The sequence below is a fragment of the Ochotona curzoniae genome, unplaced genomic scaffold (assembly GCF_017591425.1).
Source record: "Ochotona curzoniae isolate NIBS_2020 unplaced genomic scaffold, NIBS_Ocur_1.0 scaffold_2476, whole genome shotgun sequence".
NCBI lineage: Eukaryota > Metazoa > Chordata > Mammalia > Lagomorpha > Ochotonidae > Ochotona > Ochotona curzoniae.
The window spans coordinates 13,073,239-13,145,327 of NW_024467095.1; the positions used below are offsets into that span (position 1 = coordinate 13,073,239).

General features: G+C 42.2%; 1 protein-coding gene and 1 pseudogene across 2 annotated transcripts; one reads left to right on the top strand and one right to left on the bottom strand.

Annotated features, from left to right (window-relative positions):
• Positions 1 to 6,110: 6,110 nt before the first annotated feature.
• Positions 6,111 to 6,222, bottom strand: LOC121171033 (annotated as a pseudogene).
• A 22,624-nt stretch (positions 6,223 to 28,846) lies between these two features.
• NAMPT (nicotinamide phosphoribosyltransferase) lies at positions 28,847 to 60,380 on the top strand. 2 transcript variants are annotated; one of them, XM_041002002.1, is made up of 12 exons: positions 28,847 to 29,070; positions 39,771 to 39,927; positions 40,966 to 41,069; positions 42,463 to 42,591; positions 45,236 to 45,394; positions 46,016 to 46,152; positions 48,443 to 48,668; positions 50,228 to 50,347; positions 53,654 to 53,794; positions 54,785 to 54,919; positions 57,632 to 57,747; positions 57,806 to 60,380. In XM_041002002.1, the coding sequence occupies exons 1-12, from the start codon at positions 29,014 to 29,016 to the stop codon at positions 57,837 to 57,839; spliced, it is 1,515 nt and encodes a 504-aa protein (XP_040857936.1). In that variant the 5' UTR covers positions 28,847 to 29,013; the 3' UTR covers positions 57,840 to 60,380. The 2 variants fall into 2 exon arrangements, with proteins under 2 accessions (XP_040857936.1, XP_040857937.1); XM_041002003.1 differs by having other exon boundaries at positions 57,632 to 59,742.
• Positions 60,381 to 72,089: the final 11,709 nt, after the last annotated feature.

Here is a 72,089-nt window from a genome sequence, read left to right on the forward strand (position 1 = left end):
AGGAAGGGAAAATTTGATCAAAAAAAAAAAAAAGGAGGAGGAGAAGGAGAGAAGAAGGAAGACGCGGTGAGGAATGAGAAGGAGAAGGGGAAGGAGGAACAAAAAAAGCATGATTCTTGAACTTGAACAAGACAGTTTCTGGGCACAATGACACCTCTCTTTCTCCTTGTTCGCCATAGCTTGTTTTATTTTTCTCCCAGCACAATTCCTACCTGCAATATGATTTGCCTATTGTTTTTACAGGAGTATAAAGCTCTTTGAGAACAGGGACACCATATGTTTCAGTCATTGATATATCCCCTGGTACACAAGAGATGCTCAATAAATGTTTATTGAAAACGTATTTTTCCTAATATTCCATATGAGCAGTGCTTATCAAGTTTTATTTGCAGAATTTACTGTAGTGTAAAATATAGACACATCCAAGCAAGATTCGAGGAAAAATTTAAGTCTAGGGAAGGGTATGGTTTAACTTTATAAGTTGTGTCAATTGTTATTCACTTCTAAAATAAGATTGAATAAAATCACCAACACTCATTGATTTTTACTTTTTATCAAATTATTAGTGATGTGGTGTTATAATAAGAGCTGGGCAGCTCCTGTTTTATTACAATATAAAAAGTCTTACTGCAACTTGTAGTAATGGATGTAGCTCTTCTCATTATATCCTCCCCATGACAGTGGTTTACAGTAAGTTTGATCCAAATACTCTAAACCTTATTCCTTGGCAAGACGTGTCTACCCTTATCAGCTATCTACATGGTGGTTGTATCCACTGATCTCCCTCAAGGACTATTTTTGCCCTTAGGCATCCATTGGGCATATGTTGCATCCTCTGCTTGGGTTATTTTCCCAATCCTTCCTCTCCCAATTCGCCTGACTTTCTCCTGTTTCTACTCTGCCTCCTCCTCTTCTGCCATCTCTTTGGGTTTGTCCTAATGTTTCCCTGTATATGTCTCAAAGAACCACAAACTTCTCTCATTGTAGAACTCATCACATTAAAAAGGACCAATGTCAAAAATTTAATGGAAGATGGAATTTTAAGCATGAGTTTATTATGGTGCAAAAAGAAAGTCTGAAATCCAGTGTCCTGGATAGCCAAGGAGAATGAGAATTTAAGAAGTGAACTTAGAATGGTGAGAAGTTCCACTTCCACCTGCTCCAGGCTTTTACCTGGAACCTCACTTTAGGCTGGGTAAATGTTATGGCACTTTGTGATGATGCTACGTCTTCAGTTTGGATTTAAGGATGCTCCTAGTTTGCACAGTTCTTCCCAAATCCTAGAAATCTCCAAAATGGTATCTGAAGTCCAATATTTCAGTACCAAGATGATGCCTCTCCCAAATCATCTCCCACAAGCCCCATACGGGCACTACCACTAGAAGGCTGCCTTTGAAATGGAACCCATTTTGTGGAACCCATTCACCCATTTATCCAATGCATAAATTGGATAGCTATGTGTGCTAGGCTAAGAGCTTCAAAAGTGAAAATATAAAGAGAGCAGGGCCCAGAACTTACATACTAGTGATTACCATTACATGGCAAACTACTACACCTGTTGAGGCCTCCTTAACCTAGCAAAACTCAGAAAGGTGCTTTTCCCATAAGCCGTAAACCTGGATTGGAATGCCCAGCTCTGTCATTTGCCTGTTCTGCCCATCTCGTGCTACAATTAAAGTTGCCCCAAAGTAGTCCTCTTTTATCATTTGTTCTGATATAGGCGACCTTTATGAAAAATACAAGATCAATAGCCCTATCAACACTGTTTTTGCTACATCTCAGGAGTTTTAATACTTTTGCTTTCATTTTCATTTCTTTAAAATTTTTCTCTTACTAATTTCCTCACTGACTCATAGGTCACTCTGTAGCATTGTTTTCTTCAAGAAGGTTTTTAATTTTCTTTTTCATTTCTTCATTGACACATTGATCATTCAGTAGCATGTTCTTTAACTTCATGTTACTTCCATGCAGTCCTTGCCTGAAATCCCTATCTTAGTATTCCCCACATACACATCCATTTTTTCTATCCTTTAAGTAAATCGCAGCGTGATTAACAGTAGAAATGGCCTCTTCATTGGGGGGAGAGGAGAAGAGGTTGACGTCAAGGCAGAGAGAATGTTGATCTTGGCTTAGACAATAAACATTTTTCCAAAGCCTGGAATAGTGAGTCTAGAATATCTCAAAAAATAAGAATGTGTGTCATTTTATAAAACATTAAACAAGGAAAGCTTTGAAAGTACAGGTCTTGTTTTTTGTTTTTTGTTTTTTACCCATCCCAAGATTTCAAACATCCCATGACAAATTCTTTGCTAGGAATCAAGATCAAAGAGTCATGCTTTCTGTTCTCCCAGGGACCTGTGTAAGAAGGATGTTTTTTTCCCAAGCAGATGGCCTGAAGCTGGGAGCCTGCCTCATGTTTTGTGAGCAAGATTACAGAGATTAGTAAGGTCAGACATAGGAAACCCTCAAAAAGATCTCTAATGCAGGCATGCTGGGAGCTGCAAGGCCTTTGTACAAAGGCAGATGCTATCCTTGAGTATGGACCACCAATCCAGCATGACCCCCGCTAAGCACGCTTGAAAACCATCACCCACCAATTCCACCCCTTTTCAAGCCATTCCCTGCAAATGCCAGTGTCAGAACAGGGAGACCCATGGTAGTGTGTCTGTGCCCTTATTACCACTTAAAAGCTTATCGGTTCAAATAAGACAAGAACCATATTAGGACAACTCCTTTTCTATGCAGAACAGCTCACCTGCAAGATCTGTGGAGACACAACCGAGAAGGGAGGGCATTTCTTCAGATGAATCAGCTGAGGTTCCTGGGTGAATTTGCAACACCCAACTGTCGTAGCCAGGGTGCCCCAGTGCTGGAACATGAAGGTTTCCTTTTGTAAACCAGAGCTTTCAGATGAGGGTGAATTATGCAAATTCAAATGGAAATTCTGTAGATTTTGTCACTCAGAAAGTGATTCCTAGATGATTTCTATGCTGCAGGCCTCGTATTGGCCAGAGAGCACAATGATCAGTAAAATAAGGTGTGCCCTTAAGAAGCTCACATGAATAGTCTTTAACAAAAGAGAGGTTAGGTGCTTGGCAGGACATCTGGGCACTGTACGGACACCAAAAAGGACACTTCTCCAAGCCTCCAAGCTAAAAGTTATCCACTCATGCTGATTTCTCCATCCAGAAGTTGAGGTTTTAATGAAAAAAAAAAAATAACCTCTCTTTAGGGACATTTGCCTGGGGACAGGTATTTAGCTTGTTAGAGCACCTATGTGTTGGGGTACTTGGGTTCAGGTTCAAGCTCTGCTTCTGATTACAGCTTCCTGCTAATGTGCACTCTGGGGGACAGCAGGTGAGGCTCATATGCTTGGGTCCCTGCCGTGTACATGGGAGATGTAGAGTGCATTTTCTATCTCCCAGCTTTAATTTCCCAAGACCTGGCTGCTGCAGGCATCCAAGGAAGAAACCAGCAGGTGGAAATGTTGACACACTCTCTTCCTCCCAGCCAGTTAGTTAAATAAAGAGATAACTGGATAGCTAGAAGACAGATGGATGGCTGGATAGATAGATAGATCCCTCCTGCTTATACAGGAGGTAAGTGTGTTGTCTTTGGGGAAAACGGGTTCCTGTGCACAGCTTTTAGTGATGCCAAGCTAATCCTTGTCCCTTAAGGCCCTGGAGAAGGTTAGGTGTGCCCAAGTATGGCAGCTCACATCCAGGCACTATGTATGGCCTCAGGATAAGCCTGTAGATCTCCCCTTATTCAAATAAGCTGTTTGTTCAGCTCTGGTGGGGCAGCAGCTCATCATAACACTGCCAGTCTGTGCTTAGTAAGGTGACATTGCAGTTTTGAATCTCAACTTTGGCTGTAGGTCTCAGGCAGGTGAGGACAGCTCGAGTATCACTCCAGAGCAGAGGGTTCCAGGGAGTTCCACCCATGGAAAGGAGATCCCTTGTGTGAGTGGGCAAAGTGGAAGAGCTGGAGTCTGAGCTAGAGAGACCCAGCCAGCCCACAAGTCCGGTGTATCCTGCAGAAGAGGCCAATGTCAGAGCCCATCCAGGGGCTCCCAGGAAACCTGTAATGGGTACCAAGAATGAAAGACAGGATGCACTAACAGAGCAAAGGCTCTGGACCCAAACTATCTGCATTCAAATCTTGGTTCCGTAACTGACCGGCTCTATAACTTTGGTGTGAGTTGACCAGTATTGGGGCTGTAGTTCCCTCATTTGTAGAATGGAATTAAAAGAGGCAGCCCATTTATGGTGCTGTAGTATTAAATGGATAAATACAACCATATGCAAAATGCATGATCTATTGTGAGTATTTAATGAGGATAGCCAGTTATTGAAGCCTAGGACAGGGTCCTTATTTCCTTATACTGTAATGAGAGAAGTGAAAAAAACTCCCACAAGACATGATAATAAATCAGTTCCAAACTGTGTGACTCAAACTCTAAGATCAGGGAGAATTAACAGAGTAGCCACTACATTGTTGCAAACAATAGGATTTTATCCCTTCTTACGGCTGATTTGCATTCTAGAGTGGCTAAGTATCACATTTTTTTCCCCTTCTTCAGCCAATGAACATTTAGATTGTCCCCACTTCTTGGTTATTGTGAATAGAGCTGAAACAGAGTGCAGATGTCTAGCAGACTGATTTCGTTTCTTTTGGATATAAACTCACTGATGGTATTGCCAAATCATATAGTAGTTCTAGTTTTAATGGTTAAAGAATGCCCCAAAGTGTTTTCCACAATGGCTATACAAATTTACAGTCTCACCAACAGTGGACGAAAGTTTCCTGTTTTCACATGCTTACCTTGTCATGTTGTCTTTTATCACTTGAATAACAACCATCTTCTCTGAACTGAGGAGCATATCTCATTGCGGTTTTGTATCTCTTACTATTAATGGCGTTCAGGATTTTTTCTTGTGTTTTTTGAATGTCTGTTTAGATACACTGCTCATTTTTTTAAATTGGATTTGTTTTTGTTGCTGAGTTCCTTATGTATTCTTGTTATTAACCACTTGTCAACTATATAATTTGTAGATGTTTTCTTCCACTCCACAGGTTGTCTTTTTACCCTGTTGATTGTTTCCTTTGTTTTGCAGGAGCTTTTTGGATTGATGAAATGCTATCTATTTTTCTTTTGCTTTCTGTACTTTTCGGGTCCTATTTATGAACTTCCTTTCCAATGCTTTGAAACTTTTTCTCTGTGTTTTCTCCTAATAATTTAATAGTTTCGAGCCTTACATTTAGTCTTTAATACATCTGAGTTTACTTTTAGCTTATGATAAAAGATATGAATCTAGTTATATATACTCTGTTGTGTGTGAATATCAATTTTTCCCAACAGCATTTGTTGAGAAGACTATCCTTTCTCCAGTACACATTTCTAGAAACTTTGTCAAATACGTGGTGAGTGTAGATGTCAAGGTTTACTTCTACACTTGCTATTCAGTGAATTCTTTAGCTTATGATACTTTCCTTGTATTGTTATCATCTCTCTAAATATGAACAATTCTCTGCAATATATCATGTAGAATATATCTGGTGATGCTAAATGTTATCAGTGTTTGGTTATCTGGAAATATCATCATCTCTTTTATTTAAAGAATATCTTGGGCCTGGTGGTGTGGCCTAGCAGCTGAAGTCCTCACCTTGAATGCACTAGGATCCCATATGGATACTGGTTCTAATCCCAGTAGCCCTGTTTCCCATCCAGCTCCTTGCTGGTGGCCTGGGAAAGCAGTTGAGGATGGCCCAAAGCCTTGGAACCCTACACCCATGCGAGAGACCTGGAAGAGGGTTCCAGGCTCCTGGCTCCTGGCTTCGGATCGGCTCAGCTCCAGCCATTACAGCCACTTGGAGAATGAATCATTGGATGGAAGTTCTTCCTCTTTGTCTCTCCTCCTCTCTGTATATCTGACATTGCAATAAAGATAAATTAAATCTTTTTTTTTTTAAAAAAAAGAATATCTTTTCTGGAATTTGTGGTTGTGCTTTTTTGTTCTGTAATTTCAAAGTCTCATCTTGCTTCTTCCTGGACAGTAAGAAATCTGTTTTCATGTTAACTGAGACAGCTTTGCATATTACTTGTTTTTCTTTGTGTACAGTTTCAAGAATTTTCCTTTATTTTTGGGAAAAGTTTTCAATTAGCAATAATCGCGCCTCGGATAAACCTCATTGGCTACGATACTGCCACTGCGCAAAGCTCTTTATTTTTAATCTTGGAGAATTTGACTATAATATGTCTTAAGGTAGACTTAGCTCAGTTTAAATCAACTGGGAACCTTTGAATCTGCTTTTGGATAGTCTTGTGTTCCTCTGAGTTTGGGACGATCTCTGTAATTATCTTTTTATGCTCTTTCTACTTTGGCTTTATCAAGTTCTCTTGCACCCAGTAATGTGGATGTTTTTTTCTTTAATGCTGGTCCAGAGATGTAAGATGTCACCATTCCTTTCCGTTCCTTGGTTCCCACCTGAATATATTTTCAAATACCATGTCTAAAATCTTTCTAATCATTTCTTCTGCTTGATCTATTCTAGCGATGCTTTTAGTTGCACTTGTCATGTTATTAGTATTTCTATTGGAAATTTCTTTAATTACTTACACCTCTGTATTGGGTTTCTAAGCTAAGTTGAATTTATTTTAAACTCTATATCCAAGAATTTGCATATATCAGTTGTTGTCTGGTCAATTTCATTGGCTTTATTTTGTTCATGCTTCCCTAAAAGTCACTGATAGTTACTGACATGCTATATCATCTATGCATTGATAGCTTAGGATTTTTTTTCCTAGCCTTCATAATCTAGCTCTAGTTGGCCTGCCCTCAAGACATTCCAAGCAGTCTGCTTATTTTCCTTTAGCCTGTGGACATTTCTGCTCTTTCAACACTAGATGGCATCTGGAGACAAGAACTGTCACAGGACCACAGCCTTAGTTTGCACCGAATCAGATGCTGTTGCATTTCCAAGAATGAACTGTTCAGAGGCTCTATCTGTGAGCACTGGCCCGGGGATCAAGGGTGTTGGACTTTATTTGGCGCTGGATCTTATCATGACAAGCCCAACACAAAACCCTGAAGCAAGGTCTTTCCTACCTGATTCCCCAGCACTTGGAATGGCCTTGTCTGCTGGAGGTTGAGGGCGGGGTGATGGAAGCAGTTCCTGGATTGCAGGTTCCAAAAACTCAATCTGCAGGTACTAGCCTGGGTGCAGGGGCCAGGAGACCCAGATTTTAAAGTGATAGGCCTGGCACGTGTTCAGGTCTAAGGTCTCGATTTAATCCTCTCTTCTTTCCCAGGCAGAAAGCCTGCAGCTGTGCTGATTGAAGCTGGAGTAGAAGCAGTGAATGACTCTCTTTTCCTTACTTCTTTTTCATTACTTTTTTTTTTCTACTGTTATTCTAAAATCAGCCACTGTGGTTTCTAAGCTAACATCCTTGCTTGTGAAAGTAGCCTGTGCATGAAAAACTATTCAAATTGGTATCGCTGATGGAAAATGATTGCTGACTCATCTTAAGTGCCAGCTTACTCCACTTCCTATCTTCTCTCTCCAATAACAATGTTTCCAAGCCTGTGTTTTCCCACCTGTAAAACTGAGTTCAGGAGCACCAGAACACTTCCGAAAGTTCATGGTAAACACATATTCTACGAATCAAACAAACAAAAAACCCCACAGATTTCAAAACACTTTTGGGCTAAAATGAACTTAGCTCTTAATTTCATTTTTCCATGAACAATTTAAGCTGTTTCAAATTTACTCATAAGATTGTTGCAAACATTCAGTAAATTTTTGTTTGTTTTTTAACGGGTTTTTTTTTATAATGTATTAATACAAAGTGGACAAATTTCACATATCTCACAAAGAGAATTAGGATAATTAAGGTTATAGTGACACTGCCCACCCTGCTCTCCCTGCTGCCTACGTTTCCCACCTGCACTCCCCCTTATTTCCTTTTTTACAATGACATGCTTTCAGTTTGCCTCACAATCACCAGCTTAACATTTCATCAGGTAAAGACTTCACACTTAGCAAGTAGTAACAACAAAGCTTACTATTCTTCAAGAATACAAAGTCTGAAAGCAATAATCAAATCTTGCAATGTCAATCTCAGTCACTCACACAGATTACATTTTTTGTACTCTGTACATCAGTTTCCACACATAAGTGAAAGCATAATATTTGTCTTTTCATTTCACTAGTATAATGGTTTCTAATTCCACTTAGTTGCAAAAAACAGGATCTGGTTCTTTTTATGGCTCAGTAGTATTCCATAGTGTGTCATAGTGTGTGTGTGTGTGTGTGTGTGTGTGTGTGTGTGTGTGTGTGTGTGGCATTTTCTTTATCCAGTCAATGTTAATTTTCACATGAGGATTAACTTGTGCCTGACACATTAGAGCCTCAAATAATGTTAATTATTAAAGAATTCCAATGTCCTTCAGCCAAAGTCCACCAGGAACACTTCTATTTTACTTAAATAAATGGGATTGATTTCTCATGGAGGTGAAATAAAACAGATCAGAGTGGACTGCCTCAACAAGAGGGAATGAAGAAATACTTTTTAAAAGGATTGGGATTAAAGTTTAGTATTTGGGAGAAGATTTAGGTGTCCTGGGTTGAATATTGTCATGAAACTAGAATAATTTTATAATAATTTTATGCATTGAATTATGGCCCTTCAAAAAGATATGTCCAAGCCCTAACTCTCAGTACCTATTGGTGTTAGCTTATTTAGAATAAGGGTACTTGTGACTATAATTAACATAGGCTCTCAAAACACAGTCATCTTGGATTGGATGGCTGAGTGCTAAACATAGTGATGAATGCTCTTATGAGAGGAGACACAGAGAGCAACAGGAGAAGGCAAAAGTCAGAGTGTTAGATCTACAAGCCAAGGAACAGCAAGAATAGCCAGCAGCCACCAGGAGCTAGGAGAGAGGAATGAAGCCCGTTCTCCCACGGAGCGTCCAGAAGGCACCAATTCTGTGGCACTTTAATTTTAGATTTCTGTTCCCCCAAACTGTGACAGAATAGATGTCTTGTTTTAGACCCTCAGTTAGTGGTAATTTTTTTCTCCAGTAGCCCTAGGGTACTCATATCATATCTAAGTAATTCTTGGCTGGAGGGATGGGGGTACACTAGAATGAAACTCTGGCAGTCACGGGCATATAACCAGTGGTCACTCTGTCTAGCCAGGAGGAAGGGCCACTTGGCATGTGGTAGCTTGCACAATGTCCATGTTTTATCTGTATTGGGATGTGATTACAAAATGGTGCTCTTTCACTTTTAATCCATGATAGTCATGGAATGGCCTTGTCCGATGTTGAAGCTAATGAACCTGTTCATGTCTAAAAGCACCCGATCCCACTGGGAGTACCAGGCCAGCTTCAGGATGCCACAGGTTGGCTTCTTCTTTCTCAGGTGCTTTTAGGACAAATTAACCAAAGGCTGTGACTATACCCCAATTGCCATAACATAATGAGGCTGTGAAGAGTATTTGATTTTCATTGTAGCCTGATTTTGCTGCTTATAGAGAAGATGTTTTTCTGTCAGGTTTAGAAATGTGTTTTCTTTCATGTCAAAAAGCATGTTAGGATTTGATTCAAAATACATGAGCGGCAAATTTATGCTATGACAGAGGAATTCGAATGTGTGCATTTCCAAGTGTCAACAAGGTGACAAGTCCGGGAGTTGTCATGGGAGCTGACAGCTGTGCTTGTTTCAGACACAAGCCAGGTTGTTGGTACATACCCCAGAGGCCTATAATAGGTCACAAGTCTCCGGGGGCAGCCAATAGGAACCTAAAAATCTCTCTCTTCCACCCAGAGTTGTTCTAAAGAATCCCCTTCCCAATCTCGTAAAGAAATGATGGTACAAGTACAGTCACTTTGGACTCACCTTGAGAAGCAGTACCCTGCCAGTTTGGTTGCATCCTCATCTAAGTTCACACTTACATTTTCTCTACAAATGCTGTGTTAACCTCGTTGTGATTTTTCAAATATTTCAGAAAATGTGCATTTTCATTAGTGCCAGTGGTATTTGGTATTACAGCTTTATGCTCTTCACTTTCTTATTTGGATCTTCTCAAAACTGAAATCAACTCCCAGGGACATCCCTTTATTCTAATCTGCACAGAACTGCCCAAAGGTGATTCATAGCCCAATATATTGCTGCTAGTTTTACCTATCCAACAGCATATAAAACGTTGCCTGCCAAGGCCAGAGATGGGTTGTTTTCCCCTAGCTCACAAGTAGTTATTTGCTGTATCTTAATTAGTGGACCAGGATACTGTCAGCTACAAATAAGAGACAATCCACGGAACAGGGATGTCACTGTTAGCAGAGAAGTGCGGTGGATTCTTTCCTCAGCTTAATATAGAAAAAAGAACCTGGGAACCAGTTGCAGACAGAGAAGTTTATTTGCAAAGTGACTAGGTCAGAGGGGAAAGAAGAAGGAAGGGGAAAGCATCTCCCAAGAGATAGCCGGGAGGTGGGGTGCCTCTTGGAAGAGAGACAGACACCAAAGATTTGAGGAAGGGTCTTGGCACTTTCCCTGATGCCTCCTTGTTGGGCGGGAACCTGCAGGTAAAGGGTTCCCCATTGGTGGTCTCTTAACCAGTCAGGAAATGGGTTGGCAATTCTTGTGCTGTCTACTTGAAGGTGTGACCAAGATTTCAGCAGGCTTGGACTGCTTCATAAGCAAGGAGAAATGTACCTGTTTTTACATACCAAGAACTCCAGGGTAAAGATGACTTTAAGATAGGTAAATTCAACAGTACAACAAGTAGATTTTCCCATTGGGAATGGTTCCTTTCAAATGGCTGAAATGGTCACCCCATGCTTTACTCCTTCATGTGGTAATGAAGTGACAGAAAATAGGAAATAAGACTATAACTGCCTTGGGTGCCTTTTTAAAAGATAAAAGGTTTTAGTTCTCGAAGTCCCACAGCTGATTTCCCATTATGTTTTGCCAATCAGAATTGTGCTATTGGTCCATCCTGAACCACAGAGTAACAAAGAGAATGACATTTTTATCACTGACTCTGCCAAGATTCACTTCCTTAGGCTAGGGAATGACCACTGGATATATTTTCAAAATCAAGATCTTTGAAAGTTCAGGAATGATTTCTGGGTAGGCAACAGGCAGAACCATGTTTAGATATTTTCTGAAGGCAATTCAAGTCCAATAGTACCTTGAACACACTTAATTGTGATGTGTGGGTCTTTTGTAGGATCATCGATTTTGAGTTTAACTCAGAAAAAAAAATTCATCTAAAACTCACTACTGAAATCAACACAAAAAATATCATAGATGAAGCTAAATAAAGTGCTCTCTCTCTCTCTCAGTTATAGAACAAGTTATGGACAGGTGTAATAGCCCAAACAATTATGTAATATTGTTTAAGTTGAGGAATGAACAGAATGCTGTAGCATTTTCACCTTGTGGTTTTTTTTTTAAAAAAAAAAATGCCTTGTAATGGGTGTGTTTGTTTTAAGTGCTGTTGGGTTGTGCTCTTGTTTTTGTAAGTTTGTGGTAAATACAATTTTGGAAAATGAAAGAATTGGGACAAAATTTCCTTTTCCTAGCCAAAAACTAGAAGTATCCTGAGACTCGATTCCATGAGGTGTGGGGAACTGAGAGGTAAGGAGCATCTGCTGTGCCTTTCCAGATGGTGATGGCTTTTGTTTGTTGTGATAACAAGTCAAGCTTGGCTCTCTCCATGCCAGAATCTGTGATGCTAGAAATCACTAGCATCTGGCCAAGAGATTCCTTTCCATCTTTAATAGGTGCACGTGTGTTATTTGAAGGCTGGCTTAGTCTGCTCAAATATCAACAAGACCCTTTCCACCCCCTGACACAAGGCTGGTGTGCTTCCTCTTGGCATGTGATATTCTGTGCAGACAGTGAAAAAGCCATTACTAAATGCTAAGCCAGTAGAGCCACCTGAACTTAGAATGTGAACCTTCAAAACCATCAGAGGAAATAAACATCCCTCCTTTATAAGCAGCTTGTTTGGGCATTATGATATAATGATGACAGTCTAACACACACATTGTCGCAGGGTACACGGAAGATGCTAATGTGGCCATCTTCAGAAAATACAGTCTAAGAATCTACAATTTCTTCTCTTTCTTTCTTTCTTTCTTTCTTTCTTTCTTTCTTTCTTTCTTTTCTTTCTTTCTTTCTTTCTTTCTTTCTTTCTTTCTTTCTTTCTTTCTTTCTTATTTTCCTTCCTTCCCTAATTCCTTCCTTTCTTCCATTACATTACTTTTAAAAAATTCCCTGAGGAAGAAATGCCCAAGTTGCACATATGAGTGGCCCCAAAGATCCCGTAAGAGATGTCACAAATGGCAGTGTGTCATTAAGTTGTGACAACCTCCCACGCTTATGATCCAAGGCAGTTGATGAGTCAGAGCATGTCCAGTGTCTGATTCTGATGCACATAGTGTTCCTCACTTCCTGCCACACTGAGTGATACTGTGGAGGGAAGCTACACCACACAGACCCATGTGCCTGTTAGCCCAAAACCAACTGCCAAGACTTATGGAAGCTATTCATCAGTATCAACCCTAGACAGGAAATCCCTGAGGATCACTTCAAGAATTCATAAAGATATGAGGGAGAAACAAGAGAGAAGGTGGGAAGGACAAAGGGAGGGGAGAGCTCAGAGAGCTTCCAGCACCAGAAACCACTTAGCTAAGTTGTTTTCTGTTTTAGCTATCTGAATTTTGTTGGATTCCCCTTTGGTTAATGGTAAAAATATTCAGAGGAACTTTATTTAAGGACAGCTATCCTTTGGATTCACAGCAAGAAGGCTGATAATCTTGTACATTGTTGGGGGACACCTCAGTGGCAGCATGATAGAATTTTTTTCTGGTAGTTTCATATCACTCAGCAGGATATTCATTTCTTGAGAACAGAAAAGAATGAGTCATTTGGTAGCTTTGCCACTTTCAGCCTTGACGTATTGCTTTGCCTTCTTCTGCTGGAGCCATAAAGTTCTAGCTGCCATCCAGGCTCAGCCATGTGTGGTGTGGGAGGCAGAAAGATAAGTCAAGTATCCATACTTCCCTCTAGGATTTTGTCTGTTGATAGGCCAGTGTGCGGATGAGCTATAAAGAAGGCAGACTGGTAAATCAGTTGGTTCTTTTTGCGCAAGATACAGGAGCAAGATAGTAGAGTTGCAGGAGATACCCTTAAAGAGCAGGCACACTAGAGAGTTCTTCCCAACCAGACCCTTCTGGCAAGATCTGTATAGACAAGGTATTGCTGCCAACCACATTTACCTAAGACCTGCTCATAAATTGGATGGCTGGTTCTGATTAATTGCACTGATGCGAGTGAGCAAAATAACTCCATAAATGAAGACATGAAACTTTGATCTTTAAATGAAGGCCCATTCCACCATAAAAATAGTGGCTACTCGCCGAAATCTTGGACCCAAGTGTCTGATGAAGCTGTGAGTCTGTTCGGAATGTCCTAAACCAACAGAAGATACCCTCCCACTAGGATGACCTCATTTATTTAGGAAAAGTCACTTATGGCACAAAAAAAAGAGTTAGAGTTGGTGCTTTGAGACAGCAGTCCTGTTCTCCCCTTCCATGTGCCATTTCCCTCACGTCTACCCATTTCTAGTCAAAGTAACAGCCATGAACAGAAGTTTCCTCATCTCTGTAATGCAGTAAGGATGTCTCCCTTTGCAGAGTTGAGAATTAGAGGTAGTGTTATCAAATGCCAAGGACAATACCTGACATAAACACCACTGTGGAAGTCTACTAAGACTCAGTCCACTAAAATTGCAAAGCCAAACTTGTAAGAAAATGAAATTTTTGTCTTGTAGAGTTTCTATTTGTATCTTGAGCTAACACCTCGAATTTTGAATCATGCACAAGTAGGTATTATCCAGTGTCAAAGTCAGTTCCTTCTGAGTAAAAGGATTCAGAAAAGTGGAGACATTCTATATGTTATATAACTGAGAAGCTCTTTCTGTCTGGGTCCTATGAGAAATATTTATTATCCTATGACTGTTTCAGCAGCTCAGAATGAAAAAGGAATATAATGTTTGTACTGAGATTTTGGTAAATATTTTGTTTGCTTTTGCAATAGTTTGGTATAGAATGTTTCTTTTCCAGCTGGAAAGCTGATCTTTATCTTTCTTGGCCCTATGTTCTTTTTTTTTTGCCTTAGGAAAGTTACTCAAGGTGTTGATTGTGGGTAAAAGTATTGCATACAACTTCTCTCAATCACATGCATCATGAAGGTCTCTGAGGGAAAGCTCCAACTTCCACACAAGTGAAGATCCTTCAGGAAACTCTAGTCAATATGTGGGTTCTGTAGATTGCACTGGATCCAAAAGGGTCTAGACTAAGGACTCCCCTCTCAGTGTGCTAATGGAGCTGTGAACACCAGGGGTCTCTAAATTCGAACTCAGTTGGTTTCCCATTGTGTTGACCTTCACATTGCCACATGCCTTAAGCTCAGGTCACACCCAGTCGTCAAATATTTCAATGCTTTTTTCTGGGGGATGGGTAAGCTGACTAGGAGCCAAGCCAGGGTGAGATGCCAAAACTCCTGTTGTATAATAAACCTGCTAGACTTGCTGAAGCTGAAGGAGAGATTTCAAAATGCTGTATCATTCTTCTAGTGGATCTTGTGGTTTGTAAGTTTCTGAATAGAAAAAATAGACAAAATACATGTTCTCAGTCAAATCTGCAAAAAATCATCTTCCTTTCTGATCCACATGCCCTGGAATACTGCATTCAACTAAACACTGTCTCACCTACAGGGAGTGGGAGTGAATCATGGTACAAGTCTGCTTTCAATGTCTCCATCATGCCCAGGAAAGCCTAACTGCTAAAAAACATTCTGATTTTTGAAACCAAACTACACTGTCACCACAGGTTCAAATCCTAAGCCTTCCCCGTTTCTTTATGACTCACAAACTCAAAAAATTTCAGATGGGACGGCTGAATGGGGAGGACACAATCTCAATGGCATAGTTGAAATGATCAGAGCCAACAACAGTAACATTTATGGATCAATATTATTGATCCATTGTAAGGATTTTACATTCATGTGCCTTTTCAAACTCACACCATCATTTGAACCAGATATTATCGATTATCCCATCTACAGATGAAGATGTTGAAACATAGAATGGTTAAGTCCCATTTTCAAAATCAGTGCTCAGCTAGGAGTTGCACCAAAAGGACAATATCCATTGTATACCAGGTACTTGTTCTTGCGTTAGGACAGCTGGGGTCCAGACCCACTCTTCCCACTGAATATGGGATGAGGGAAAGATAAATAGCAGGACGCTGTGACCACTGCATAGTATTTGGAGGGGGGGGGGTCAATGGCAGACTCCAATCACATGTTCAACCTAGCCAGAAAGCTGAGAGTATTCCACCTTCTACTCATCCAGAGGCAGGCACACCTTACAGCCCATGAATCATCAGGCTCCACTTCCTTGAGTTTGCAAGAGACTTCTTATCAGTCCGTACATAACTCAGCATTGTTAGGTTCGACCATGCAAGCTGCTTTCTAAGATGCGCAGAGGTCATGTTATATCCTGTTTTAACTACAGGGAATATTTGTCATATCTTGACTGCATCTGAACTCCCTTCTACGTTGATGATGCTTCTGTTGCATGAGTTCCGAGCAGAGTTCATTCATTTGTTCTTTTGGTCACCTGGAAGCTAGGGCTTGAGTACCAGACATGGATTAACCTATCAGCTGCCTGAAATTTTTTGAGTCTTTGCATCATAAAGAAACAGAGAAGGTTTAGAATTTGTACTTGTGGTGATGGTATTGTTATGATCTGAGATGGGGATGTAGTGACCATGTTGACACTATAAATAGATAGATGTTATGTATCTAACCTTCCCAGCCTCTGTTCCTATCTGTTCTATACCTAATTCTCAAGTCTTCTTGTGAGCTTTAGAAGCTACCTTAGTTATTGAAGGCAACTATAAATCTCATTACTCAGTGATGAGTAACTGCCAGCCAGGGAGAAGCTGCTGGTTGAACCACTATTTGTGGACACCAGGCAAAGTGTCCTTGGAAAGTCTGACTCTGCAGAAACTGGCAAGCTGCTACCATAAAATGGCTAGAATGATATGAGAAATTTAAGGACTTGTGAAAATTCTTTTTTCAGAACCAAGTGGCTTGGACCCGGCATGGTAGCCTAGTGGCTAAAGTCCTCACCTTGCACATGCCAGGCACTTGTTTGTGACCCAGCAGCTCCACTTCACATCCAGCCCCCTGCCAGTGGCCTGCGAAAGCAGTCGGGGATGGCCCAAAGCCTTGGGACCCTGTACCCATATGGGAGATCCAGAAGAAGCTCCTGGCTCCTGGCTTCGGATCGGGTCAACTCCAGCCATTGTGGCCACTTGACGAGTGAATCAGCGGATGGAGGATTTTCCTCTCTGTCTCTCCTTCACTCTGTACATCTGCCTTTCCAATAAAAATAAATAAATCTGTTTTAAAAATAACCAAGTGGCTTCAAGAAAGAGAGTGACAAACTTAAATAATAAAACTAAAGGTTCATGACGTGGAAAACAGAAATTTCTGTGACTGTGCAAAAAGAAATTCTTATCTTTCACAACTCAGAAACACAAGGAACTGAAAACTAAAAGCAAAACTTGGACCTATCAATTGCTAAAGTACCTTGCCCACTGAATGCACAGTGTTTCCATACCTGTTCTGTGAAATTCAGGACATTTAGTTCCTCTTCTGTATTTGTGATGCCTAGCCTCATTCAATAAATCTTTGTTCAATGAATGAGTAAACCATTAAATTAAAATAACTTACATTAGCATCCTTCTAAGGTAGCAAAGCAGCAACAAGGTACTGCCTGTGATGGTCATACTCTGTGCATTTTATGTTCGTGTCATTACAATTTGATGGCTCTTCAGATCCTATCATAGGTATCTCCATAACAGAAAAAAAAATTAAGAAATTTGCATTTTGCCGGGATGTAAAAGCAGGTTTCCATGATATCACACTTATATCCTCTTTGGGGGAAGTCAGCATTTAAAAATAAATCTCAAAAGGATTTGGAGTAGCCAGGACTTTGCAGAAATTAACAATAAGTTGAATGTTACAATTTGTGAAAAGCACATAGTACATTCACCCAACAAATACTGTGTACATTTCAAAAGCCGATGCAGTCTTCCTGACTGATTGCCTAGTCATCCCCAGAGGGCAGTGGGCTGGGCATAAACCTTCAGAAAGCATGTCCTCAGCACCTGGTGGGCAGGGCAGCAGAGGCAAGTTCAGCTAGAAAGAAAATCCTCCCTCTATTAATAGAAGCATAAACTCCATCTCTCCCCAGATTACCAGCTCCTGCCTCCTGACAATGGAGTCTGTGCGGCACTTTTTCAGCTCTCCATACCTGCGTGAATAAGATATGGACACCTGTTCTTACCCTCTGAGTGTCTCAGATTCCCCACTCTTCCCAGGTTGTTGCAATATATTCCAAATTCCACATATTGTACATCACCCCCCCACACACACACACACACGCACACACACTCCACACAATCCCCTGTTCTAACTTAGTCTGAAAGTTTCAGTATCTCACTTAGGACAAACCCATTAAGAATGTTCTGTATGCCAGGCTGGAATTTGAGTCCCAGAATCCTAGCTGTGTCACCATGGCCAAGTTCCTTGCTTTGTAAAGATTTGTTTATTTATTGCAAAGGCACAGAGAGAGAGAGAGAGAGAGAAACAGAGAGAGAAAGAGAGAGAGAGAACTTTCATCTGCTGATTTGCACCCCAACCGGCTAAAATGAGCTAGGTAGGTCCAAAGCCAAGAGCCAGGAGCTTCTCCTGAGTGTCCACTTGGGTTCAGGGGCCCAAGTACTTGGGCCAAATGAGTATTTCCACTCATTTCCTAGGTGCATTTAGCAGGGAGTTGGATTGGAAATGGAGCAGCCAGGACTCAGACTAGCACCAATAGACAGCAGCTTTAGTGACTATGCCACAGAGCGAGCACTAAGTGACTTGACTTTCTTTCCCCCTTATTCGACATCTATAAAAGGTGCATAGTCATACTTCCTGTTGCAGGTACAATGAGGGTTAAATATTATCATTTATGAAAAGTGCACAGCACATCAGCCGGCCATGGCCTGACATCATTGTTTTTATGTTTGCAGTTAGGCACATTCCACATTTCCCATGACCATCTTTGACTCAGTGCTTTGACTTTGTGCTTTACCTCCATCCTTTCCCGCTCTTCCCAAAAAAGCCAAAACGCTGGTGTAATTCGTGAGACTTTCAACAGTAAGTGTGCCCTTGAGCTACTGGAGAGAAGACAGCATCCATCCTCAGCTTGTGGCTCAGACTCTTCCCAGGAAGCTGCAAGTGATGTTCCAGAAAGAGGTGAGAAGTCAAGTTTCCTCTTACCAGAAGTCACTGAGTTCCGCTTCTTGTGGCCATGTATTCCATTGGTTCTGCCCAAAGATAACTTTTGCTTTCAATTTGTCTCCTGCAGGGCTCAGTGAGTCCTGGTAACAGTTGTATTTTACTTTTTTTTTCTTTTCCTTCTTTTTTTTTGCAGAAAAAATAGCAGGGCCTCTCTGGAAAATAGAATGTATGGGTGATGTGTCTTTTGCTTAGATATTTTGTCCTTACCTTATTTCTGATGGAATCATAAATTCTAAAATTTATCCTGCAAATGCACAAAACTATAACAATATGTGAGAATGTATCACTGTTCACAGTTGGTAATATCTAAAAATAATAAACTATCCAAAAGCCCATCAATGCAAATGATTGAAATTGAATTATAGACACAATAAATTAGTAACCAGCCAAAAAAGGAGTGCATTCCAGCTACATGCAATCTTATTCTAGCACCAAACCTAATATGCATTCTGAGACAACACTGACAGTTTCTGAAGGGAATGAACTTCAAGAGCATGAAGGTAAACTTTTACCTGTTACTTCATATTGTTTTAAATTCTTACAAGTGCATATGAGTTCTGCAATAATTTTTAAAAGAAATAATGGTAAGACATTAAAGCCTTTTACCTCTTATACCTTATTTTACTGCATTGGATTGCATAATAAACATGGGTTGCTCTTGAAATGATTTTCAAAAATAATCTTAAGACATCCTAATTCTATTTCAGCAGTATTTTTTTTCCTGTTCTCACCAGCCCTGTCTCCAGATCAGAGAGTACGTTTGATTTCTCTTGTAAGACACATAGACAGCAATAGGAAGGCAAGCTTTAAACAAATAACTGTGGTTCAACAAATCCTTACCTTATTAACTTAAAGGATTGTCACTTCTTTATTTAGGAACAAAAGAAAAAAAAAAGCTATTTCTTAAATTCCATCTCCAGACACAATTCTACACACTGGAAATGGAAACATATAGCACAACACAACAGGTCATGCCATGCTGTGGAGGAGCGAGGGGAGAGGCTTCGTCTCAGTGAGTCTGTTTAATTAAAGAGAGCTTTTTCTCTTGCTCTGAATTTCTTATAAAACAGGGGAGTCTGGAACCTGGTTTTCTGAGATCAGCCTTGCAAAGCTGTCTGGACGTGAGAGATGTCATTAACCATACATTTTTTGCCAGTAAGTTCCAATACTAGAGGTCATGAAAACATTGCTTTGTGTGTGGTACCAATAGAGAAACGTGGAGATCACCCCATTAGTAAACTCTCTCAAAGAGGATCACTGATGATTTAAGGACATTTCAATATTTCTGTTAGTATTCATTGTGCTGTTCCTACATTCATGCGTTCAATAAATACGTAGCATGAGATGCATAAACAAGCTCTCTCACCAGGATGAATTCATTCTCTAGGGAAAGCAATAAACTAACAGGTACAAATGTCGCTTAGATATGTTCAATTCTTAGCTGCTCTACTTCTGATCCAGATCCCTGCCAACATGCTTGGGAAAGCAGTGGAAGATGGCTCAAATCCTTGGGTCCCTGCACCCACATGGGGAACCCCAAAGAAGCTCCTGGCTTCTGAACATCTCAGGTCTAACTAATGGCCAAGTAGGGAGTGAGACCACAGGTGGAAGCTATCTCTCTCTCTGTGAACTTTGGCTATAAAATGAACAAATAAACAATTTTTTTAAGAATAGTTAAGAATAGGGCCTGGTGTGGTAGCCTAACAGTCCTCACCTTGAGTGCGCCCAGACCCCATATGGGTGCTGGTTTTAATCCCAGCAGTCCTGCCTCCCATCATGCTCCCTCTTTGTGGCCTGGGAAAGCAGTCAAAGACAGCAGTCAAAGCCTTGGGACCCGAAACCCACATGGGAGACAGGGAGGAAGCTCCTGGCTCTTGGCTTCAGATCGGCACAGCCCCAGTCATTGTGGCCACTTGGGGAGTGAATCAACGGACAGAAGACCTTCTCTGTCTCTCCTCCTCTCTGCATATCTGACTTTCCGATAAAAATAAATAGATCTTTTTTTAAAAAGTCAATGATATAGCCCTAAAATCATAAACCTCCAGACTAATATATTTGCTGAAGACATCAATGAAAGCACTAAATATAACCAAACATGTTGAACAGAGCCATCTACTGAAAGAATAATACAATTTGAGGAAAGGGTTCATTCTAGGTAAATAAAGCTGGTCCAATATTAACAACTGATCTTTCAATTTATTGCATTGGACAACTGGAAGAAAAAAGTCACAAAATTGTTTTCTGTAGTTACCAAATGGTATCACATAGAAGTCAATGCACATTGATGTTTAAAACAAAAACGTCCTTTGCAAATGTGAACACCAAAATCTAGCTTGCATTTTTAAACCCTGCACACATTTGAATTCTGCACATCAAGATGACTTACTTATTACTACTGTGTTCTTTTCCAAAAAATGTGAAGTCATGCACACATGATCAGAAATTGCATTAGTCACGTCTATTGCACAATTGCCCTGCTCTCCACTTCCATATCTATTATCAGACTATGTCAAAGGTCAAAAACAATACAAACTTCTAAATGTGGGTAAAGAATTAGAATGAATAAATATGTAGATTTACTTATTCTTTGAGTTTTAAAAAACAATTATTTGTTTATTTGGAAGGCATATTTATACAGAGAGAGGGAGAGAGAAAGAGGGAAATAGAGAGAGAGAGAGAGAGAGAGAGAGATCTTCCATCTCTGCTTCATTCTCCAAATAGCAGTAACACCTGGGGCTGGCCCAGGCCAAGCCCAGCAGCCTAGAACTCCATCTGAGTTCCCCACCTGGATAGTGAGAGCCCAACAACCTGGGCCACCTTCCACTGCTTTCCCCAGGAGCATAAAGAGTACTAGCAAACAGCTGGATCAGAAATGGAGCAGCCAGGACTCAACCAGTGTTCATATGGGATGTTGCTATCTCAGGAAGCAGCTTAACCCACGATACCACCACACCAGACTCTTTACTTGGACTTTTAATACAAAACTAGTAGTAATTAGAATTCGAGATCTATGGAACATTAGTGCCTTCCCAAATAACCTAAATCACACACATCAATAACAAACTTAAACAATTACATTCTGAAGAAACCCCCTGAAATCATAGTAAATGTGATGGCTCTGGCACTGTTTTAAGAGTCAATTTTAGGGCCCGGCGCGATGGCACAGTGGTTAAGATCCTTGCCTTGCATGCCCAGGATCCCATATGGGCGCCGGTTCTAATCCCGGCGGTCCCGCTTCCCATCCAGCTCCCTGCCTGTGGCCCGGGAAAGCAGTTGAGGACGGCCCAAAGCTTTGGGACCCTGCACCCACATGGGAGACCCGGAAGGGGCTCCTGGCTTCGGATCGGCATAGTATCGGCCGTTGTGCTCACTTGGGGAGTGAATCATCGGATGGAAGATCTTCCTCTCTGTCTCTCCTCTCTGTATATCCGCCTTTCCAATAAAAATAAAATAAATTTTTTAAAAAAAGAGTCAATTTTATAACGTGACTACTGATGGCACACGAAGAACCACGTTGAGTGTATCCAGAATGTGGGGGCAGAATAGGAAAAAGATCATCTTCTGAGAGTGATTCAATCACGACCCACAAAGCAGCAGATGGTTTACAAATGAGCAAAATTGGAAAGTGACCCTAATCTGAGAGTAAGGAGTACATGCCTGAAAATTCACCTTGCAAGAAACTGCCGCCCTTCTCCAATTGTTTGGTAACTTGTGTGACATGTACGAATGGAAACAGAAGCTATAGCATCTTTCACTGTGTGCCTGATCCTGTCCTGGGGGAGAAGGCTTTGATTCTAGAAGGCCAGCTGTGCTAACCTAGCCAGGAAGCCAGCATCAGGCAGAGTGAAGCTGGAAAGACCAAGAACTTCAAAGGCCAGTCTTTGAAAACAAATGGCCAGGAAATTCCTTAAAGAAACCTGGAGAATGCATGGGTGCAAATATTTACTTACCACAGAAGCATCTGGGACAGAGTGTCTGTCGAGGCATCAGCCATGGGAAGCAGAAATGCAGAGAGTAGTCAAAAACGCAGCAGCCACACAGAGGATCTCAGATTTGTCTAATGGGATCTCCAGCTTCAACTGCATTTCCTTCAATTAAAAAAATATATATATCAACACTTCATAAGTGTGTTTTTATGGGACAGTCTTTGGAATCAGCCAGCAGTGAAAACCAGATGCCACATAAGCCTCATCGTGAAGTCCACTCTCCCTTGTACACCCCTTCTTCATGCAGCTTTCCTCTGCTGTTGCACACACATGTTGTGTTATCTACTTCCAAAACTCTCAGGTCTGCCCGTATCTTTTGCTTTCCGCATCACCTTTCTTTGTCTTCACCACTGCCAGCACCATCTCCCGTGGGCTCAATGATCCCTTCACTTTCTTATATCACTGCCTTCTATTCTGCAAACAACAGCCCCGTAAGCACAGCTGAGGAGCCAACTCAGATGACAGACTCAAAGCCAGATAGAGCTTGGCAAAGTGAGAGACAAGAAACTGTCTTCCTAAATCAGATCAGCCTTGAACTGCTTATTATGGAAGGAAGAAGTACACTTAGTTTTATTTTAAGATTTTTTTTTATTGGAAAGTCAGATATACAGAGAGGAGAAGAGACAGAGAGGAAGACTTTCAGTCCAATAATTCACTCCCCAAGTGACCACAATGGCCAGAACTGCACTGATCCTAAGCTCTAAGAACAAATTAAGGGAGAATCTAAGGACCAGAAAGCTAGAAGTCAAAGAAGCCAGAGATGATGTTGACTATACAAAGGAATAGGGTCCAGGTTAGGTCATAAGGAAATAAGTAAAGTCTTAGGAGGAAATACCAGGTTGAGACAACAGTCTTTTTTTTTTTTTCATTTCATTTTATGACACAGTTTCATAGGCTCTGGGATTCCTCCAACTCCTCCCTCTGCCCTCCCCCCATGGCAGATTCCTCCACCTTGTTGTAGTATTACAATTCAAATCCAGTCATGATTCTTTCATTGCAAGCATGTACCATGCATAGAGTCCAGCATCTTATTGTCCAGATATATTCAACAGGTTCTTGGGGAGACCATCTCTGGTCTGAAAGAGGAGCTGGCAGAATATCATCCCCTTCACAAAAAGCAACAGCATTGCATCAACAACAATTTATAACATTATGGAGTTAATTAACATGGTATTGAGTGACCAATATGTTCGAAAATACAAGTTCTTAACCACATCCTGTGACGACTTCATTAACATTTCAATTTTAGTTTATACACAACTTGCTGCTATACACCATAAAATGGCTATAGGGTACTATTCAGGTGTCTCATGTCTATTTTCATTTTTGTATTTAGCAGTTTATAGCATTGAAGCATAATTTTTTACTGAATTTGGCGGATTTTAGGATAGTCCAAACTGGCTTGTAACTCTAACAAGGCATATGAGACAAAGGTCTTGAGAGTTAGGGCTGGGTAAGCTGTGAGGGGAATAAATAAGTGAATAAGAAAGGTGGAATAACCAATTTAAAAATGCAAGGCTGAAACTCCAGGTTTCACATGTAGTGAGCTGTTCTTGCCTAGGGTGTGGAAGCTGGCTAAGGATTGGTTAACCTTTATCCAGACCTTAATCATTCCTCCAACACTGTCTCTGGAGTCAAGGGTTATATATATGCATATAATTCTCTATTGGTCCCACAGTCAAAAACGAGTTTAAGGACTCCTGCTTTTCTGTTTTCCCACTGCATTGTAGATCCCAGTCATTTCACAACAGCTTTGAGAAAGAACTGAGAACCGGCAACATTACTCGTTGAAACCCTTTAGTGCTCGCTTCTGCAATCTGCCTATACACTAGACATTTATATGTTTCTACTGAATGAAGTAATACCGGTATTGGCTCTTTTTCCTGCTTCCTACTCAATAACAAGTATTTTCAGACTGACACCAGTGTTGCAACTTGAAGAACTAACAGAAAATGATGATCACGTCCAAATCCCATGAAGCACATAGGGAAAAGAGCGGAAATGTTTACATGGTTCAAGAACAGCAGTCTTTAAGATAACATTTATATAGAGTTCATCAGCTTTAACTGAATTTAGAATTCAGTGGATTTTGACTAATGTATGATTATCACCACCATTTGTATCCAATTTTCTTACATCCCTTTGCCATTGTAGCTGCAACTTCAATCCAGGCATGCCACTGTGATCCGTGGATGTCTTAGCTGCCAGGCTAAATAGTCAGAATCAACTTCTCTTAACCCCCACCTCTGGAAGCCTCCAGTCTTCTTTTACTATATGTTGTCTTTTCTGGAACTTACTGTAAATGAAATAATCTAATCTGCAGCCTTGTGTGTTCAACATCTTCAGCAAAACCAGTTGTATGAGGACAATGTGAAGCAGCTCCTCAGCTAGGAAAACAAGCAAGGCTCACTTGTTTTGTCAACCTACTTTGGCTTCATCCTAAGTAGCAGTGCCCAGGAAAAATCAGATTTATACGCCAGCTGTATTTTTCTTATACTCATTAAAAATAATCACTCAAAGATGCATATTTGGTTGCCACTGACACTCATTATCATGTACCATCCATGATAAACAGGTCACTTTTAGGAAACACTGAATGAGAAGTCCTTGGCATTCCTTTATAGCTCTAACTTAAGTCTTATTATCTCAGTCATTGATTCGGGTCATTGAGGCTTAAACAAGTGACCATCAGCGAAATTTATAAATAATGATGATATGTAACACTGTAGCATCCTAACATGTGTGCACTTACTTTATTATATTACATTTTAAGAGAGTTCTTTATTCATTTGTTGATGTGAAAAGCAGAGTGACAAAGAGCAAGAGAGATATTCCATCTGCTGGTTCACTCTCCAAATGGCCACAATGGCCAGGGCTGGATTAGGCCAAAGCCAGGAGCCAGGAACTCCATCCCTGTCTCCCATGCCGGAAACAGGGGCCCAGGCACTTGGGCTATCTTCTGTTGCTTTCCCAGGTACATTAGTAGGGAGTTGGATCAGAAGTGTGGATATTGTCATAGGTAACGATTTGACATGCTGCACCACAAGTTCCTTATTGTTAATTTCAAGTTTGTTTTTTTAAGGGACACACTGGCACACACATATACATACACAAAAATACCTTCCATGTGCCAATTCACTCCGCAAACGCCCACAACAGCCAAAGCTGGCTTAGGTAAGAATCCAAGAACTTGAGCCATCACCCGCTGCCTTCCCTCCTCCACCCCTGGCCCAGCTGCACATTAGCAGGAAGCCGGAAGCTTAGGTGGAACTCAACCCCAGGTACTCTGAAATGGGATACAGGGGTCCAAAGAGGCAGCTTAACTGCCTGTACCATAATGCCCTCTCCTACTAGTTTTAAAGATGAATTTGATGCTTTCCTTTTCGCTTCCTACTCTTATTTCCCAATTTATTTGGTTAGAATTAGAGAAGTGTGTGCTTTGTTATGGGGACTAAACAAAACTAGAGGAGATGAAAACTAAGAACTGTCGCATGGTATACATGCATTGGTAGGGCATCCTACATGCCGTGAGTTTGGAAGAGCACTTGGCATCACAGATGAGCTGTTCTGCTGTGCCCAGCACACAACCAGTCAGCAGAGTGCCAGTCAGTCAGGCTAAAAGGACATTGTGGACAACTGTGGGTGAGCATTAATTCTTACTGACTGTGGGTCACAGTTACGCTGTCACCTTTCTACTTTTAGACCAACACACAGTAGTTTGCCGAGCGTCTCTGTACAGTTTTTAAAAGGGCCCAGCAAGCTAAGTCATTATTTTACTGCAGCGCTGATAAACTGGATCCAGGAAGAACGACGTCTTTTTGTAGCGGAAGCCTTCTTCTCCGAAACAAGAGTTCTTGGGAGGTCTTCAGAGGGCTGGAGAAGTTTAAGGTTTGTAAATCATTTTTAAAAGCTGCTCATGTACATCTGTCTCTGTGACAATCGGTGATAAGTGGCTAAGTCTAGGAGTCTTGGAGAGAGGTAGGACCTTCACCTGGGTCACAGCTCAGTGAGCTCCACACCTGCTCTTCAGGCACTTCTGACCAAGGCGAAATCAGATTGGAATACTGGAGGCAGCTGAGACAAAGGTGTAGGAGCAGGCGTGGTGCAAAACACCCACTTCACCTGCTCTGCACAGGAGCCACAGGTGGTCGTGGTTCTCTGAGGGACTAGAACGAGGGAGCTGGGGTCCAGTTCTCCACGAGCCAGCAGATGTTTGATAAGAGAGAATAATCCAGGGCTTGGAACAGCGAAAGGCCCACTCGAGTCTACATTATTTGTTCCACCGTCGGCTCTCTCACATGCTGCTATTTCAAGAGCAGAAATGTTAGTGTGTTGTCTTGTGGAGAAAGTCATACCAAATATGAGACCTTGGTTTTGTGCTTTGAAATTTTTCGTTCTATACCTCAGTTCATTTTAAACTGATATTCTCTTCAGCAAGTGCAATTTTTTTTTTCTTATTGGGAACATGACTTCATTGTCATTTTTCCCCCCATTCACTGCAGGGACTGAAGTTAAAAACCCTTCAGCAGATCTGATTCCGGCATTCAACAAGCAGTGTCAATGCACACACAACATTAATAGTTTTCATGTGTGTTGAAATTAAAGCTCAAATGCTTTTTTAAAAGAAATTAAAGATCTTTTTTAAAGATCAAATTCTCTATGAAACCGTGTCACATAATGCAACGTAATAAAAAAAATTTAAAGAGCAAAAATTTTTTTTTAAGTCACTGTAAACAAAGTCCACTTTGTCATCAGAATCCTACTTGTTCTCTGCATAAAGTGGCACAGAACAATGGTCGGTTATAGATACATGGATTCCAGGAAGCTGAACAAATAAGAATTTGTCCTGTAAGTAAAGTAGGTTATATAAATTCAAGCTAAGAAAAGCATCAAATAAACCTGTTTTTGCTTCTTTGTGTGGCTTGACTAATGCACAAAAATCCGCCCCTCCCCCCCAAAAAAACCTTAAGAAAAAAATCTTGCCCAGTAATCCTCAGGAGGGTCAATCAAAAACAAAGAAAACTCTCGCTTGTTTGAAACCTCCATGCTGAAAACTGCCCTAAGGTTACTCATTACATATATCTAGTATCTCGGAGAGTGCCAGAGGGTGTCTTACTCCTCCATGCTCTTTGCTCGGTCTGTCCCTACACTTAGATAAAGCCGAGTGTACCTGGTTTTATTTGAAAGAATCCCAATTCCGCTCGCAGTGCTTAATCCTGTGCAAGCCCTATCACTCCCGTCCCTAAGTAAAATGAGACTTACTAGCAGGAAGGGCAGTCCCTGGGTGGTCCTGTACCTGTTCTCATTAAACTTTTCCCCAGGCTTCTTACATTCTTTAAAATTTAAATTTTAATTAACTTTATAAGCCACTGAGCATGCAGTCAAAAGGAATCTTATTTGGCTTCAAACCCCCAATCACATAGCGGAACTCACTGCACCTGGGTCAAGTCCTCAACTGTCTTGTGCGTTTTAGGGGGGTTACCAGTTCACTTCCCAGGACTTAAGGACGACTCCCAGCGATGACAGGTTTTAGTCACCTCTGGCCCTCGGCCTCTTGCTTCTGGGAGATCACCGGATCCCATCACGTCCCTCACCGGCCTACAGCTAAGGAGGACTGAAGGCAACCCCCAGCTTCCCCGGGACGCTGAGACCGCCCACTCCCCAACTGCTCAGAGTCCAAACGCCCCCTTACAGGAGGGAGAAGCAACGGGGGAGATCCTCGCGCCAGAACCAAGGGGCCCCCCACGCAGACCTCACTCCTCCCCGCAACGCCTGGGACTCTAAAACACAGAGCCTTAGGAGCACCGGAGCGATGGAGGCCGACGGCTCGACCCTTAGTCCCAGCGGGAGACAAAGGTGAGGCACTCGGGACGCCGCGGGGGAAGAGGGGCGGACTGAGCGGGAGGACAGGCAGAGCGAGTGGGAGGCTCCTCCGGCCCCAGCCGTGTGGCGTGACTGCGGGACGACCCAAAGACCGGGCAGGGACCGGGGTGGGGACGCACAGGCCGGGCCACGGAGGGCGAACCGCCTCCTCGCAGTGCGCACGAGAGACGAGGCTGCGCACGCCTCCCCTCAACCCCCGTGCCCTCCCACGCTCCGCCCTCCGGCACCGGGCCGAGACGTGAAAACCCAAGCGGACGCCAGGGTCACGCGCCCGGGCCGCCCCGCCGCCCCCGGCTTCCCGAACCAGAGCGCGTGCCTCACGTCCGCCCCGCCCCGCCCCCTGCGCGCTGCGCACGCGCGGCCTCGCCCCGCCCCGGCCCCGGCCCCGGCGCGGCGATGGGGTGGGGGCGGGGGAGCCGCGGCGGGGAGGCCGCCGGAGCGCCTGGCCTGCGAGCACGCGAGCCGCCGCCGCCGCCGCGTCACGGGCCCGGGGCCCGCCTCCCGCGGCCCCTCCTCCCGCTCCGTGTCCTCCCCCCACCCCGCACTCACACACACACTCACACACACACACCCTCCTCCCCGCCCCGCTCCGACCGACCGAGCGGTGACTTAAGCAACGGAGCGCGGTGAAGCCCATTTTTCTCCTTCCTCACAGCCGCGCCGGGGAGCTCGCGGCGCGCGGCCCCCTGCCCTCCGGCCCGAGATGAATGCTGCGGCAGAAGCCGAGTTCAACATCCTCCTGGCCACGGACTCGTACAAGGTAGAGCGCCCCGGGGCGGGGGGCAGGAGGCGGGTGCGCGGCGCGTGGAGCGCGAGGCTGCGGACGGCCGGGGCTGGGGGCGCGGCGCGTGGCGGCCCCCGGGCGGGCGGGCGGCGCGGGATGGGCAGGTGAAGCGGCCGCCGCATCGGGGCTCCGGGTGGAGGAGGGATGGAGGGATGGAGGGATGGACGGCTGGAGGCGGGGCCTGGGGGCGCGCGGAGAGGGGCGGGCGCGGCCGGGGGGAACCGGGGCGGATCGCAGTCGGCGTCGGGGCTCCGGGCTCGCGTGGGCTGCTCCGACGCGCGCGGACTCAGCCCGGCGTGGCCTGGGCGCACGCCCTCCCTCGGAGCGCCGCCCTTTGGGTCTCGCTGGGCGGTTAGGTAACGGCGCCCGAGGCCGGGCGGTGGTGGGGGGGGGGTAGGGGCCGGCTGCAAAGAGAGGCATGTGGGGTGCCCCCTCCACCCCGCAGCCGCGCCGGGTCCCGCGTGCTCGCGCCCTGGCTGGGGCAGGTAAGTCCCTCCCGGAGGAGCAGGCGCTGGGAGAGGTCGCGGGCTGTAGGGTGGCCCGGCAGCCAGGTTCCTCCGCCCTGGGACCCCAGTGTCCCCCCTCTCGCAGCCCTGCTCGGCTGTCCCACGCCACACTGGGCTCTGCCTCAGACTACTAGTGATCATGGATGCCCCCAACCCCAAAACCCGTCGCAGCTGCAGCCAACCTGCTGGGGTCACTGGAGGATTTCTGAGAAAAGGAAAGTGAAAACCCACGGAGTTTAGAGGAACCGTAGTTGGAAGCCTGGAAAAGTTGTAGAAAGGGAGGTACTACAACATTGCCCCTTCGCACACTGGCATACGTAGCTAGCCCCTTTGCTTGGATTTAAAACCCTCATTAACAGAGGGAGGGGCAATGAAAGGGACCAAGCATAGGTTCTTTCCCCTAGTTTCTGAATTAGATGAAGTAAAACTCTACTGTGCTTCTGCCAGGACACTTAGGCGAAATGTCAACGCAACAGCCCAGTTACACAGTTCAGGTCTTAGTTTTCACTGGAGTCTCGTGGGTGATTTGGAATAGAGCGGTCAAGCACGGAATCAGGTTTGGGTTTTGTGATTGGGTTCTTGGCTTTCCTTGTTTTCAAGCCAGCAGTGTTAGGAAACGGCTCCAGAGGATCCCAGTTCACTGAAGTTCTAGTTTCTCCTTTCTGATCCCTTTGAGGTTCAGGTTAGGAGATTTAAACAGAGCCAAAATCTATCAGCAAATGCTCAGATGAGGTTGAAAGGCGGAAATCCACATTAGCACAAGATCGTGGTAACACCTGTAGTGCTTGCCTGTGCCTGATGCCTTTTAATTCCATCCTGGTGTTTTCAAGGTCTTCAGCAGTCATTTTAGAGTAGGATTTCTCATGCTTCTGTACAATTTTTATTTGACTGAATCTTTAGGTTTCAGATTATTAGATGGGCTTTGCTCATAAAATGAATGACTTATAAATGGGAAATGAAAATAGAGGTTGATTACTCCAACTTTCCAAACAAAAGTGGGTAGCTATTCCTTTAGTTTGTATTGTGTACACCGTTATACGCAAGCAATATGAAATTTCTTTAGCATCAGACTTCTGCCATTCTTTGAGCTAAAATAGTAAATTACCTTAAAGTTAAGGGCTACTGAACTATATGCTGTTACAGTCTATAGCTATTTAGTAAATTTTATTCCATTCCATTTTCAGGACAAACTGGAGTAATTTTACCCCGTTCATAATAAACCTTTCCTGCAGATTTTCCTTTCAGAACGATTTTTCTTCACCCCTCAGCCCAGCAGTGCCAAGGTGCTGTGCTTGCCCTGAGCTGGAGTGTGTATTCCACAGCCAACATTTTCATCTTTGGTTTATTTTCCTTGCCTTTTTTGTGGTCCTTACAGCCTATCTGCCATTTTTATCCTTTTAATCCTAGAAGAGGAAGGAACAAGAATGGTCATCTAGAGGCTAGAAGTAAGGAGACTTATATTTGTTCCTTGAGAATGTCCACATCAATGCTTACACACTACTAACCAGCCGACCTGGGAACTCCTAGCTTTAGGTCAAAGAGAGCGAAAAGTTGTTGACTTCTTCCTAAAACTGCAGGGAGAATGGCTGATAGCCTGTGACAGTGTGTTCATTTTGTTGGTAGATGGGGTGGTGGCCAAGCACAGGACAGTGCATGGGCATTTTGTTTCTATCTGCTTACCCTCAAGGGGGCCCAGAACACTGGGGATCCTATCCAGTGCATGTGAAATCCGTGTATTCACTTCCAAAACCTGTACACACGTGAAGCCCAGGAGCACAGGCAGGTGGGGTTCTCTGCCATTTTCATCCAGGGGCCTTTACAAATACAAGAGACTTTAAGCTCACATTGGAATTACCACCTACTCCTTTGTACTTCAGTTCTGTGCCAGATAGGACAAGATGCATTGACTAGGGCTGCCGTTGGCCGTCGTGGTGCGTCAGTAGCATGTGGAATGCTTTGGAAGGGAGACAAGGGATTTGTTTTGTTGTTTTTGTGTGGAAGATGTTAGCTAGGCTGTAGGAAGGGGTCACAAAGGGAAGGCCTGGGCAGCACAGGTGTGAGCATCCCCCCCGCCCTGGGGTGGGTTCCTGGCTCCGCCTCTCTGCTTCAGCGAGTGGCAGCCTAGGAGCTAGGCTCCAGGCTTCAGGCCGCAGCCCACCCCTAACTTTGGCCAGCCATTTGGGGAGTAAGTTTGTGGATGGGAACTCACTTCTGTTTCTACCTCTTACATTACAAAACAAAGCAGGAAATCACACGATAGCTACAAAGTGTGCCACGTTGGGTTGTAAGCTGGCGGCGTGGGGTGCAGCATGATTCCAGCCATGCGTTTCATGGCTATTGAAGACCTGTTGGGTCGCGTCGGAGAAGACAGAGGAGCGCCTCCCTAACCAGTGGAGAAAAGGTGATTTCAGACAGGTTTCAGAGTGTGGGCGCACAGGACCAGGACAAGTGCTGCCGTCCTACTTTTTAACTGCTAAGAGGGAACTCAGAAGCCAGCATTCCTGTGCAGGGCACTGTTGCATATCCAAGGTCCCAGAGTATGTTAGTGTAAGTAATAATAGTGTTCACACTCAAGGCAGCATTGTAAAGATGATTTTGCTCCTCTTAGGATCAGGTAACAAATCCCAGGAGTTTGAGGCCTTTTTGAGGAAGAATCTGGAGATGGGAGTCTTCCTGCAGACGAGTTAGTTCTGCCTGGCATCTTGGCCGCGCAGTGTCTTCTCTGGACTGTCCCTGTGTCATAGCTGCCTTTTTTACTGCTCCTGAAGGGACGGTTATGTGTTGTCCCCAGGACTGCCACTCACTGGTACCTGAACATGCTTGTGAACCAATATGTGAAGACATAAATTACGGGAAAATCTTGGGCAGCAGAAATAGAATCATAGGTATAAACCATGAATATACTTCATAGAGATGTTAATTATCTTGCAATGCAGAAATACCAGAAGCCGGTGTCTTCTTGTTGAGCTGATGGAATTTGGCTTTGATGTGAAGTTAAGAAGTACAAGTTGTTAGAAACTCAGTGGCACAAGGTTTCAGACAAGAGGCTGTGTAATGTATGCAAGTGGCTTTACCATTTCTTTTTTCCCAAGAGAGTATAGTAGAAAAATCCTTAAAGCTGTAGTTGTGAAGTGATTATTGCTCCGAAGTCAAATAGCCATGCATTATTTTCCAGAGCAACACATAGAAGCCTAGAGTTTGAGATTTCTTAAATAATACCGAAAAGAAGGAAGAATCAGTTAAGGCAGAGTTTTTGTTTTGCTTTGTTTTTTTTTCCTGTTTCTAGCATGCTAACTTTGAAGAGGTGAAAAGTCTTGGTCAGTGTAGAGTTGAATGTGTCCTCTGCTGATTGCCCTGACGTCTGGGTGACTGGGCTTTTTTTCTGTGGCCTTGGGTGTCTTCCCCTATGTTCTCTCAGAAACAGAGCTAGTAAATGTTGGCTTCTCATTTCTTCACAGAAGGATAGCTGGAGGAGTGAACGGTACTTGCCTCGGTCAGGTGAGCCGACTGTAGTTGGGAAGATCTTAGGAAGACATCAGGTCAGCTTTATGAGGCATCTAGAGAAAGTTGGACTGCTCGCCCAGAGGGATGCTCCTCGCCTTAATAAGTCTCATCCTTGGAACAAGGATATTGAGCTTGAAGTTTGTGTTGCAATTGCTTGGCCAGCATCCCATAATGGAAAAACCTGCTCCTTGTTAAACACAACAGGGCCAGGACCTTTTTGTTACAGGTATTAAAACATGGCCAGTTGCTGCTACTCAATGTATAATAAATTTCAGATGCTGTGTTTTCATAAGGTAAGCCAATCGTGCAGCTGTGAAATTAAGTTCTATAATGAAAGCCTATGTGCCCTTTTTTCCTAAGGAACTGGTATTGGGACCAGGCTGGTGACTCAACAGGCTCATCCTCCACCCACATGGCATCCCATGTGGGCTCCAGTTTGTGTCTCAGCTGCCTCACTTTTAATCCAGTTCCCTACTTACGGCCTGGGAAAGCAGAGGATGGCCCAGATCGTTGGGACCTTACACCCGCATAGGAGACCTCAAAGTGGCTCGTGGATCCTAGCTCCTGGCTCCAAACCAGCAGCCTTGGCCATTGTGGCCATGGGAAGAGAACCAGCAGATGGAAGATCCTTCTCTTAAATTTGCCTTTCTAATAAAAAAAAAAAAAAAAGGGCACTGATATTACATGGTGGTGCTAATTTTTTAAAAAAGATTTGTTTGTTTTTATTTGAAAGTCAGGTATACAGAGAGGAAGATCTTCCTTCCATTGATTCAATCCCCAAGCGGCCGCAACAGCTGGAATTACGCCAATCCAAAGCCAGGAGTCAGGAGCTTCTTCCACGTCTCCCATGTGGATGTGGGGTCCCAAGGCCTTGGGCTGTCTTTGACTGTTTTCCCAGGCCACAAGCAGGGAGCTGGATGGAAGCAGGCTGCCTGGGACTAGGAGAGGTGCCTATGTGGAATTCCAGCACATGCAAGGCAAGGACCTTAGCTGCTAGACTACTGCACCAAGCCCAGTGTTGCTATTTTTTAAAGACAGGGTTTTTTTTTTTTTTTGTTTGGTTTGAAAGAGTCAAAACGAGCTTCTATTTGCTGATGTATTCCGCAGATTCCTGCAACAGCTGGGGTGGAGCTAGGCCAGACCAATACCAGGAGCCAAGAACTCAGTCCCAGCTCCCTGGGCGGCAGGTGGGAGGGACCCATGTCCTTCCATCACCCACTGCCTTCCCAGACACTTTGGCAGAAAGTTGGGACTCAAGCACCCCAGTATGGCGCTGAAGCATTGTAAGTGCCGCTTGACCTGCTGGGCCACATTATGCTTGTTCAGAGAGCTGCTCCGTTAGCTGCATGAGGGCTCTCCCAGTTTGGAAAACATTTTTAGTGGTAAGGTTTGCTGAAGATATTGTCAGATAGTGTGTTTTGTCTACCTCTAGTGAATAATTTTGTGTTTATTGTAGAACCATTTTCTGTATTGATACAAGTCAAAGCAATGGTCAAAAAAGCCCTAAAATGATTTAAGAGCTCCCTTTTTGTGTTCACTTGAATGTCAAATATTGTAAGACTTCTGTCGTTATATCCTACTTAGTCACCTAACATTGGGCTTTGACTTCCCTTCCCGTTTGTCCCTAATCAATGACATGGTTATTAGCCAGGTGCTCAATCCGGAAATCCAGGAGGTTTGCTTAATTCCTCCCCATCATATTGCTGATGGGCATCAGTTCCGCCCAGCTCTCCTCCACCTTCCCAGATGCCAGCTAGCTTAGTCTCCACGGCATTCCCCAGCCCAATCCACCCATTCCCCAGCTGGTCCTCAAATGTGCATCGGATCGTATTCACCACAGCTTAAAGATCGCTTGCAGTTGCACTTGCTGCTGAATCCAGACTCCTTGTGGTATCCTGAAAGCCTGACATGACCTCACCCTTGCCAACCTCTGTCCTCACCATCTGGCCTCCTTCCTCCACCCGCACACTGCCACACACGCTGCTCCTTCTGTTTCATCCCTTCTGCCAGAGCGTTTATTCTCCTGCCCTGTAAGTCTTGCTCACACATCACCTGCTCAGGGAAGTCTCCCAGGGCTCTCCAACCCTCACTCCCACTTCATTTTTCAAGGCTTCCTCCTTGACCTGAAAGTATCTTGCTTTGTACCGTTTTTCCTCTTACCCTTTCAGCACCAATTAGCCCCCTGAGATTAGGGACCATGTCAGTCCATCTTCAGCTTCTAGACACCTGCACACAGGCAGGAGGAGGGTGTATGTTTGTAAGTGAATGGAGTGCTTATACAACGGTTCAGTTGAATTTACATCTTAACCCATTTTCTGGTCAAAGGTCAGAGTGACCATTCTAGCAAAAAGCAAAGGAGATTGGAGAAGCAAAACTAGAGTTATTAGTCAGGTATTGGCTACATTCTTAAGAATGATGTTGACTAAATTTTCCCATTAAAACAAGGCAGGTGCCTATATATAAATAGACGAGCACATGCGTTCTGTCAACACGTCGTGTCAGTGGGGGGGGAGTCCGTCAGTGATGCTTGATGGGTGATCCATATAATCTACACTGCTAAGTATCTGAAATTTAAAGGTCAAACCATAAACGATTGAGAAACATGCCTATGACTCTAATATAGTAGAAAACTACAAGCCTCCTGCTTGAGCTAGGCTCTCAGATCACTTACTGCCATAAAGATGGACTTCCAGTGTTGCCTGGGTTGTGTTGATTAAATTAGCTTCTGTTGGAGAGGAAACAAAATGGTAAAAAGTCTCAGGGGAAGCATAGGAATGCTTTGGAAAGGTCATGGGTGTGTGGAATTGAGATGCGTGTTTTCTACGAACCTTTTGAAGAACCATGTATAGTGGTGCTAAGATACAAAGATTTCTGAGGACCAGACCAAGCCACATGTTGAGGTTGTATAAATCAAAGAGAAATGGTTGGTTTGCTTAAACTTGATATCGGTGCTGGACAGGAAAATTGGTTTATGTTACCAAAAATGTCCCAAGAAATTTGATCTGCAAAGATTTCTGCCAGTATTGTCATGATCTGGCCTGTCCCTTACACTTCAAGAAGTTACTCTTTCTACTCTGTCAGTTAAACTAAATATACATGTGGTAGTTATTTTTAATTGGGAAAATGTTTTATTATGTTAACACTTTAAATAAAATTAAAATTATATTGAACATCAAATTTTAAGTTTTATTTTTCTTAAGAACAGGTGGGTTTTTTAAAATTTTTCACGATACAGTTGCATAGGCTGATGGGTTTCCCCATTTACCCTCCTCCCACGGTTTTCCCTACATTATTACAATAGTAAGTCCTTCAACAACAGTCACAAGTCCGTCATTCTGCTGCTGAAGTGCATCATGACATTGTAGGTGCAGACAGTGTTATAAAGTCCAGCATCCTATTAAGATATATTTAGTAGTCCATCTTTTATTCATTGGGAATAGAGATGCATAGTGCACTGTATCTTAGTATGCTAATCTCCCTGATACAGTTCCTCTAAATGAATATATGTATACACATGCTTACCTGTATATCTGTTGATCTTGTATCTTGTGTGAAAGTTGCCTTATATCAGAGAATTTATTTTTGCCTTTTTGGGATTGACAATTTCACTGAGCATATTGATCTTTAGTTGGGATTATTTTGTTGCAAATGGTGGGATTCCACTTTTTAAAATTTTTTTTATTTTGACAATCTTTAATTAGGGTAAAAAGGTTCAAGGGCTACAGGAAAGTGGATAAGACTAGTATTTTTTCCATATTGTTTCCTTCATGTTTAAAGGGGGGTATTAAGGGAGAAGGCCCACCCAATTTCCCACCCTCCCCAGGTCCCTGATGTAGGGCATGCTCTGAGGTTCTTGCTCAAGTGGTTTTGATATTTCAACAGTTACAAATTGCTGCCAGTCTTGCCACTCCAAGCACTATGAGGTCTTTGAAAAATCCACTGATTGACATAGTCCATCATAACTGAGATGGTTGGTTGACCTGTTCTATCTTCTCTCTTCTTGGTTAGGGTTTTGAGTCTAGCATTTAGATTAGGAAGATCTCCAAAGAAACTTTGTCTGAGGTGTTCTCAAACCAGATTCTTGTATATACTAGCAAGTACAGGGCCCGGCACAGTCCATCGCCCTGATCAGCTGGTGGTTGTAATTGCTGGGTTGGTTCTGTTTTCACTCCCGACTTCCACTGGAACTAGTAGTGGGTGTTGCAGTCCAGCCTGGTTCTGCCCAGCACATACTTGACCCTCAGATAAACATACTTGACCCTCAGATAAACCAGTGGGAGCTGCAGCCTAGTTGGAGCAACCCGCAATAACCCCCACCAGGCCCGCCCCCTACCCTGGTTAGCAAGTATGTGTAGCAGTAATCCAGTCTGTCCCACACCCCATTCCACCCCAGCCGTTGTCTTAGTTTTATGCCCTCCTGTGGAAGTGGTAACCCAAGAGGGATGAGCCCACTATTTCCTTCCCAGGCCTCTCCCACTCTCAGATTATGCACTCTCCAGATAGTTCTGTGGTTTGACTTCACAGAACTAGCCCCCAGTGCCAGCTTCTTCCAGCTGATGCTGTGGCTAAGCCCAAACAACCCTCACCCACTCTAATTTTGTTTGCACCGGTAGGAATAATCTGCCCAGCCTGGCTTTTCCCTGATCTAGTCCACATGAGGCGCACAGGTGTGGTAGCCCTGCCTAGTCTGGTCTGCCCCCATCCCAGCCTATGCTCTTGCGGGAGCAGCTGTCCAGCAAAGGAACCCTCCCTTATTCCCCTGCCAGCTCTGCCCCCTTTCTTCCTTGTTCTCACGCTTGCTGGTTGGGCGCTGCGGTCCCTTCCGGTACAGGCAACCTCACCTTGGCATTCCGTATTGTGCACTAGTCTTTGTTGCGACCGAACCTGGCTTGACCCACACTGGTGCTTGGATTTGCCTATGGATGACGTGGACAGATTCAGCCTGGTCTTCCCCCAACCCCTGCCAATTGTATGCCAGTGGGTAACTTTCCATGGCCTGTTCTGGGGGTGTTTCCTATCATGTTTCTTGTGCTTACCTGCCGGGGATTCCACTTTTTTAATGGCCGAGTAATATTCCATGGATTAGATGTACCACAATTTTTTTTATCTGCCTCTCTATTGACACACACATCTGGATTATTTCCATATCTTTGCTATTATAGACTGTGCAGCTATAAATACAGGATTACAGGTCACTGTTTCATATATTGATCTCATTTCCTTTGGATATATATGTCCAGAAATGGGTTAGCTGGGTCATATGGAGGATCAATTTTCAGTTGTCTTAGCACTCTCCATGCAGGTTTCTGTAGTGGCTGTACCAGGCTACACCCACCACCAGTGAAGGAGGGTAGGGCACGTTTCTGCCCACATCCATGCCCACGGGTGTTAGTAGATCTCCAGATGTAGATTAATCTCACAGTTAGGTAGAAGCTCATTGTGGTTTTTATTTGTATTTCCCTAATAGCTAGGGAGCCTACGAATTTTCCTATGTCTTAGCCATTTGAATTTGTTGTTTCCGAAAAATGTCTTCTCATCTCCATTGACCATTTCTTCCCAGGCTTGTTTGTTTTGCTGTCACTGAGTTTCTGAAGCTCTTAGTAAATCCTGGATGTTAGCACCCTATCAGTTGTGTAGTGTGCAAAGATTTTTTTCCCATTCTGTTGCTTCTTTCCTTTGCTGTACAGAAGCTTCCTAGTTTGATGTAGATCAGTTTTCACAGTGTCTAATGTAGCCAGTTCCACAGAAAACGTTCCTTTAGTTGTAAGGAGTTGATGTTATATGTGGGAATTTATGTTTTAATTAGGAAAGTGAAAGATTGCAAAACATGTTTTTGTCGGTTTTTGTTTTTGCTGCTGCTTCTATCTGGGCTTTTGTAATGTTGTCAATACGGAAGTGAGAAGGGATCACTTTCTGTACCCCTTAGTGTAAAGGAAGAAGCCATCGTGAGAAGTCATTGACAGTTAACTTAATGAACATCCACATTTAAATAGTACAGGCTAGGCATCTGCAAATCTGAAAATCCAAATTACACACCCCCAAATCATAAACATTTGGAGCACTGACATGATGCCACCCATGGAAGATTCTTGACTACATGCAACATGTCTTAGTCAGAATCAGGTACACCAAAAATGTCCTAGGAAATTACCTTCAGACTGTGCATGTCAGGGTGTAAATGAAACAAAAGAGTTTGGTTTATATGTGCGTCCTATATGAAATATATTTCAGTAAGTGTCTGCAGGTATTCCAAACTGTAAACATTTTTTTAAAAGTCAGAAATCCAAAGCCTTTTCTAGGATCAAGGGTAATCGGGTGTACCAGGTTGTGCTGTTGCTTCTTTATGTGTGGGTGCCCTCAGGCGGCTGATGCATCTCTCGGCTTAGAGCTGTTAGCACTGCTGTCTTGTCCAGCTGAGGGGCTGATACGTATGGTCCTTCTTTGGTTCTAAAAGTCAACACTCTTGTGGTTTTAAATAAACCATAAAAATACCTTAGTAAGTAAGAGAATTACTGTTTTATGGAAGCCAGGGAAGAAAAGCTGATCAATAACAGGTGAGAAGTTTGGCTTCTCTAATTTCAAAGTAATGTCAAGCGGTTCCTATTGTGATGTCTGTATGTTCAACTTTTCTGGCATCTAGTAATCGAGGTATTTTTCTTTATTTAGGTCACGCACTATAAACAGTATCCACCAAATACAAGCAAAGTTTATTCCTACTTTGAATGCCGTGAAAAGAAAACAGAAAACTCCAAAGTAAGGAAGGTGAAATACGAGGAGACAGTATTTTATGGGTTGCAGTACATTCTTAATAAGTACTTAAAAGGTATTAACTTTTCCTAGTACATTTGCAACACTGCTTTTATGTGACTTCTCATTCCCTCCCTTGTTGTATTGTTCTGTTATTTGAAGTAGCTTTCGAATATTCTGTTGTTGACATTTATTTCACTGCTGTAATGATTCTTCCTAATCTGCTAATTTAAAGGCATAATTCAGTGTGTTGCTTGGTGTTCTAAACATTAAAAAGTTTTTCTGAACCTCCAAGCTTTTGCAACTAAACACTGCGGGATTGAATAAAGACCTGTTGAATTTTATGTTAGTGGTGACTCTTTTCACATTCTTGGCTACTTTAAGATAAAAAGTTCAGATATGCCATGAAATGATAGAACTTAAGTTAGGTGCAAAAAGCACTTATTGTAGCATACCCAGGATCCTTTAAATGGGTTTATTATTGGTATAAAGTTACCAAAGGCTGATGGCACACTTTAATTCACTTCTGGAGTTTGAAAGCTTTGTAAAATAGCAGTTATGAGTGATAACTAAAATGTGTTGCCTCTTCTCAGCCAGCATTAGCTCAAGTAGCTCCGCTGTCGTTACTCATTTAACACTCAGTGTCCTGTAAGTAGGTACTAAACCATTGTTGTCCTCAGTAAAAGCCAACTGAAAGTGCATCTGGGGGCAGAAATGTGGTAATTGTGGAAATATGGCTCACTGAAGACATTGCTTTATGATTAAAGTGAGACGGCTCACCTGGAAAGTGTAGGACACTTTTGAATCATCTCAAATGTGAAACGTGACTAACTTAATAGGGATAAGTTAACTTATTGTGGATTTTGAATTACTATGCAAATAGCTTTTTGTACATCTGCTTTTGTAACAAATTAACATTTATGCTAAGAGTGAGTTGTTGAAAATACGAATTCCTTTCTGACTGTTACTGGCTCTATGTAAGTCATTTAACCTTTCAGTTTCTTAAACCATAGAATGGATGAAATATAATGTGGCTAAAAATGTTAATTCTGTGACAATTCAGCAATGCAGAATATCTTTAGAAATCGTAAACTGGAGGTGTATGTCCTTTTAGGCAAAGTAGTGACCAAAGAGAAAATCCAGGAAGCCAAAGAGGTCTACAGAGAACACTTCCAGGATGATGTCTTTAATGAAAAGGGGTGGAACTACATTTTGGAGGTAAAAACAAAATACTCTTAAGCTTTGATCTGTTTTGTATTGCTTTTTCAAGACTGAGTTGTCTGTCTGTCTGTCTGGTTTGTTTGTTTGAAAGACACGGTTGCGGGGAGGGAGTATGAGATCATCCATATGCCAACTCGCTCCCCACAGCTACAGCGGCCAGGACTGGGCCAGGCCAGAGGCGGGAGCCAGCAGCTTCATCCTGGTCTCCCACATGAGTAGCTGAGGCCGGAGTATTCAGGCCTTTCTTCACCACCCTCCCAGCAGAATTAGCAGGGAGCTGGTTCAGAAGTGGAACAGCAGGAACTTGAACTGGTGCTCATACGGGATACCAGTGCTGCAGACGGCCACTTAACCCGCTGTACCACCATGCCAGACCCAGAAGTGTTTTTCAGTTCAGAATTTCCTACAAAGGACTTTTAATAGAATAGATTATCATTCAACTCTTTTCTGCTTGTGATCTATTGTGGTATTGGAATACATCTAGAATTTGTTGGAACAAACTCATTGTTTATCTGAAGAGCAGAGGGAAAGCATTTTAGCTTAGATAACTTTGCAATTTCAATTTTTAAAACGATTTTATTTATTTGAAAGTCAAAGTCACACACAGTATGCACTCTTATCTGTCAGTTTACCTCCAAAATGGCCAGAACTGGGCTGGTCTGAAGCCAGGAGCCTGGAGCTTATCCCAGGTTGCCCGTGTAAGTTCGGGGGCCCAAGTACTTGATTCATCTTCCTCTGTTTTCCCAGGCACAGTAGCAGGAAGCTGGATTGTAAATGGCAGCTGGGACTTGAACTGGTGCCCATATGGGATGCCAACACTGCATGCAGTGGCTTTACCCGCCTTGCCACAGTGCTTTCTCCCACCCCAGTCTTTGGTTTCTTTTGCTTCTTTTCTTTTCTTTTTTCTTTTTTCTTTTTTTTTTTTAAGATTGGTTGATTTGGTTGAAAAAGCAAAAGAGAGATCTGGCTCGCTCCCCAGGGTGACCACCACTGCCAGGGCTGGTGAAAGCTTCATCTGGGTCTCCAGTGTGGGTGGCAGGAGCCCAAATGCCTGTGCCGTTTTCTGTTGTATTCCCCAGCTCAGCAGGGAGCTAGACCAGAGCTGGAGCAGCTGAGCAAGAGCTGGTGCCCATGTGGCACTGGCCTCTCCGCCATGATGTTGGCCCTTCTTCATAAAGGCACTTGACAACATTAAATGTAAAAATTAATGTCAGTGCCTACACTTATTTTTACCTAACTTAGCAGGGAATAAAGTTATTTTAACCAGATGATTAGCAATGCAATAATGTTCCCTGATGGCGACTTTGACCTCTATGAAATGTGAGCAGTTACTGGGACAGGCAGTCGAGGACCATGTATGGAGTGATTACTTTCCTTGTCCTCTCATCAGAAATACGATGGGCACCTTCCAATAGAAGTGAAGGCAGTTCCTGAGGGCTCGGTGGTTCCCCGCGGAAATGTCCTCTTCACAGTGGAAAACACAGACCCGGAATGCTACTGGCTCACCAACTGGATTGAGGTAGGATGATTATTACTATTATTATTGTTAACATTACTTGAAGATATAGACTTGGAGGGACTGTGTTCCAACCTGAATGACTCCTCTATCCATTCTCGAGTTAGTCTTGGCTCTGGCAGTGCCACCTAATATTTTCAGCTTCTTATTGTAAGTACGAACAAGATCAGTATTCATTTTGTTAACTTTCCAAGTCGGTGTCACAGGCTGATGCTTTTTTTTTAACGTGTTTTCCTTGCATGCATATCTAACTATGAGTATGTTTTCACATAGTTACAGTTCTTATAATTTACTTAACTATTCAGTAGTTTAATTTAGATCTTATATATGAGTAAAATACCCAAGATTCAACCAAGTTTCAAGTTTTTAAACTGTTTAAAATTTACTATTTTCATGTTACCTGAAGAAAGAAAAAGATCTTCCATGTGCTGATTCACTCCCACAGTGCCACCAACACCCAGGAGTAGACTAGACTGGAGCTGGGAGCCGGCCTTTAATCATGGTGTCCTGTGGGCATGGCTGGGACTCAAGTACTTGACCCATGGCTTGCTGCCTCCCAGGGGGCACATTCGCAGGGAGCTGGGATCAGGAACAGAGCTGGAAGTTGCACCCAGGCACTGCCGTCAACGATGCCACATCCTACATGGCCTTTGGACAGCTGTGGGCTCTTTAATTTGTTGTCACAACTGACTCTCTAATCAGTTTCTGGTTAGGCTAATTTATTGTTATTGTAAGATGTGTATGCTGTAAAACATTATATTTGAGATTCACCTGAAAGACCAAAACACTTTGAAAAGGAAGAGGTCCAGGAATGCATCTGAATATATGTTTGCAGTGAGTACATTTTGCTAAATTAACAAAAAAGTTCAACCATTGGTACAAGATTAGAGTATGATGTGTCTCATTTAAGGGCCTCCAAGGGAGAGGTGGCTGTTCATTCGTAACTAACTACTGATGTTGTTAAGAGTAAAGACTTGGATGAGAGCAGAGCAACAGGTAACTCTAAGAGAATCATTAAATGGAAAGTAAGGTTTTGATAAGGGGGAGGGGCACAGGGAGTGGCATAGACTTTTATCGCACAAGAGAAACTGCAGTAGGAGATACGCATTTAGTTGGCCAACAGGGTAAGATCCAGACAGCCCTGATTTCTGTATCAGTTGGCATTTTCGCCTTTGGACAGCAGATGATCATTGAAGGTTTTTCAGGAAAGATACAACCTGAGTGAAGAAACTGAGTGAGTGATGATCAGTGGCCATGTGAAGAATGAGTAACGGAAGTTCCAAGTAGGGGTTAGCAGGGTCCAGGGTGGCAGGCAGAGGAATGGCAGCAGGAGACTCGTCGGAGGTTAGAGGTGATCAGAGTTTAGATAATAATTGCATCAGTTTTCTGTTGTGTAACAACCTGCCCTTAGACTAGTAGCTCAAAACAAATCTTATTTCCTATTATCCTGTGGCTGACCGGATGGTTCTGTGCTGGCCCTCGCCTGCATCTGAGGAGGGTCCCAGCTCCTGCTGTTCAGTCTACAGCAATTGGCAAGTCCAAGGCTAAATTGTCATTTTTGCTCATTTTATTTGTTGATCACTTAGTTGGGATTTAGAAGCTTATTTTAGAACATTAAGAAAATGATTGTAAAGGACTATATGATGTAATGATATGGGGAAAATCAGTGGGCAAATCCCAGAGCATATGGAATTGTATCATGGAATAATAATTAATTAAAAATATTTTGGATAAAATTCATTGTAGTCATTTTAGCAGCACTTTGTAAAGCGAACTTGAAGCTGCTTCTGATACGCCACCTGGTGCACAGTATGGCCAGTGGAGAAGTGCATTCCCAAGCCCTGATATTCACGTGGTTGCTGCAAGCGTTAGACTGCTTTGGGAATTTCTCAAAGGCAAGGAAGAGTGGAACTGAGGAATGGTTGTTGTCAGAAAGTAGGAATATAGTGGTTCTTCCCTTTTGCTCATTTAGGCACTGTTAAGAGTCACGAGTTACAGAGACGGTAACTGCAGTTGCACGGCCCATGCAGAAGCATGTCATAGAGCTGCTTCATGGGGATCTTTGTTATCTGCTAAGGACATCAACCGAATGGAAAGGGTTCTGTGTTGCTTAAGTGTCTCTCACTCATGGGCCTATCACATTGAATCAGAGTCATCTAGCCAAGTGAGTAGCTTCTTCAGAGCAGGGACTGTCCAGCTGTAGTCTGCAGTCAGTGCTGCTCTGTAACCTGCTTGATCTGTCCACCTCAAGCTCAGAAATCAAGTGTCAGAGGGGTACTGCCCCACCACCCAGAGTGAGTGTATTTCATAAGACTGTCAGTCCATGACCAGTTGAAAATCCTTTTAAAATTTGGCCCTTTACCACAGCTTTCCAAGTATTACTTGCTTGTCTGGAGCTCTGGGTAGAGTAGAAACTACTATTAATGAGCTGGTTTGCCTCTTGATTGCTGATTGGTTGGTAGGCTGAGCTATGTAGTGTGTCTGGAATACTGCAGAGTAGGCAAGCCATTGTACACTGGAAGTGTCTCCTTGTTATTTCTAATAGCATGCAGCCCAGGACATCCCTCGGAGAGAAAGCTAGGATTTTCCCAGAAAGAACAAAGTGTTTTGTGTATTGATATTTAATGATTAATTTTGTTGCTTACAGACTATTCTTGTTCAGTCCTGGTATCCAATCACAGTGGCTACTAACTCTAGAGAGCAGAAGAAAATATTGGCCAAATATTTGCTGGAAACTTCTGGCAGCTTAGATGGTCTGGAGTACAAGTTACATGATTTTGGCTATAGAGGAGTCTCTTCCCAAGAGGTAAGGAGTGGAAATGTACTTCACTTAGTAAAGTGTAGGTTGACTGTTAGTGCACCAGTGTAAACTCGGGTTGACCGTTAGTGTACCAGTGTGAACTTGGGTTGACTGTTAGTGCATCAGTGTGAACTTGGGGGGTATTATTGGGATTGGGCTTGGTTGTTAGCATGTCACATTTTGAAATTCCAAGGACTCAGTCAATAGATACATATTAAGTATCTACTATGTGTCAGCCTCTGTTCAAGGTACATGGGATATAGCCTTCAACAAAAGTCCCTGTCCTTTATATATTAGATGGATGGATGAATGGCGGATGGATGGACAGACAGAGACAGACATAATAAAAGTATCAGATGTCAAATAATGCCACAGAGAAGCACAAGGCAGGGTAAGGGAAGAGAGAGTGATGGGAGGTGGGGGTGGGGCACTGTGGAGTAGGTCTGAAAAATTCTTAAATATTCAGGAAAAACGTAATCTTGTCAAAAGGAGCTATTATCTGATAATAGTTAAATATCTTTCTAAGACTAGCTAAAGACAGTAATTTCTTGGGGTGCTATATTGTCTGCCTTCAATATGGACTTTTCTTTTTCCTTTTTGGAATTTGGTTTCTGGTTAATCTTCTAGACTGCTGGCATAGGAGCATCTGCTCATTTGGTTAACTTCAAAGGAACCGATACAGTAGCAGGAATTGCTCTGATTAAAAAATACTATGGGACAAAAGATCCTATTCCAGGCTATTCTCTTCCAGCAGCAGAACACAGGTAAATAATGATGATGATACTCTTCCTATTGTCTAAACATTTGTTTGTAAGACTAATCTCCTGTGCTTATATTGATGACACTTACTTACATTGCCACCTAGATATTTTAGTAGTGGGTTTTCTTTGGATGGCTGTATTGCCACATGCAATTACGTTTTCTTCGTCAGTCAGATCTGGAAGTGCTCACTGTTGTACAGATCTCTTCTGTCCTTCCTCACTCTTGGCCATGACATGACCCAGTACTTCGTGTGAGAGATGAGAAAAGCCCTGTTAGGAACGATGAGTGTTCAGAGTCTGCTTCCTGATGTGCCCTTACTGCCACGTGGTGACTGTGCATCAAGCGCCGTGTTGGAGAAAGTCGATGTTTAGGGAATAGTGCTAAAGCAGAGATTTTGTAAGGAGCATAGGGAAGCCTGAGAAGATAGGATTACTAAGGGCCCTCACAGTTCATTTTGACATTGAGCATTAATTATGTGCATGTCATGCTAGGCTGCTCTTGATTAGGCTTTTTTTTAAAGCAGGCACACAGTTTCCATTTGCTAGTTCATTCCCCAAATGACCACTTACCTCCCTAAGTAAACATTAGCAGGAAACTGGAAACAGAGGCAGAGCTGCCATGTAGACATTCCAGTATGGGATGTGGGTGTCTCAAGAAGTGGTTTAACTGCTGTGTAGCAGACACTTCTAAATGGGAACAGACGTAGAGCAAAGAGGTGATATGATCAGAACCTCGTGTGTTGTTTTGATAAGAGGGTAGGCTGTGAGCTGAAAAAAAGCCTCAAGAAGTTGATTATGGGAAGCTGCCTTGAGGTACTGGTTGCAGGATGATTGGAAGCAAGTAGAGACAAGCAAAGACATGAGAGGTGGAAGTTGTCACAGCTTAGTGGTTGGAGTCAAGACTCGGTGCTGAATGGAAACAGCTAGTGCTTCGGAGCACTGCTGTGTTGGCAGGGCCTGTTGAAAGCTTTCACACACGAGTTCAAGACTGGTGAACTGAGAAAGAGTTTGTGATGAACTAACAAGCGTTTTAGGGTCAAAGTATCTTTATTTGGACTTAGGAATGCATACATTTCTGAAACTTTTTAATGTGGTGTGCACATACTATACCATCCACTGGTGATTTTCACAATGGTGACATCCTCAGTACCAGAGATCTTGAAAGTAAACATATCTATAGGACTTAGCAGTTAAAGTAAGACACTGGTGGGCATATGGTGAAAATGCACTTTATTTTATGGCCTTGTGGTATAATTCTGACTTCTTTATCCAGGAGGCTTGAGATGGTAACACAGTAGCATCTTTGACACAATGGCAGGGAATAGTGAAAAGAGCATTGGCCTGAATGTTGGCAAACCTTAGAGCTGCCACAGTGGGCATTGGGCAATACGCTTACCACCCTGTTCGCCAGTTCTTCCGTCAGCCAAACAAAGCTACCTATAAGGTATCAATCTCTCAGTAAAAAGAACCCTTTTTGAGATTGTAGCCTTTTTTACATGATAGAAGCTTTCATACTGTTTTATTTTTCTCTAAACACTAATACTGTTTTTTCTTGATATATTCATTAGTATTAGATAATCTATAGGTGAAATAAATAATTGCCATTTGAAAATATTAACAGGTAGACAGTTAATTGACGCTGTGTGTAGGCAGTTATTCATACCGTTTCAGTGTGTGTGTATATATGTATGGCCATTATACATACATGAATACATATATGTATTACATACATATACACATGTATGTATAATGGCTGTATACTTGTATACATACATATATATACATACATATAAAATTAAATGGCATGATAATTGCCTAAGTAATTGCCTCTGAAGTATAAAGGTTTTTTATTTTTCAAAAGACCAAAGTTCCCTGCTGCTATTGGTATATGTTTCAGAAATTCACAAGAAGTCCTTGCATTGCCTATCCAAATAAAGCAAGCATTTTTAACCCTTTCTGACAGCTTGGCGCACAGAGGGCGTTCAGGCAGTGTGCTTTAGCTCACTGATTCAAGGAATACCCCCAAAAACCCACAACAACAAGAGACAGAGGAGTTGATTACTGGCTGAGTGTAATTTAAATGCTAAGTAAGTTCATGATCACCAAAGAGGAATAAGGTGACAGTGCTAGTGTTAAATGAGCCACGGTGTGGTCTGGCACTGAAGTTCCATTGTGGTGTAATGAGCATTCATGCAGCCCCTCACCTCTGTGAAAATGATGTAAGCTGTAATGAAGAGTGGTTCAGGCCTAATACATTTGCCAAGTCAATGTGTATTTTCATTTTGTTTTCCAGTACCATAACAGCTTGGGGGAAAGACCATGAAAAAGATGCATTTGAACATATAGTAACACAGTTCTCCTCAGTGCCCGTGTCTGTGGTCAGTGATAGCTATGACATTTATAATGCCTGTGAAAAAATATGGGGAGAAGATTTAAGACATTTAATAGTATCCAGAAGTACAGAGGCACCACTCATCATCAGACCTGATTCTGGAAATCCTCTTGACACTGTATTAAAGGTAAATTTTAATGTGTTACTTGATTATATCAGTGCCCATACATCATTTGTGCCAATTTCATTTATGTTACACCATTTTTGAACTGTCTGAACTGGTTTCCTTATTTAAAAATCACAGCCTAGAGAGAGTAAATCTGCCCAAGGTCACACATTAATAGCAGGGCAGAGATGCCAAGAGTTGTGAGCTACATAGTACTGAAATGGCAGATGCACTGGGTTTTCTATTTTACTTCAAAACTAATGAACAGTGCTACAGTTTTAATCCTTTGCTTTGGTCACAAGCCACTACTATAGCTTTGAAGTTAGTGCAGAAGAAATATGTGCGAGGATGAGGTAGAATTAGAATAATTTAAAAATACTTTGCAAGTAATCGTTCTTGAGAAATGTGGTCCTGCTGCAGTTTCCCAGCATTCAGGATGTGCTTTCCCGTCTCTGCAAAGCACTCACCAGGGCAGGACTCTTTGATGCCTGCCACTTATAAAATGCTGTATACGATATTTAATCTTTACCAAAAGCCCATTGTACCAGCAAAAACAGTTTAAGGACGTGTGATGAATGTTACTATCTGTGCTATTGAAGAAAACAAGAGGGTTCCAAAGGTTAAAGTAACTTGCTCAAGGTCACATGTTAAATAAGGAGTTGGATATCCAGTCTAAGTCCTGAGGTGCAGCCCTCCCACTTTGTCACGTTGTCAGCTAGTGTGCAGGTAATAAAATATACTCTTTAAAAAGGGGTGCCCAGAATCCAGGAGCCTCTTCTTACTCTGATGACAGGCCTATCTGATTCTGATGGTCTTGTCTTAACCTGAAATGTTTGGTTTATGGAAACTTAGTACATTTCATGTGTTTACTACTGTAAACTGAGTCATCTGTATGTGATTTTCCAATTAAGAGTCTCTAGTCAGCTTATCTGGAGGAAGAAAGTGTTTATTGGGGCAGAGGGGAGTGTTGTAGGTCTTCAGCATCTGGCCAAACTTCCTAAAACAGTTGAAATCTATGTGCAAGTGTTCAGCCACTCCGGGAGCCGATGAGTGAGGACACTGCACAGACGGCAGTCTGACTTCAATGAAGAGGGAAAAAAGAGAAACTGGCTTATGTGTGTTTCATGTCCCATTCTCTACCTGGTACAATTTCTCTGCACTTTGTGATTCAGATAGATGTATATTTTGAATTCTATCACACATGTTGAACCAGGTTTATTAGACACAAGCAGAGTAAGTCCAAATCAAAGTCAGGAGTTCTGTAAAATGATGCCTCATAACACTTCCTAAAGTCTGTTTATTGCTTAAATGTCCTAAGAGAATTTTTTTCTTCAATTTTAAAGATGAGGAGGCAAAACTTATCTTAAACCCCTTTTAAGGTGTCTCAGTTGACTTGATACCACGTAGTGTCTGTTTCTGACATTAAAAGAGAGATTGGGGCCAAGTTTTAAAAGACCCATACATAGTGCTATAAAATTGTTAAAATAGTTATACTCTCAGGATTGTCTGATAAGGTGAATTTATTAGCTGTTTCACTTGTTTTCAGTGTGAGTTACTTGGATGTTTGCTTTTCCATTTAGGTTTTGGATATTTTAGGTAAAAAATTTCCTGTTGTTGAGAATTCAAAGGGGTACAAGTTGTTGCCACCCTATCTTAGAGTTATTCAAGGAGATGGAGTAGATATTAACACCTTACAAGAGGTAGGTGTCTTTTCATGAAAGTTTAAATAAAGCAGATGCTGCTTTTTATTAATTTAATAACATTAATTTAAATATGACTTTTTTTCATTTGTGTTTATAATGATTTCTGTGTATTAGAATAAAAAGAACAGTAGCTTTAAAAGAGAATAGCCAGCCAAGGAATTTGTATTGTGATGTAATGGGTTAAGCCACTGCCTGTGACACTGGCATCTCATATGGACACTAGTTTGAGTCCTGGCTGCTCCACTTCCAATCCAGCTCCTTGCTGATGCCCATAGGAATGTAGCAAAAGGCAGTTCAGCTCTCTGCCATTGTCCGTACCCACAACGTCAGGATATATCTAAATAGCAGAATGACAGATTTATGACTGCTCTGGAAGGGCTATACTGTTGTAGTACTAGGGGAAATCAGAGGCAGAGAAGGAACATGAGGAGAGGTAAGGGGAAATCCCAGAGCCTATGCAATTGTATCATTTAAAAAAGAAAAAAAAAAAAGAGATGGTCTAAGTCCTTGGGCCCCTGCATCCACATGGGAGACCTGGATGAGGTTCCTGGCTTCAGCCTGGCCCTGCCCAGTCATTGCAGCATTGGGAAATAAATGAGCTGATAAAAGATCCTTCTGTGTGTGTACAGCTCTGCCTTTCAAATAAAGTAAATCTTAAAAAGTAAATTGTCCACCAAACCAAAATTAGATTACTCTTCTTATTTCATTGGCTATCCTGGGTGGTGAGATGAGACTACCACTATGACAGACAATGTCAAGGACCATCAAATGTAGCATTAGCCAAAAAGGCTTAATCTGCTCCTGTTGGTCTGAGTTTAAACAAAAGGGAGCTTCACATTATCTAGTAATGTGAAATTTAGACAGTATTCACAGGCATATAAGAAATCAGTTATATTCTTACTTTTAGTAAAACTAAGAGGCAGAGGTTAAGAATAACAGTAATGGAACTTGATGCTTAATTTCAAAGAGGTGATATAGACTATTTTATAATTTCTCAAAGAGCAAGAAAGGAATATAATTGTCAGTTTTGATTTGTACATGCACTAAATTAGTACATGTCCTAATTTTGACAAAATCAAAAATCTGCTTGCTTTGCAACAACTTCCCTGTCTACTGGACTGTGAGCCTACAAGTCAAATATGCACCAGACTGAAGTCAGGAACCCAGAACTGAAATCCAGGTTTCCACATGGGTGGCAGGAACCCAGGGTAAAAACCAGCAGGCAGCTGGAGGTGGGATTTGAACCCAGGCCCTGTAGTGTGAGCTGTGAATGTACGCTACAGCAGCTAAGCTGATGCACCGAACACCCATCCCATTTATTATCCTATACATAGGCCAGCAGTATTTTTCCTTTCTTCCCCTTGAGTTGTCCTACACTTCTTTTCCTGTATTTTTTTCCTCCACATTTCTGGAAATGTTTCTGATTTGGTCCAGGGTGACACCCCAGCTGGGCAAGGTAGATCCCTGTTGTGATCGGGGTGTGCTCACAGCGTTACCTCTTCTCTGCCAAGGTGGTCATTGTCTAGGGTGAGCCCTCAGTGGCTGTACACCCTGCCTGGAGTCCTGTGAACCATTCGCAGGACCTGTGACACCTCTGCGGTGACCCACGCCTTGCGTCAGATTCCCACAGTCACAGGGAACAGAGGATCCACTCTACCCCACAAGCCTACCTCGTCCAGTCCACTAGAAAGCCAGGGTGTGCCAAGAGCCGGCTGCCTGTTACTGCTCTGCCAAGGCAGTTTGAGTCCAAGTGCCCATGACAGTAAGGGCAGGGGTTCCCTGACCCCTTCCTATGCTCCAGGCCAGACTCAAAGTGGGAATGGCAGGAAATATCCCTCCAGTAAAATCTCTGGTCACATGCACGTGCAAGCCACAGCAGCACTTCTCCCCGCTAGTCACCTGGCGCATTGTGAGGGGAAGGGAAGAGAGCGGTGTTTCTCCTGATGGGATGAGGCGGACGCCTTGCCCTGCTCAGCACTCCCAGCTGCCCTCTGTGAGCTGCGCTATTACCAGTGACTACCTTGCTTCAAGGGGATGCGTCTGCAGCCCCCAGCTGTGCGAATCTCCAGGAGAGTCCACACAGCTCCACAGCGTCTCTTCTTTCTGGACAATGTCCAACTGTAAACTTGTGTCCGACTCTCCCCTGAGAATGTGCTTCCTCCACTTCTGTCACCTCCCCCTGGCCAGATTCAGCACGTCTTTCCGCCATGCAGCCATCTTAGGTGTCTGCTAATTCATACCTAGTCAGATCTCCTGCCGACTTGTTAGTATAAATCTTTTTACAAAGGCATGTTTCTCCAGTTCCATGATTTCCTGCTAATAGAAAAATCTACATGCCTAAGTTTTAAAACTTGTAGTGAAGAAACTTGGCCTGTAATTCAGTGATAGGCAGCATATCTAAAACCGGGACAGTGTCAGACTGTGTCCTCTGTCATAGACTGCGTCAGCCATCATCACCTGTTTGTTTTTCTCTGTTGTACTCTGCATGTTTTCCATGTTAAAGTCCACTTTGCTCGTAGCTATAACCAGGGCAAGTAAATCTGAATTTAGAGGCTTTCCGTACCTCTTGGGTTCAAGTGCAACAATAAAGACTTGAGACTGGATTAGTGGATGACTTGAAGTATACTTTAAAGTGTGTGTGTTTTCCATCTAGCAGAATTGGTTGGGATTTAAAAAGAAAATATATGTTCCTTGTCAGAACTGTCTAGCTGCCAGAATTCTGTCCACAGAGGCCTGTAGCTGGCCTCTAGGTGATCCTGCTCCAGAAACAACCCATGGTAAATCTTAACCTCCAGAGCGCCTGCCCATAATTGTGCTTATGTCCCTGGAGCTCCAGCCCGTCTATATCTCCGGGATAGAGTACGTTATACTGTTGCCACCACCACCCTTGACCGTTGATTATGTGTGCTCTGTGTGACAGGCAGTGATGACAGACATCCCTGGAGTTAGTAACCGGGGTGATGCAGGAGGCTCATTGCTATTGGCATCTGGATAGTCTGGTAATGAGGGCAGCTGACACTAGTACACATTTGATGCCAGTTTTTTCTTACTCCCAACTCCTCAAATACCCATGACAGAAACAGCACAAACTCAGGAACTGGAATCCCCTGCTTTAACACACGTCAGCATTGCTCTGTTGGGAACTGCTGGGTCTTTGAAAGAATATGCTCTGTTAGCTTTGTCTCCGTGTTTTTTTCTTAACTGTTGAAAAATGAATGTAGGATGCTTCATTCCTTTATACTGCCCTTTGAAAAGTATCTTCATCTTCTTCCAGATCACTGAAACTCTTTATTTATCTTCCAGATTGTGGAAGGCATGAAACAAAAAAAATGGAGTATTGAAAATATTGCCTTTGGTTCTGGGGGAGCTTTGCTACAGAAGCTAACAAGAGATCTCCTGAATTGTTCCTTTAAGTGTAGTTACGTTGTAACCAACGGTCTTGGGGTATGTCCTCTGTGTGTCTAAATGAAGGACAGATAGTGGGTGCCATAGTCAGAGTGTAATGCAATTCAGATTCAGGACTGCTAACACCTTGTCAAGTACTGTTAACCTCAACTCAAACATAAGGAAGGAAACACGTTAGGTAGTAATAACATGACTAGATAGATGGGAAAATGAGGAACAGTGAAGTGAGAGATGATTTAAGATAGGTAATGGAGTTTCCCGTTGGTTCTGGACATATTTTTGGATCAAACAGTAAACCAGATTTGAGTGAGCATGTCAGTCAGCCTGGCTGTCACACGTTATAGATGAGCAAGTACGTAGTTACACATGGTTCCTGTCAACCTTGTTTCAGGGAGGTAGGGTAAACAGTGTGGAGTACAGTGTCGGGGTTCTGTTCCTGAAGCCACGAAACATGCAGCTGAACTTCAATTCCAGCTCTTGCGTAGCCTCTTGGATGGGGTTCTATGGAGCAGACAGGGCAGGTGAAGCCAAGAAGCCAGACTTGGCCCCCATCTTGCACCACTTGGCTTAGGAGAATGCCTCCTGCCACTGGCATCGCTGGCTGTTGCTGGTAGATCTGCCTTCTTTCGTTCTGAACCTGGAACACTCGGCTGACAGGAAGGTAAGAGTAATGAAGGACAGCTGAATACCAGGACAACCTTTGCCTAGACCCTGATTGCCTCTCCAGAGATTTAGTAGACACAATGTTTTTTATGTACTACCCTTAATGTCTGAGTGAAGACCATTTTTATATTTAAAAGGATTACACTGGAATATCAGATAGTTTTGAATAGGAAGCAAAGGATACTTTAGATATTTTAAAACCAGCTAAGTCACATTTATACTTTCAGTTCTTTTTCAAAAAGCCAGAAATGGGTTGCTTTAGTTTTACTACAAAGGGCCTCAGAACGTAAATTCTATGCATTGCTAAAGTGAGCATTTGGTAGACATTTAATTAGCCTATTTCTCTTATCTTCCTTTGGATTTCAGATTAATGTCTTCAAGGACCCGGTTGCTGATCCCAACAAAAGGTCCAAAAAGGGCCGATTATCTTTGCATAGGACGCCAGCCGGCAATTTTGTTACACTGGAGGAAGGAAAGGGCGACCTTGAGGAATATGGTCAGGTGTGTATCTGCTCATTCTTTTTTATTAAGCACCAAACATTAAAAAGTTGGTGTTCACGGTTACTAAAAAGGTTTTTATGTTGTATTTTACTTTGCTTTGAAATTGTTTTCAGAACTTTTTTTTTTCTTTTTGTGGATGACAAAGTACTTAAAAGTATATAGTCACTGGAGCTGCATTTTGGCACAGCAGATTAAGCCCCGCCTGTAGGACCAACATCCCAGACAGACACCAATTTGAGTCCCAGCTGATGCACTTTCAGTTCAGCTCCCAGGAAAGCAGTGGAAAATGGCCCAGGTCTTTGCTCCACACCCACATGAGACATGAGTGGAGTTCCAGGCTCCTGGCTTTGGCCTAAGTTGGCCCCAGCCACTAACATTTGGGATGTAAACCAGCAGATGGAAGTCTCTAACTCTGCAACTCTTCAAATAATTAAGGAACTTCAAAAAATATTTTTTTAAAAAAGACTTTCCAATAAAAATAAAATCTTAAAAAATATATATTTAAAAGATGGAAAATCACTGTCTTGGGCTACTCAAGAAGTTGCTAAGTTGGAGAGGTTTTTTATTTATTTAAAAGGCAAAAACATATCTTGCATCTCTTAGTTTATTCCCACACTAAAGCCAGGAGCTGCAGGGGTCTAAGGTGCTGGGGCCATCTTCTGCGCCTCTCCCAGGCTCGTTAGGGAAGGGGAGCAGTGGCAGCTTGAACCAGTGCTCAAAGTGGGATCCAGCATTGCATGAGGGCAGTGGCTCAGTCTGATGCACAATAGCACCTACCCCTGTTTCATTTAAAAATGTATCAGTATCCAATTCAGATGTTTCTTTTTTTTTGTCTTATTTCATTCTCAGCAACTTTATAGGATAAAAAAATAAAAATGTTATGTAAATATTATAAAATATAAAAACAGTACCTTGATTCAGATTCTGTGACTGGTAGTGAAGCCTTGTGATTCAAGCCAACCAAACTGAAAAAGACTTACAGTTGCTTAAGTAGCGCATGTGCTCTCCTGGCCCATAGCATGCCAGAGTGCAGTTATATTCATGAATTCCAAGTTTATCAACTTTGTGGTTTTTAAGCCACTGGACTGAAACAATATTAGAGGGAAACAACTCATTATATATATACATATACATATATATTTTAAGATTCATTCATTTTAATTGGAAAGGCAGATTCACAGAGTAGGAAAAGACCAAGAGGAAGATCTTCCATCTGCTGGTTCACTCTCCAGGTGACCACAGTGGAGCAGAGCTATTCTGAAGCCAAGAGCTTCTTCTAGGTCTCATGCAGGTGCAGCGTCCGAAGGCTTTGGGCTGTCCTCTTGCTTTCCCGGGACACTAACCAGCACCCACAGGGGATCCCAATCCATGCAAGGCAAGGATTTAGCCACTAAGTCGTCACACTGGGCCCTACTCATAAATATTTATACTCTCAAAACTTTGTTACTTAGCTGTTACTTTCTATCTTGATTCTTTGTACTATGCAAAATTTATTATTCATATTGCATATGTATTTTTAAGATTGAGTCACAACTCATGAAATCATAACTTGTTATTTAAGGGAAAAAATAGACACATATAAGTTTCCATTATACTGGCAGAAGCAGGTCCCTTGCTGTATGCCACTGAGCATCACAGTTACCGGCTAGACCCCTGAGTTGGTTTATCCCAGTGAACCATGAAGTCATTGACTGAGGGTGGAAGTAAAGCCTGAATGTGGCTTTTTAAAAACCTATTTAAATAAGAGTACGTAGATGATACATGGAAACATCTGGAGTAAAAGCTTATACTCTCCTCCACATTTTGTTTTATCAAAAGAAAAAACAACATTCTGTGATAGGTGGTATTTAAGTTTATAGAAGAAAATTATACAACTAGAACAATGTCATTTGAGGGCAACGCAGGACAAAAATATTAATGTCATGTACCTTCAAACTAGATGATGGAAAATGAATTCTAGAGTTTTTGGATTTTGTTTTTAAAAAAACACAGGCAGATCCTCCTTTGTAAGACAGGAATGGGTTTAGGAGAAGGAAAGGGAATGTCGTCCTGATTCTTCATCTGTCATTGCTATGGTTTATGGAGCCAGAGGTTACATTTATCAATGACTTCTGGAATATACAAAGTCTAACTCGGTCACCAAGTGTGAGTCAAGAAATCAGTACCTGTTTTTGTTTTTTTTGTGACTGGCACATTTAACAGTCTGACTGACAGGTTCCTTCAGTGTGGAATGCTTCCGTCGGTCAGGAGGATAACGGAAGCTCTGGCCGACTGGCTCTGCTGTGCTGTTGGTTTTCAGTGACATTATGATTCCCCTAGGCAACCAGGCATCTTCCTGACATGGGACAAGACAAAGAGACAGTGGTTAGCTACATTTTCTGTTTTTAAGAAAACTGGCTTAAGAATGCAATAGCATAGTCATTTTACTTCAGAATCATACATAGTAAGATGTTGTTAATACTGATGCATATCATCTGTGTCAGAAATGATCTCATTCCTTGTCATGAAAGTGAACTCTCAGTGGGTTGCCATTTCCTTGGTATCTTGCGGTTTGCCTACCACACCAGTGTTCTTTGTATATCAGATGAGTTCACAAAGTTGAACACCATTAGCTTCTCTGTTCAATTACTTTTTAGATAAATCTTTCAAAGCATGAATAAAATTGTTTGTTTGATGGTCTCTGATACATTCACTAACTTTAAATTTCTTCAGGATCTTCTCCATACTGTCTTCAAGAATGGAAAGGTGACAAAAAGCTATTCCTTTGATGAAGTAAGGAAAAATGCACGGCTGAATATTGAACTGGAAGCAGCTCCTCATCAAGCTCTGTCTTAGGACAGGCGTGTGTGGCTGTGTGTGCATACGGACCTGCCCGTTCGCATACAGGTGTGTGTGTGTGTGTGAGTGTGTGAGTGTGTAGTACATGTTGTTTATTGTACAGATGCGTGAAGTTTCTTTGTGTTTAATGATACATTACAGCCAAATTATTTGTTGGTTTATGGACACACTACCCGGTTTTTTTTTTGTTGTTGGTTTGTTTTCTTTTTTCCAGTATTTAGGTGATCTCAAATTAGGAAACACGTATAACCATGTAAAAACTACTAATGCTAAAGTAAGCTTTTTAGGGCCCTTTGCCAATAGGTAGTAATTCAATCTGATATTGATCTTTTCACAAATAACAGAACTGAGAAACTTTTATATATAACTGAAGATCACATAAAACAGATTTGCATAAAATTATCATGATTGCTTTATGTTTATATTTAACTTGTATTTTTGTACAAACAAGATTGTGTAAGATATATTTAAAGTTTCAGTGATTTAACAGTCTTTCCAACTTTTCATGATTTTTATGAGCACAGACTTTCAAGAAAATACTTGAAAATAAATTACATTGCCTTTGTCCATTAATCAGCAAATAAAACATGGCCTTAACAAAGTTGTTTGTGTTATTGTACAATTTAAAAATTGTGTCAGGACATAACTCTTTAGAATCACCAACCTCACTGCCCTTTGTAGAATATGTATTAATCATTCTACATGAAAGAAAGTAATGATTCTTACTGGAATGCCTAGGCACTGTACAGTCTTGGGTCATTGTATTGTACCGGTGAAATGCCAAATTAGAAAGGCCTGCACTGCAATTTTATATGTCACATATTGCCTGTGGCTCTATTATGCACCTCGAGATTTTAAGGAGATATGTTTTTAGAGAGAATTTCTGCTTCCACTATAGAATATATACAAAATATAAAATACTGACAAAAGTGGAAGTAGTGTATTTTAAGATAATTACACTTTTGAATTTATTTTTCATATTGTATAGTTGGTATGATTAAATGAATTACTGGAGTGGGTAGTGAGTATACTTATTTTAAATGTTTGATTCTGTTATGTTTTTCATTAAGTTTTTTAAAAAATTAAATTGGATATTAAATTGTATGGATATCTTTTATTTTAAACCAGATCCCTCAAAAAGTAGCTCTGAAGCAGTTTCTAAACAAAGTTTGATTTCCACTTAGTAGCATGACAAGTTTCAATAATAAATTTTTTTAAAAATAACTAATAGAAAGTGTTCAGTATCGGACCGCTCTGCCAGGTTCTGAGTCAGTCACAGGAGGGAGACTTGTTCTCTTCCAAGTGCTTCTTTCCTGTGTTGGTCTGTTCTTCTGAGGCACGAGTTGGCTCATTGAGGCCTACTGGCCAGATTTTGGACTGTAAGCAGAAAGTAAGTGAATGTAACAGATCCCAGACAGTACAGAAAACATGGTCCTGTACACAAAATTATACAAAAGTTGCAGCCCCTCTTCTAAGGAAAAGATTGTGCCTTGCGTTTTAAGAGAAATGTTGGTGTGCAGGAAAGGCAGGCCTAAAAAATTAATACAAAGTGTTATCTCTCTTCAATCTTTTTAAGAATCTGTTACCAGAAGATTGATTTAGAAAAGCTTTACAACATGCCATTAAATGAGAATTTTTAAAAACTGAAAAGCCATAAGTCATCTGTCTACATAGTTACATAAGAAGTTATCATTAGAATTGGAGTCGAGTTATAGACATTCCCTGAGTGGCGTTAGGAGGAAGTTAGGTTTGTACAGATGCTTCTAAACAGTTACTTGCAGAACAATAAGCATCATTTAATAACAACTAAGGACCTAATTTTAAGCTGGTTTTCTTTTATGTATTTAAAGATTAGTAGTATTAAAAAGGTCACACCTTCCTCACACAGCGTGCTGAGGGGCTTAGAGTGAGAAGCCCTGTTTATTCTCAAAAGCAACCCACCCACCAAGGTCTCTGCTTCAGTTTCTTGTGTTCTGTGTCACCAACTCTAAAATACCTAGAGTAGTTTAATCTTGAATTGAGAATGCTGAGAGCTGTACACTGGCACACAACCACAAATTAGGAAATGGCACCAGTGAGTCCTATTTCTGTCCCTGATCACACTATTTGACCGGCCCCGTTCTAGGCACCGGTTGTTACAGGAACGTTAGCTGCGGCTCTGCTGTGTGCCACACCAGAGCGAGCCTGATTCTTCCAGACTAAACGAAGTGGTATGTGTGAGATTCAGTCAGTAGATTTGCAGTTGAGATTAATCCCCCTCAAGTCATAAGAATTTAAATAGGAGTAGAGTTCTATGTAAAAGTCTTAATTTATTTGTGCCATGTACTTAGAAGAACATGATTTTTTATGAGTATCCTTTATTTCCTTTCCTGAAATAAATTGTTACACAAGTTTTTATATTGAAATCCATCTTAGAAAAATGACAAGGTATTTATTGTTTGCCATAGTAATTTAGAACTCATAACCAAATATTTTGTAGTTTTACTTTCCTTTTTAACCCACTTACTGGAGAATGTTAGTCTTTCTCCCAGGTTGTATGTCAAATCAGTTCTGATATGTACTCAACATCAAAGATAAACATGTAATAAACATGGAAATAAAGTTTAGCTCTACTAGTCAAATACTATTAAATGTTGATTTGTGCCTCAAGTAATGCCATTTCCAAACTACCTCTGTCAGTGATTCCTCCAAATTCAGGAACTAGAGTTTGAGAGAGTGGGGATGGCCATTTTCACCATTTTCTGCATGTGCAACTCCATGGATGGCAGTGCCACTGCTCAGCAACACTGGAGGGGAGCCATCTGGGAGCGGGGCTGTGTCTAGGGGTTGGGCGGGGAGAGGGGCAGAGCGTTGTTTTGGTGGTGAGCTTTTAGGTTTACATCCCAAACATTTCACCGCATCTGTTAGGTGGGTAATTGACAAGAAAGGCTTCAAGACATAACAGTGTGACTTGATGGATAGGTGCCCACTGGAGAGACCACAGAGCTCTGATTCCCATATGTGTGGCACGGGCTTAAAGCCTTGGGCCATCTTCAGCTGCTTTTCCTGGCACATTAACAGGGAGGTGATCAGAAGTGATGCAGCAGTGCTCTTAAGAGATGCCCATGGGGCCTGGCAAGGTAGCCTAGTGGCTAAAGTCCTTGCCTTGCACACCAGGGTCCCATATGGGTGCTGGTTCTAATCCCAGCGGTCCTGCTTCCCATCCAGCTCCCTGCTTGTGGCCTGGGAAAGCAGCTGAGGACGGCCCAAAGCCTGGGGACCCTGCACCCACGTGGGAAACCCAGAGGAAGCTCCAGGCTCCTAACTTCAGATTGGCTCAGCACCAGCCATTATGGCCTCTTGGGGAGTGAATTAGCAGACAGATCTTCCTCTCTGTCTCTCATCTCTATAAATCTGACTTTCCAATAAAGATTTTTTTAAATCTTTTGAAAAAAAACAGAGATACCAATGATGAGGATCTTTGACCTGCCACAATGTCAGCCCGTTTTTCTTGGTTTTTAAGCCCATGAGAATTTAGTGTTAGACACAGACCTTTTTTCAGAAAAACTCTTCAGTTGTGAATAAACAATACAATTTGCATGTAATGGAAGGGGGCTTGTTCTGCAGACTCTTAAGAACTTCAGTGAACTTCAGAGCAGAGATGAGAATCTAAGTCTTTTTTCCAGCATTGTTCTTTGAGCCAAGTAAACTAGATGCAGTTGACTTCAACTCAGTTTCTACAGACATCACCGGGACAGAAGCTAATTTACTGGCTATCTAAAAGATCTTTTGGTGAAGGAACAAACTTAGAGAGTAAAATTAAGGAATCTGACCACAGGATGTGGGAAGATTAAGAAGAAATTCCAGGAGTGATCAGTTTAAACCAATAGCAGCATACTAGGAAAACTACCTCTCAGAAGCAGAAGACTTTTCAGAAAAGTCAGCAGGCCAGGTAGTTCTGACACCCTGCTGCTGCTGAAAACAAGAAACTGATGAGGGACTACTATATTTTTAAGGTTAAGCATTAACAAAACAGTAAAAAAATTACCAGGTCAACTTCCTAGTGCAGATGGTAGCCTGGAGACAGCCAAGCACGGAAGGGCCTGCAGCCTGGAGTGTTCACCTGGGGGCTGCTGAGTGTCAGTTCAGGACTTGATGAATGGAGAGCCCTTTCTGCCATGAAGCTGTCCCCTCTCTCCCTCAATTTTCCTTCATGTTGAGGGTGAAGCAACAGCTCAGTCCCCACGCCCTAGGAAACTGCAACTAAAATTGCTTTTGTTCTGGGCTGAACAAGTTAAGGAAAAAAAAAAAAGGTAAATTGGCCTTTGTAATCTCATTCCAAATCCTTTACCTATTGCAAAGAAACTCCAACTAAAAACTTAGCTTAAATTTGACTGGCAGAAGAAAGGAAATCCTTCTTGAAAGGACACTTTCAACCCAAGCCTCAAAGAATTCCGAAAACAAGTCTGTAAGGACTGTGAACAGCTCAGAGTCATCTGGTAAGGACACCATGAATACGAACAACAAAAAATTCATAGATACTGAAATTATGGGATAGGTTACAGAATAACTGCTCAGTACATTTTTTTAGAAAAATAAAATATGTGGTTGAAAATACCTACAAGGAGTAGGAAAATTTCTAAATGACCCAACAGGTTTTGAAAGGAACACTATCTATGGAAGTAATAATAATACCAAAACTAACAGTCGTATCAGGAAGCTATAGAGCAAGCAAGTGATTCATTTGGAAGCCAGATTGGAATTATTTGCAACCTAACACAAAGCAAATGTAAAAAGAAATTGTGGGAGCAAGCATTTGGTGCAGCAGGCAAGTCATCTCTGGGCTGTCCACAGTGAGAGCATCCAGGCCTGCTGAGAGCTGGGCCACACCTTCAGGTGGATGGCACAAGCATTGCCCACCTATTTCACTGAGAGACCACCAATAGGGAACATCTTACCTAATAGGTTCCCTCCCAACAAGGAGGGGTCAGGGAAAGCTTAAAACCCCAACATCTTTCCTCAAACCTTTGGTTTCTCTTCCTCTTTTCAAGATGCACGCCACCTCCGGCTTTCTCTCAGGAGGTGCCTTCCCCTTTGTCTCCATTCACCTGGTCACTTCTCAAACTTCCCTGTCTCCAGCTGGTTCCCGGCTTTTTATTTCTATATTAAGCCGAGGAAATAACCCACCATGGTTTTCTGGTAACACACATCACATACTAGAGTGCCTAGTTTAAGTCCCAGCTCCTCCACTGCCTGTTTAATTTTGTGTTATCATGCACTCTATAAGGCAGCAGATAATGACTCAGTTACTCAAATCAGACAACCGCATGAGAGACCAAACAGGTTCTTTGGCCCAGCCCTGGATGATTTGGCCTTTGGCAAGTGAACAGTTGAAAGATGCATGTCTTCCTTTCTTAACACATTTTTTAAAATTAAAGTTAAGGGACTGGTATTGCAGCATGACAAGTAGGGCTACAGCCACTAGGCTATCATGCTGGACCAGAAAACAAGTAAATAGGTTTTTTTTTTTTTTAAACAAAAAAAGTACCGCATGTTTTCATTCACATATGGAAGTCAAGAAGTTGATGTCATAGAAGTAGAGCATGGTAGTCCCATAAACTAGAAAGGGTGTAGGGGAGGTAGAGATGATGAGGATGAATAACAGGTACTGGGATAAACCAGTCATGAGGAGTAAGTTCTGATGTTTCACAGCATGGTAGGATAAATATGATTGAATGCAATTAATAAAATATTTCACATTGACTAGTAGAGAGGAGTTAAGGTTCCAAAGCCCCCAAAATGATAAATGCCTGAAGGAATAAGTATACCAATTACTCTGATCATAACACATTCTATACATACATGTCACGCTGTGCCCTACATAGATATTATAACATGTATATTATATATAAATTGTCTCTCATCTCTTCATGAGGGATAATAGCATCATTATATCTTCTAACATTATCATTGAGCTTGTTCCAGAAGTTAGAAGGGATCCACTTTCATCTTACTCTAAATGAAACTCAACTTTCATTGTTTTTATTTCTTCATACCTAAACCAATTTAATTAAACATCTAATCAACATGAAATTTCCTTGATTGTCTCAATATTTTTCAGAAGCACCATCAAAACTAGGACTTTTTATTTGTCCTTATTAAAGTCCAAATTTTAAATAGATTCTTGGTGCTTATCCATCAGCTCATTTGGCTTTAACACCTGTCTCATCCTCCATGGCTTTTTCACAAAATCTGTCAACACCAAGAAGCTGGGTGAATTTTTCAAAATCAAACTTGAGTTTCTTCAGCAACTTTGCTTTAATAACAAAGACAACATTGAGAGGATTATTAAGTGGAAAACTCTTTTCTTCTTCTTTTCTGGCATGTCTGGAATCAGTCTATGGACCACTTCTTTCCAGTCACTTGGTTTTACTTTTTGGATCATGATTTCCATCATCTTCTGGATTTGGTGTTGGTATTGAGAAGAAATTTTTAATTTGATTGTTGCAAATTTTAGTAAAACCAACACCAAGCAGATGAAACAAATGACTGTCAGTAGTCTTGACACCATGAGCTTTGGTCATGGAACACGTTTTGTCTTGGGTAAGACACATGCCACAAAGTTACTCAGGCGGTTTTTACTTGAGTTATGTAAATGCAATTTCATTCTGCAGATCAGTAAGACTCACTTCAAATACAAGTCTTGAAATCATCAGATACAAGTTTGGTTGTTAAAATTCTCATGATTGTTGTTCTCATAATTCTTTCATTGAACATAGCAAATGCTTTAGCTTTAGGAATCTTTCTTTTTAGGGCCCCACGAGATAGCTTAGTGACTAAATCCTCATCTTGCATCACCAAGATCCCCTATGGGCATCAGTTCGTATCCTGGCAACTCCACTTCCCATTCAACTCCCTGTTTGGGGCCTGGGAAAGCACCAGAGGATGTCCCAAACCCTTGGGACTTTGCATCCATGTGGAAGATGTGGAAGAGGTGAAGAGGTTCCTGCGTGGCACCTGGCATTGGATCAGCTCAGCTCCAGCCATGTTGGCCACTAAGGGAGTGAATCAGCGGATGGATGATCTTTCTCTCTGTCTCCCCCCCTTTTCTCTGCACTGTTCATTGTGTCTAGGCCTTTTCAACACATAGACCAAAAACTGTGGTTGCATACCCTATATTCTTTTATTGAAAAGCAGGCATTTTTAATAATGTGGCAAATCTGAAAATCAGGTTCTTCTCTACCATGGTGTATTTTTAAATTATTGCTGTTGTTTACTGATGTTTCTAGAATAATTTTGCAAATTCTGTATTCTTTGACATGTGCAGCTGCTGGAGTTTGTTTTCCTCAGCGGTCAGCTAAAGACTAGACTTCATAATGCCTGAAGCAATAAAATCTCCTAATCCACGTTCCAGCAGGCATTTCACAACCCAACCTTTGCCTTTCTTCCTGCCTGCACAAAGTCTCAAGTTTGCTCAGAAATAAGAGATAAGGGCTTTCTGTTTTTCCTGAGTATTCACATGGCCTTGCCCAAACACCTGGCCCTCTACGTTCTATGGAGTACATTGAAGGTTATCCAAGCCCCTTATGGAAGGATTATTCATAAATTTTCCCTTTTGAGTCAGCTGCCAGGTTAGGGAGTTCTTTGGGGTGTAGTTCAGCAACAAGCTCCAAGATTTCTTTGAGTCCCAGGGAAAGTGAAGAGAAAGAAGAGACTTTGGAAGCAAGAATGATGATTCAGTGAGGGTGTTGGCTGCATTTGTCTTCCAGAAGGTATACTGGAGAATAAAGCTTTTCTTTCTTATTATTTAAATCTTATTTTTACTTCTTCCCTATTTTTCCAAGGCAGAATGGAGGGGAAATGAGTAAGGATACAGTTGTAGTTAGAGATCCAAAAACAACAAAGTAGACATAAAGGGGGTGGGGGAGAAAGGACCCCGTTATGTTCCCTTTGAAAGAATCATTCAAAGGAACGCCACACCTCAACCCTGCAATGACTGAAAAAATTGGCTCCAAGTATTGCATAAAAGTAAGAGAAAGGCATCACCTAACTGCAAGTGCAAAGATCTATTTTAGTCCATCTGTTCCACTTTTTCCTGTGATATATTGAGTCAGGCATTATGACTAGCATGATAGGTTGAATTGTGTCCTCCAGAAAAGAGAGGATAAAATCCTAGTCTCCAGGACCTAAGAATGTGGCCCTGTTTATAGATGGGGTCCTTACAGAGCTAATCTAGTTAAAATCAGCTCATTAAAACGGACTGCAATCCAACATGACTGATGTCTTTTTCTACATTTCAACTAAAAAGGTGGGGGTAGAATTTGGACACAGACAACATGCACACAGGGAGAATTCCATGAAGGCATGCATTAAGGTTAAACCTGTGCAAAAAAAGAAGTTAATATTACTGGTGGGAAAAGTTCCATGCATTTACTCTTTCAGGGTGGGGGAGCGGGTGGGAAGATGAAATTGGAAGATTTAGGGTGAGTATGAGAAAACAATTCAACTAAAAAACAAACAGAATCTAATTTCAAAAACAACATACAATGATTGCCAAAGTTTTTTACCAGAGGGAAAAATATGCCATTACAATAAGAAGTGGGAACAAGTGTAATATAATATACAAGTCATCAAAGATCTCAGCACTCAAACACTTGCTGATACCTTCCCAGAGAGAGACTTGAGACAAACTTCCTTTTCAACTTGCCTCTTGTACACCTGCGGTTCAGTGGGGTCCTGCATACCTAAGTAAAAGAGGAGCTCTAAAGCCATTGGGAAGAGAGCAGCCTGTGGCCCAGGGTCAAGAGCAGCACATGGCCTTGATCGGCTGCTCAGGCACAGCTCCCACTTGGGGCAGCCTGCGTTGTTGCTCAACACTACAGAGGCTGAGGCCACGTTCCTTCCCAGGTGACCTTCCACGTCAATCTAACACATCAACACTGCCTAGGACAGCAACCTTGATTATCACTTTATGTAACTTACAGAAACTGTCAAAGGCATTCAACATCAGGGAGTAAAAACAATATGGAAAATCCTCACGTATTGTCATCGGGCTTCAATAACTGCCATTTTAAAGGCAACTCATTTTTTCTAAAATGTGACCCTCCTTTTTCAAGTATATGAGTCTGGAAATTCTGCGTTGTGGCCAAGAAAGTGCTTCACAAGTAACTGTGATGCCACAGGAGACTGGTATCCACTGTCATCATGGAATGAGAGCCAGAAAACAATCGTCTCTAGCTCATCCATAACACACAAAAGTGTCTATTAAGTAACAGGATACCAGAAGACAGAGAAAAAATGATTAAACTATGAAAAAGGCAAGTGACAGGATAGCAAAAGATCACAAAGGAAGAAAAATGATAGGAGAGAAAATGCTTATGTATCTTCAATGTACATAACACCCTTGACTCACAGAGAGCTCTTACACATTGTTAGTACTACCAATATTAATATCTGTAGAAATTCATAAAATAAAATTAAATTTTGTGAAATACATTTACAAAAGTTATAAGCAGGGATGGTTTTGTCAGGCATAGAAGAAAAAATGAAAATGACCAATGATCTATGTGCTCAAGCTCATTGATTTCCAGAAAAATGCAAATTAAATTGGAGAGAAGCCATTTCTCCCCACCACATTACCTAAAATTGAAATGATTCTTCATCTCCAATGACATTAAGGTTTGAGGAAGATGTCTGTGTGTTCATGAACAGCAGCACCATAAATTCCTGCCAACTTTTTGATAACTGTCTAGTACCACAGATTAAAGCGTATAGCACACCCCACTCTTGGACTCACACATCCTACTTCCGGACATCCACATGGGAGAAATAAAAGCATATTAGGACATATTCTCTGTGACAAAATTAGTAACTAACTCTTACTAAGCACTTACCGCATGCAAAATGTTGTGCTAAACACAAAAATGTCTAAATTAATCCACATCAATGTTACGAGGCAGTTAGTCTTACAGGTAAAGACTCAAATTTAGCCCAGTTAAATATATTACCCAATGCTTTTATAAATGTGCTTAAATGCTGGAGTTGGAACTTAAATCTGTCAACATGACTCCAAGAGTTCACCCTCTTACCCACATTTCACACTGCCAAATTAGAGACAAATAAACAAAAATGAAAGTAACAAATGCCCTTGATAGAGACAAGGGTAGCTAGAGACATGCTTCAACCAAAGAAACATGAAACGTCCAATCTTACTTTGGTTTTATAATTAAACTCTGGTTGTACTAAGGGTAGGGTTTCTGTGGGAACCAAAAGGAGAGATTGCACCAAACTGTTTGCCAGTTTTGGGCAGAGATTTCTCTCTGAGGCAACCTAAGCTCCTCCCTACAAATGAGTCTGACAAGAGACAGGATTTCTAACCAGGCTATGGGCCAGGTGCAAGTCCCAAAGGGGTAAGGTGTGGGCAGCATTTTTAGCTGGCAAGGAAATAATGATTGTGACAAATACTTGGGCACTGGAAACACAGCCTCAGTTTTCCTAGAAAATTTACACTAGTTTGTTTTATCTCCTAGGAATTTGGAGGGGATGCCCTCAATACTGTATTCTCACCAATCCCTGGCTGACTCTACCCTGGTTAGAAAGGAACAAAGCTCTTTGTGAAAAGTCCTTTGCCACCATATTCTGGTTTGCAGTGCTGACTTGCCAAGGCCCTCTTCCAAGGTTTTATGTCTATTATGTGGAAACAGATTCCACAAACAAATCGCACACCTGAGTTACAGCTCTGTGTCCATGGTATGCAGGAGCATGTGTTAGAACAGGGTCTCAACTATACTCATTCTTGCATTCCTATAAACAGGTCAATAACCCAATAAACCTAACTACAATAATTTTGTATGAAATCACAGGCGTTTTTGCATTCACCCATTTTATGATTAGCACATATCTCAAGAGAAGTGATTTTTCATTTCATCCAAACCAATGTACTTGAGAAGTTCCTCTTCAGAAAAACAATTTGAACTATCCCCAATTTTTATTTCCTTTGGTTCTACAAGTTGTATTTTCATCCTCATCACAAGTTAAAATTTTCACAAAAACTGTAGCAGCTTTAGATTCTGCTCAAGTACCTTTGTAAGTAAGTTAGTATATTACTTTTACATTATTTGAAAAAATGCAAATACATGCCTATCTACACCGGCAAAATAAATCCATGGAACTCACTGCTGTGAGAGGCCATATCTCTGGCTGATGGTTACCAGGAAACCCTGTCAAGCCACAGAACCAAATACTACTACATATTCATTTGTTGTTCATAGATCGAAGTTGTTGCTGTTCATGAAGGTAACTGGAGGATGCTAGAGGAGCATCTTTCTGAGGATAGTCTGACTCTTGCTGTAAAAATGGGAAACCTTGGGCCCAGCAGTGTGGCCTAGCGGCAAAGTCCTTGCCTTGGACGCCCCGGGATCCCATATGGGAGTCGGTTCTAATCCCGGCAGCTCCACTTCCCACCCAGCTCCCTGATTGTGGCCTGGGAAAGCAGTCAAGGATGGGGCAAAGCTTTGGGACCCTGCACCCACGTGGGAGACCAGGAAGAAGTTTCTGGATCCTGGCTTCTGACCGACATAGCATTGGCCGTTGCGCTCACTTGGGGAGTGAATCATCGGACATAAGATCTTCCTCTCTGTCTCTCCTCCTCTCTGTATATCTGCCTTTCCAATAAATAAATAAATCTTTAAAAAAAAATTTTAATGGGAAACCTTGTTCAGCTTGTTTCAGATACTGATGGCCACTGGGAAGCAAATTTCCACAAGTATGTCTAGAAACACTTAACGCAGACTTTGCTGAATGAAAACGCTAGTTCTGACTCATTTGTGAATTTTAAAAAGGCTCATTTTAGGCACAGCTTCTTAACACACACCAAACGAAACCCTGTTAAAAGACCCAAATGAATAATCAAGACCTTGATGATTGAGGACACATTAAATGTGTGGACCTTGAACCTATTGTCACAGGAATTGGAAGATGCTTAGAAAGAATGTCATGTGATATGTTTTTAGCACTTTTCCCTCTTAAAAAATGAAAACATCCTCATGTATTTTTAAAAATTCCCATGTTTTCATTTCTGAAGCTGCAGCAGAAGAGAAATAGAACAGTGAACGTGTCCCGTTTTAAGTGATGAGTGTTGGGTTTAATCCACATGAGGTTTGTTGTAACTATACCTCCTCAAGTGTGGCAGTAGCACCCAACTGCCATCTGGGTGCCATTCAATGGGTCCTTTGGCTCAAATCCACTTCTACAGTCGCTAGCTGCACGGCCTCTGACATTTCTTAACTTTTATAAGGTATTTCCCTGCCTACAAAACAGAAATGATTGTAGTGTCCCACCTCTTAGGATTATCAGGAGGATTAAATGAGATAACATATGTGCTTTTTAAAGCAAAGTGCATAGTCAATAATCAATAGATACAGGCTTTTCTTAAGATTTATTTATTTTTATTGGAAAGGCAGATATACAGAGAGGAGGAGAGACAGAGAGGAAAATCTTCTGTCTGATGATTCACTCCTCAAGTGACTGCAACAGCCGGTACTCACCAATCCGAAGCCAGGAGCCAGGAACTCTTCCTGGTCTCCCACGTGGGCATGGTCCCAAGGCTTTGAGCCGTCCTCAATTGCTTTCCCAGGCCACAAGCAGGGAGCTGGATGGGAAGCAGGGCCGCTGGGATTAGAACCGGCGCCCATATGGGATCCTTGGTGTGCAAGGCGAGGACTTTACCACTACGCAATCACACCGGGCCCAGGCTTCTTTTTAAAGGTTTAATTTATGCTTTGAAATTTCTGCTTGAATCAAGGAATTATAAATGAGAATTCAACTGATATCCCTACTAAGAGTTGTAAAGTCAGTGTGCTTTCTGGTCAGTTCATTTTTGGAGTGAACTCTGGCCTAGGAGTCAGTGTATAGACAGTGGACATAACTGTATCAAGTGCTAGCCAGAGACTTTAGGAAAATGTCAGAAGCTCAGGTTTCTTAACCCGTGAAATGGGATAAAAATATCTTCCTTCAGAGGGTAGTAAGATTTCCATTGGTAATGGATGAAACATGTTTTGTAAATTATGTAATACAGAAATGTAGAACTTTATGATTTTCCCAGGAAAAATGAGGACTTAGTGGAATAAACCTAAATAAACACAGAACAGACCCATAGCGTAGTTTCTCCATTGAGTAGATTTTCATTACTGAATAAATTTAAAATAGTTAAGAATTACAGAAGCTGACATCAATTATGTAGCACATGTGCTTTGAAATGATAACCTAAGGGCCCTGGGACTCAGACTAGTTTTCAGCACAAGCAGCATTGGATCACAGGACTCATAAGCATCAGGAGTATGCTTGGGGGCCACAGAGTATACTTTGACTATTAGAAGATATTTGCTTCTTGCAAATATCTCCTATGGGGACTACCTCCTATGATCTACCTCCTATGGGGACTTCGTCTCCTTCCATTCTCACAGTCAAACTCATGCCCATAACGGGCTTTGCTCCTGTTCCAGGCAGCAGCTGTAGCCAATGTCATGGCTGCTGCAGTGTTCACCCTGGAGGCAAACACAATGTGCTTATTGTCTCATGTTCTCTGGGACTTACAGCCTAGTTTCTTGAGTTGCTTAAGAAATTTGTAGGCAGGGCCCAACACGAAAGCCTCCTGGGATCCCATCTGCACACAGACTCATATCCCAGATGCCCCATTTCCCTCCCAGCTCTCTGCTTGTGACCTTGGAAAGCAGTGGAGCATGGCCCAAAGCCTTGGGACCCTGCCCCCACGTGGGAGACCAGGAAGAAGCTTCTGGCTCCTGGCTTCAGATTAGCTTGGCTCCAGCTGCTGTAGCCTCTTGGGGAGCAAACCAGTGAATGGAAGATCTTTCTCTCTGCATCTCTTTCTGTGTATCTGCCTTTCCAATACAAAAATAAATCTTTAAAAGAAAAAAAAAAAACAGAAATCTATAGGGGATCCTTCCATCGGAGCGGCTCCTATGCAGCCTTGGAAGGGTCTGGAATCTAGGGCCGGGGGCCAGTGGAGTGGAGCGGGCCTGGGAACTCCCCCATGTGTTTGGGTCCCAGGCAAGCAGGTAGGGAGGGAGTGTTAGGGCCCCAGGCTAGCATGTTGGCATGCTGGCATGCTGACATGCTGGCATAGCAGTGTCCTGGTTGGCTGGGCTTGTGGACTCATTAACATGCTTGAGTCCAGGCTGGATGGAGGGGTGGGAGTCCCAGCACATAAACTGGAAGACTGGTTCTGGGAATCCAGGTGGGTGAGCAGGTATGCTGCCAAACCAGGCTGCAGAACCCAAGTGTTCATAGGCATGAGGTCTGCAGATTGACCAGGGAAGGTGGTATAGGATGTATG

Bases quoted from the DNA above. Each gene is read 5' to 3' on its own strand.
- NAMPT (XM_041002002.1), top strand. From the start codon at position 29,014: ATGAATGCTGCGGCAGAAGCCGAGTTCAACATCCTCCTGGCCACGGAC. The intron at 53,795-54,784 runs GTATGTCCTCTG...TTTGGATTTCAG, and splicing joins TTGTAACCAACGGTCTTGGG to ATTAATGTCTTCAAGGACCC. The intron at 54,920-57,631 runs GTGTGTATCTGC...AAATTTCTTCAG, and splicing joins ACCTTGAGGAATATGGTCAG to GATCTTCTCCATACTGTCTT.